The 71,474-nt window shown below is 37.2% G+C and overlaps 4 protein-coding genes, 1 non-coding gene and 2 pseudogenes across 9 annotated transcripts; 5 read left to right on the top strand and 2 right to left on the bottom strand.

Annotated features, from left to right (window-relative positions):
• The window catches only part of LOC137953014 (allene oxide synthase 1, chloroplastic-like), a 1,956-nt pseudogene extending 736 nt beyond the window's left edge, over positions 1 to 1,220 (bottom strand).
• A 19,477-nt stretch (positions 1,221 to 20,697) lies between these two features.
• Positions 20,698 to 30,995, top strand: LOC137953627 (uncharacterized). 5 transcript variants are annotated; one of them, XM_068801074.1, is made up of 7 exons: positions 21,079 to 21,101; positions 22,140 to 22,337; positions 22,440 to 22,503; positions 25,646 to 25,733; positions 26,044 to 26,454; positions 30,258 to 30,598; positions 30,687 to 30,995. In XM_068801074.1, the coding sequence occupies exons 4-7, from the start codon at positions 25,676 to 25,678 to the stop codon at positions 30,903 to 30,905; spliced, it is 1,029 nt and encodes a 342-aa protein (XP_068657175.1). In that variant the 5' UTR covers positions 21,079 to 21,101; positions 22,140 to 22,337; positions 22,440 to 22,503; positions 25,646 to 25,675; the 3' UTR covers positions 30,906 to 30,995. The 5 variants fall into 5 exon arrangements, with proteins under 5 accessions (XP_068657174.1, XP_068657173.1, XP_068657175.1 ...); XM_068801075.1 differs by having other exon boundaries at positions 22,434 to 22,503; XM_068801073.1 differs by lacking the exons at positions 22,140 to 22,337; positions 22,440 to 22,503 and having other exon boundaries at positions 20,698 to 21,101; positions 26,044 to 26,253; positions 26,344 to 26,454.
• Positions 30,996 to 31,423: 428 nt separating this feature from the next.
• LOC137953816 (thioredoxin-like protein HCF164, chloroplastic) lies at positions 31,424 to 36,418 on the bottom strand (annotated as a pseudogene).
• Positions 36,419 to 37,300: 882 nt separating this feature from the next.
• On the top strand, positions 37,301 to 42,326 carry LOC137953935 (uncharacterized). Its single transcript, XM_068801497.1, has 6 exons — positions 37,301 to 37,662; positions 38,278 to 38,597; positions 39,150 to 39,350; positions 39,441 to 39,531; positions 41,420 to 41,693; positions 41,782 to 42,326. Exons 1-6 carry the CDS (start codon positions 37,349 to 37,351, stop codon positions 42,085 to 42,087), a joined length of 1,506 nt encoding a protein of 501 aa, XP_068657598.1. The 5' UTR covers positions 37,301 to 37,348; the 3' UTR covers positions 42,088 to 42,326.
• A 1,152-nt stretch (positions 42,327 to 43,478) lies between these two features.
• LOC137953187 (BTB/POZ domain-containing protein At5g66560-like) lies at positions 43,479 to 46,291 on the top strand. The gene is made up of 4 exons (XM_068800447.1): positions 43,479 to 43,744; positions 43,824 to 43,893; positions 43,987 to 45,279; positions 45,606 to 46,291. Exons 1-4 carry the CDS (start codon positions 43,707 to 43,709, stop codon positions 46,179 to 46,181), a joined length of 1,977 nt encoding a protein of 658 aa, XP_068656548.1. The 5' UTR covers positions 43,479 to 43,706; the 3' UTR covers positions 46,182 to 46,291.
• A 13,141-nt stretch (positions 46,292 to 59,432) lies between these two features.
• Positions 59,433 to 61,969, top strand: LOC137953054 (cold-regulated 413 plasma membrane protein 2-like). Its single transcript, XM_068800243.1, has 4 exons — positions 59,433 to 59,723; positions 60,870 to 60,977; positions 61,055 to 61,125; positions 61,407 to 61,969. Exons 1-4 carry the CDS (start codon positions 59,548 to 59,550, stop codon positions 61,658 to 61,660), a joined length of 609 nt encoding a protein of 202 aa, XP_068656344.1. The 5' UTR covers positions 59,433 to 59,547; the 3' UTR covers positions 61,661 to 61,969.
• Positions 61,970 to 62,926: 957 nt separating this feature from the next.
• LOC137954060 (small nucleolar RNA Z105) lies at positions 62,927 to 62,995 on the top strand. The gene has a single exon (XR_011112492.1). It is a non-coding gene; the product is annotated as a small nucleolar RNA Z105 (small nucleolar RNA).
• The last annotated feature ends 8,479 nt before the right edge of the window (positions 62,996 to 71,474 follow it).

The raw sequence follows: 71,474 nt of genomic DNA, 5'->3' as shown, positions 1-71,474 counted from the left end.
TTCGATGGCGGAGCGGATTTCCTCCGCGAGCTGGAGGTGGAGCTTTGATCCGGCGCGGCCGATGGATTTCATCAGTATGGGGAAGAAGATCTTCATCCCGCCGAAGGAATTGAAGCAAATCGCAAAGATGAGGTTGTGGCAGGCCTCATCTCTGCTGATACCCAGCTTCTCTGCTTCTTCCAGTACTGGAGTAGAGACCTGATAGAAGAAATCGTAGAGCTTCTGGTAGTCGGGCTTGACGAGAAACGGAGGGAGTGGGAAGGTGTGGAGTAGAAGCTCCTCCATCAACATGGGTAACCCCAGAGAGAGGATCGGACCTAACTGGAACAGCACCCATTTTCCGATCAGCCCCGGCGCCTCGGTTCCCAACTTCGTCTTCCCCGGCTCCGCCCCGAAGAACGCTCGCGCCAGGAAATTAAACGATGCCTGCTCGTTGAGCGCCCCAGTCTGCTTTCCCTTTGGCGGCAAGCTCCGTCTCCAGACTGCCAAATAGAGACGAGAAGCAGGACCGGAATTCGGGGATGACATGATCGCGACGGTAAGTAAGCAGGAAGAAGATAACCTTCTTAAGCTTCGCGTGGTTGGGCTCCGAGGGGTCCAAATAAGAAAGAATTCTGTAGCCCCCGGTTAGATCCGTAGAGAGCATGAACGTCCCAACGAAAAGATCGCGCTTCTCGATCTTTGAGACATCGAAGAGCGTCGGGAAGCTCTTCCCATCGAGGAGAGCGACGACTTTGGGATCCGGAGAAATGAACGGTCCCGGCGGGACATTGGTCCGGAAGACGGTGGAGTTGTGTTTCTGGATTCTGGACTTGAAAAACTCTTCCCGGCCTTGCTTGTAAATGAAATCAACACGGTCCTTCACTGGGCCCACGAACGGCAAGCCGAAGTCTCCCGGTATTTCCCTAGTCAGCAGCGCCGTCCTCGAGGAGCACGGTTTCTCGGAAACGGCGGAGATGGGGCGGCGAACAGAGCGGTTGGAGGAGGACTTTCTGTTGAACTGCAAGCTGGGAAAGGTGAGAGGAGTCGAAGAAGCCATTTCTGGAGAGGGTACAGACGATCTTAGCAGGTGAAGGATACAGGCGGCCGCCTCTGATGTTCACCGCCGGGAAACTCGACGATTGCTGGAGGTGGATGAAGCTGGTGGAGGCAAATTTATACTTACGACGCCAAATCATGGATGCGACGCAGTGAGACCATTCACGCATGTGCTCGATGAAGTCGAATGATGTTGTAGAGGCAGGCAGTCGAATACCTTGATACGGCGGTAGATGGCTACAGGTCAGCCGCGGATATTCGATATTTGCAAATTGTCAGTTGCTTTCAGGATCTCCACCAAAGTGGAGTGAGAAGGAACTCATGTTATTTGATGGCTTTGTTCTGACTTACGTTCTTAAGATGAATATGAATTCAAAATTATAAACATTTTGAGATTATAAACAAATCAAATCAAGAAACTGTATTATTTTTATCATAAAATCAAGAAAACATTTTCACTGCCCCACAAGAAACTTATTTTCCTTGTCTGTGCTGCTTCTGTCGGTGGTAAGCTTCCATCGTAAACCCAGGAGAGTGTAAAATGCTGCATTTTCGGTCTGTGGAAATTCCAGTCTTTCTTCGAGAACGATGGCAGAGATGCTCTCTTTTCCACACATAAAACGTGGTCCGGTTCGAGGAAGAGGCGATTCGATTCCTGGTTTCAGGACCACGGTTTTCACGGAAGGAAGATTTTGATCAGATTCTTTGTCAGCGGCCGGAATTTCAACCCTCTTTCACTGCTGGCTGTGGAGACGGAGACAGGCTGAAATGTGTTTGTCACCGCCCAATATGGCCCAGATGTAGGCATAGTAAAAACGTAAAGGCCCGACCGACTTGCATGTCTTTACCGACCCAAAAGAATTTAGGCGTGCCCATCAGCTCAAATATGGTCCAGCTGGATTAAGAGCCGAACCAGTTTTTATGAGCTGGGTCTCAAATGAAAAAGGAGTTGGAGATGAATGAGGGGAGATCAAATCTGACCTGGATGTCAGTTCAATTGGATCCAATGTGAATAGGTCGTATCTTGGGGCTTTTGGAACCTTTTTTTTGTGGTTAATAGAAGTTTTGATTAATTGTTTTCTTTAGGCGTCAAATCAATGAGAAATGCCATCAAAGTAAGAAATATCTAAGTTTGTCTATTTGATCGTAGAAGAGGAATTTGTTGGTCCCTAGACAGAAGAGATTGATGGATGGTTTGTTCGAAATTGTAAGGAATTTGAATTCGATTTCAATTAACTTGATGTTTTATATATTATATATTTAAATAGGTTTATTATTTAATTATTTATTATATTAATGGATTTTATTATTATATTAATTTTACTAATTTAAGAGTGGTAATTAAGATATTTTAAAAGTTATAATTTATTAAGTATCTAAACATTATAAAATTAAACATGTTTCTTTAGGTATATTATTTTTTATATTTAATTAAATTAATATATATTTTTTAATTTTAAATTATTTAACTTATTTTATTAATTAAAAAATTAAATATAAAAGAGTTTTTATTAATAAACTCATTCTCTTGTTTTCACTACATTTTCTATTGTGCACACTAACACACACACAAAAATTATATTATACTTTACATTTAACACACTAACAAAAAAAAAATAATTCACCTTCACTTCAAAGGTGCATTAATCCCCCTGCCGCCGTCAAATCTCCCATGTAGTATCATTTGATTACTAGTATGTAATATCATATTACATTACAACCAAAACATACCTGCAGATTTTCAGCTCCCACTACAAGGTTCTTATAGTGGATAAAGTTATCCTTTTTATATGCTCCAATCTATAGCTCGTGCCCACAACATATAGTTATCATCACTCAATTTTGCAATGGTATTTTTTTCCGAAATGTTCTTCTTTCTCACTTGGAACTTTCCAATCCAGCCATCGGGTTTATGATACCTTCACCTGTATGTATGGGTTTGCTGTCTTTGTAAACTTAGAACTCACAAACTCATATAAAAAACCACGCCTTGCACATCCATACACTACCTGTATATATGGATTTAGATATTATGAAGATATTTTTCTGAATTGTGTCAAAGGATTGCCTTATGTGGTCACACGATAGGAAGATCTTATGACATAATGATTAAATACTTGAGCATGAAGTTGAGGCTAGCCATAGAGACTGTCACCCATTTCCTCAACCCTCCTAAGGGTACATCTTTGAGACTTATGACCGTTGGTGTGTTTTGATTGTGGGCATTAACGGGGAAGTCAAGCTTGATTGCAACTTCTTCATGTTTCATAGGATTGATGTGGCCAACAATGTTCAACCCGTTGGTTTGCCATTCAAGAAAATCATCATGATGATTATGGTACAAAGAAATTGGTCGAGAAGGGAAGGTCTGAAGTTTGGTTTTGAGAAGGTCCATGGGGACTACATCCCCAAGCATAGACAAAGAGCCCCAAGAGATAGAATGTTTGACAGGTGAGCCTAGTCCTGTGTTGAATTTATGACAAAGAGAAATACTTCATTGACTTATTATAATCAGAGTATATGAAGTTCTATTTATAATAGAGGAAAGTAGTAGAGTCCAACTACAATTAAACTATCTTTTAATTACTCCCAAACTCTAACACTTAAAGATAAGTCCTAGTATAATTAAATAACTCAATACAAATAGAAGACTAACATGACTAAAACACTTTTAAACTAAAACTCTTCTATGAAACTTTCTTCCATAATAATTGTGGCTCTGTAAGACTTCTTCTTGTGTAAAACTCATAATGTCACCTCACGTGATCATGGTGGGTCCATATCTTATGGGCTTGGGCCCATCTTCCAACACACTTAGATATGTGGACCTTCATTGGTCGTGTGGGTTTGGACCCATCTTCTAATACTCTACCTCAAACTAGGGGTGAGAGAACATCACAAACTCCCAACTTGCTGCAAATGATGTATAGGATTTCTCGTATAAAATAGCAATCCTCCATATCTTCCAACACTCCCCCTCACACCAGTGCTCTCTTCCATGAGGCACAACTGGCATAAGATAAGTGAGAGTAAAATCACTCCAAGTCGTATGACATCGCTCTATACTTTAGTCATAACTCATGCTAGATGTAGGACACACTCCTATCATTCGTAGGTAGTGGCACTCCTATCTTTTGCAGGTAGTGGGTCTATACGCAGTGCTCAGAAGTGTAGTAAAACTCCTCCATCACTGTGCCCCTCCATAGAACAATGACTCTCAAGTGGTAAGGGTAATAAATGCTAATTAAAGGGGGTAACATATATGTAGTAATAAGCTCCTCCATCACTATGTCCCAACTCGGGCACCGACTCTCACAGGTAGAAATGGGTGATAAATATCTGTCATTCACAAGACGGTGATAAAAAAACTCATGGGTATATATATATATAAGTCTCAATGGACTTAAAACACCCAACCATGATGGACTTAAACTCCCAACCGAAGCAACATGTAAAATGTTGGCCCAAAGATGTATGTGAGAGTCAAATAAAGAATGGTAGGAGTAAGGTTGTCAAATAACCAATAGGTAATGGGTAAATAGGAAGATAGGAGGTTGAGACCACTGTTACCATATTTTGGAATTCATATAAATTAGAAGTTATATTAATGTTAATTGTTTAGATATTTACATGTATATAGGTTAATAAGCATGGATTAATGGGCTGGGTTGGATTGTAATTAAGCCCATGGTTTTTCTTGTACTTAACCTAACCCTATGTTTAAATAGGAGACAAAGGAAGGGAAGAGGGATCCCGATTTTTAAGTTTCTCTTGTGTGTTGGTGTGGTCGTCTGTCTCAAAGCTTGGAGCTCTTGGTTGTGGCTGTTGCAAGAGCCTATTGAGTAGATTTTCTTGGTCATTGCTGCTTCCTCCTGCAATTGGGTTTCTCTCGGTAGATTTAGAGCTTGGAGCTCTTTATTTTGATTGCTCACAGCAGCTCCTCTTGGTGGAAATCTTTGGTCGTGGCTACTCTCTTCAGCAACTCTTGGGCTAGAAAATATTGACATGCTATTATTATTATTATTATTATTATTATTTTCGTGATGCTGCTATTATTCTTCTTGGCATGCTTGAGCTGCTAGAACATCGAATCCGTCTAAATTTCATGTGTTTTTTTGGAAATTGAATTCGTCTCCCGGAGAGGTCTTGGAACATCAAATCCATCTGGATTTCGTGTTTTTTTTTCCAGAAATCGAATCAATCTCTCGGAGAGGTCCTGGAACATCGAATCCGTCTGGATTTCGTGTTTTTTTGAAAATCAGATCAATCACTCGGAGCGGTCCGACATTCCTACCTAAAGGGCGCGCGAATTGGCGAAATCGGTCAAAAAATCAAAATCTTTGGTGTTCAGTTCACCGATCTGTGTCTTCTCCTAGGTGCCTTGTCTATGACGGGTTAGATATCGTCCGTTTTGGAGGAGAGGATTGTTTTGTTGTTTTGTATGTTGTGAATGATTTGCGAATCTTGTGGAATTTGTGCGAGGATCTGCGTCGGCGGTGGGAGATGACGATTGGCGTTCTGAGTTGGAGTTTTGAGTTTGGACTATGATTTGGCGTTTTCAGCGAAGGGGTTTCAACATTTGTTCTTGGAAAACAATTTTCAGCAGAGGTTTCAGTTTCTTTTCTGAAAGTTTGGTGACTCATGAGGATTTAAGCTAATTTCAATAATTTTCAGCAAATTTCAGAAATTGGGTTTCAACATTTTTTGGTGACTCAAGGCTTGCATTTCAGCAAGGTTTGCCCATGGATTGTTGTGTCTCTACATGGCTTGCTGTATTTCATCATATAATCTGACAAGTTAGAGTTTTTAACTATTCGTTTCACAGGTAAGAACTATACTACATGGGCATTTCAATTCCATTTATTTGTTATGGGAAAAGAGCTATGGGGTTATATAGATGGAAGTGATCCGACACCTCGAGAGGTCACAGGTTTGTCAAAGTGGACAACCATGGATGCTAGGGTAATGACTTGGATATTTGGCTCTGTTGATCCACACTTTGTTTTTAATTTGTGGGCCTATAGAAATGCAACTGATATGTAGAATTACCTCCACAAGATTTACAACCAAAACAGCACAACTCGACGGTTTCAATCGGAGTATGAGATGACCAATTTCACACATGGAAGCCTCTCCATTGAAGAATACTATTCTGGGTTTCAAAACCTTTGGGCCGACTATGCCGACATTGCTTGTCAGAATGTTCTAGTTCTTGCTCTCTCTGTTGTTCAAGTCATTCATGAGACAAGAAAGAGAGATCAAATCTTGATGAAGCTCCATTCCGAGTTTGAAATTGCATGTTCTAATCTGATGAATCGTCATCTTGTACCGTCTCTAGATATCTGTTTGAGTAAGCTTCTAAGGGAGGAACAACGTATTGCCACTCAGGCCGGCATGGAGGATCGGGCTAATATTGATGCCCCTGTTATGTGGCCTCAGCACAGGGGAGAAATCAGGGTAGGGACATGAAGTTTGTCCAGTGCTTTAACTGTAAAGAATTTGGTCATTTTACTCGGGATTGCTCTAAGAAGTTCTATAAGTACTGCAAGCAAATGGGTCATCTCCTCGCCGCTTGTCCTATTCGCCCGACAAGGAAGAAGGGTACTGCTTATCATGCCTCCACAGGTGCTTATAGTTCTACTGCAGTGCCTCTTGCCATGCCAATAACTCCAACTACTGTTTCTACAGCCCCATCAAATCCGAGTACACTCACTCCTGAAATGGTACAACAAATGATCATTTATGCCCTTTCTACATTTGGGTTCTCAGGTAAGAATAAAACCTCTACTTGGCCATGGCAAATTGACTCTGAAGCTTCTAACCATATGACCAACACTATTATTTCTCTTTCCAATGTCAGAAAGTATAATGGAAATCTGAAAATGAACACTGCTGATGGTAGTTCTCTGCCTATCAGTATTGTTGGTGATCTTTCTCCTACCTTAGCTGATGTTTTTGTATCCCCTAATCTCTCCACAAATCTTACTTCTGTTGGTTAGTTGGTTGATAATAATTGTAATGTTTTGTTCTCTCGATCTGGTTGTGTCATGCAGGATCAAGCGTCAGGGAAGATGATAGCGAAGGAACCTAAGGTGGGATGACTCTTTCCCCTTCAAGTTTTTCTCTCTACCAATATTCCTCGTGCTCCTTTACTTTCCTTTGTATGTGATGTTGTTAGTTCTAGAACTAAGATGTGGCATAGACGTCTCAGCCACCCAAACTTTGATGTACTTCGTACCATGTTTAATTCTGATTGATTAAAAAGTACAATATGTTATTCTCTTGATCTTTCATTTGATTGTTCATCAGTAAACTTGGCAAAAGTCTACATTTTCCTCATCATGCATCTCATGCATCCCACTATTTTGATATTATTCATAGTGATGTTTGGGAATTTACTCCTGTTGTTTCTCATGTGCATTATAAGTATTTTGTTATGTTTATCGATGACTTCAGTCATTTTACTTGGGTCTACTTCCTATGGGCTAAGTCTGAAGTTTTTGTCGTATTTAAATGCTTTCTTGCGCTTCTTGAGACTCAATTCTCTACCAGTATCAAGGTATTGCACTCTAATTCTGGTGGCTAATACATGTTTAATGAGTTTCAAGATTTTTTTTCAAAGCAAAGGTATCATCTCTTAGCATTCGTGTCCTTCAACACCGCAATAAAATGGTGTTGCTGAGAGGAAAAATCGTCATCTTCTTGATGTGGTATGAACTCTTTTACTTGGTTCATTTGTTCCTCCTCATTTTTTGTGTGAAGCGCTGTCAACTTCGGTTCATTTAATCAACTGCTTACCTTCTCCTACGTTGCATCATGTTTCTCCATTTTTTAAGTTATTTGGTCATTCTCTATCATATGCGGATCTTCAGACATTTGTTTGTGTTTTTTTTGTGCATCTACCTGCTCATGAATGACATAAACTTACAACCCAATCCATTAAGTGTGATTTTCTTGGTTATGTTATGTCTCAAAAAGGATATGTTTGCTATGATCTCCATGCTTGTCGTCTCCGTGTTTCTCAAAATGTGATTTTCTTTGAAAATCAATATTTTTTTCCATCTCATGTTGCACTGCCATATACATCTTTATCTATTCTGCCTAGATTTTATGAGCCCAGTTCCACTTCATTTGTGGCCCCTCATGATCCTGACCTGGCACTTTCTCCTAATCCTCCTCCTGCTCTTGTTTCCACCACTCTTTGTCGGTCTACTCGCCCTTCTCGCGCCCTTGATTGGTATGGTTTCTCCTCCATTGTGTCTCTTGTGGCTACTTTATCATCTATTTCCTTTCCCTCTTGCTGCAAACAGGCAATGGCACATGAGTGTTGGCAAAAGTCAATGCAAACAGAACTTCAAGCTCTTGAGGAGAATCACACTTGGGATGTTGTCACTTGCCCCCCTATTATTAAGCCTCTTGGGAGTAAATGGGTTTTCTCTATAAAGCTTCGATTGGATGGTTCTTTAGATCAGTACAAAGCTCGCCTCGTAGCTTTAGAAAACACGCAAGAATATGGGATTGATTATAATGATATATTTGCTCCAGTTGCCAAGATGACCAAGGTTCGCACTATTTTATCTATTGCTGATTCACAGTCATGGCATCTGCATCAGATGGATGTGAAAAATGCATTTCTGCATGGTGTTCTACAAGAAGATATCTACATGAAGCCTCCCTCTGGTATGACTACTTCTTCTTCTCAGGTTGTCTACAAGCTACACCATCCTCTGTACACTTCTTATCCACAAATTTACACAAAGTCAATATGGTTCTTCTCTCTTCTTTCACACGTCGGTATCGGGCATAGTCCTTTTCTTGGTCTATGTGGATAATATTATCCTTACTGGCACTGACTCTGGCCTGATTACTAAGCTCCAGCAACTGTTGCATGCCACCTTCCATATGAAAGATATGGGCCAGCTCACGTACTTCTTAGGACAGGAAGTACATCATCGGGCCAAATGTATTTTTATATATCAGCACAAGTATACTCAAGATATTATTACCTTAGCTAGTTTGACAGACACTTCTTCTGTTGCTACTCCTATGGAGGTGAATATGAAATACAGGAAAGATGAAGGGGACCTTCTTGATGATCCTACTCTCTATTGGCGTTTGGTTGGGAGTCTCATCTACTTAACCATGACTCACCTGGATATCTTTTATGTCATTCATCAGGTCAATCAATTTATGTCTTCTCCTCGGCATCTTCACCTTGCTGCAGTTTGACGCATCATCCACTATCTTCGAGGTTCTCCTACTCGTGGATTATTCTTTCCTACCAGCTCATCTCTTCAACTTGTTGCATACAGTTAGGGGTGGCATCGAGCTGAGCCGAGCCCGAACCTACCTATGTTCGAGCCGAGCTCGATTTAAATATTTCGAGCCGAGCCTCGTCTTGAGCCTAAAATTATTATCGAGCTCGAGCACAAAATTTTAACCGAGTTCGAGCCGAGCTCGAGCCTCAACATATATTTAAAACTTTTCAAAATATATATATAAAAAATAAATTGTATATAAAATTATGCATATATTTTACATAAAATTGGGCATGACCTCTACATAAAATTGGGCATAACCTATATATAATACATGTATAAGATTGGGTATGACCTCTACTTAAAATTGAGCATAATCTATGTATTTAATAATTATATAAAATTCGGCATGACCTTTACTTAAAATTGGGCATAATCTATATACATAATACCTGCATAAACAATCCATAAACACTCCATAAAATTGTCTATACATTCCATAAACAATCCATAAAAACTCCATACAATAATCAAACACAACAAAATTAAATAAAATATCACTATCAATTTACAATCACCCAATTAAAAACTATAAATCCTTTAAATAAAATCATATTACTATTAGAGACTTACTAGAAAATTACAAGAAATATTTTAATTTTTTCTTAGGAAAGTTAAATGGACCTCTTATTGCCTTTTCTAAGGAAATAAATAAAAATTAATAATTAATCTAATATATTATTATACTTATCGATAAATTTTTAATCAAATAAAATGTCAAACACAAAATTGCTATGAAAATTGCCTCATACTCAAAGTATTATATCATCAACTGTCAAATATTTATTCAAAATTTTTCTATATGGTTTTCTAACCCATCTTGGCAAGAAAATCTTACTTAGAAAATTATATGTTTTTTAAAAAGAATTTATAATTAGAAAAATATTTTCAAAAAACCTGAGGCACTAATGGTCCCTATATTTCTACTAAAAATGTCTTTTCAACATTTATTAAAAAAACAACTAATAGTTTCTAGAAACGTATTTCTACTAAAATATATTTTTAATTTCTTTAAGAGCCATGAGGAAGGGACAAAGAGTTTTTTTTTTCCTTATTTATGATCTCACATGTAGGGGTGGCTTTGAATAAATTATATATAAAATTATGCATACATTTTAAAAAATAATAATGATAGGGGAGGTTTAGGATTGAATTTCAATAATAGATTAAAATGCACCAATATTAATCTTTTTTACTCCAATTGTTGTCTAGCTTGTTTTTTAATTTTTGAATCTGGCCATAAATTTACTATGGCCTCCGTAGTGCCCCTAAATGAAAATTTATATTCTAGGAAAAACTAGAAATATTTTTCCTATGATACATATTCCCAAAAAAACCTTTAAATAAAATCCTATTACTATTAGTGACTTATTAGAAAATTACAAGAAATATTTTAAAATTTTCTTAGGAAAGTTGAATGGACCCTTTATTGCCTCTTCTAGGGAAATAAATAAAAATTAATAATCAATCTAATATATATTATACTTATCGATAAAATTTTAATTAAATAAAATATCAAACACAAAATTGCATTGAAAATTGCTTCATGCTAAAATTATTACAGCATCAACTGTTAAATACTTATTCAAAAAAATTTTGTACAGTTTTCTACCCCATCTCAGTACGAATATCTTACTTAGAAAATTATATAATTTTTAATAAAAAATTCAATTAGAAAAATATTTAAAAAAAATGAGACACTAATAGTTTATAGAAACTTATTTCTATAAAATGTATTTTTAATTTTTTCAAGAGCTATGAGGAAGACATTTTAAGGAAAAAGTTTTTTTTTTCTTTTTTTTACTTTATGATCTCGCACGTGCGAAATCATCTTCGCACAAGGGAGGGGGGAGATTATTTCTCCCCTAATTTCTCCCCTGAACTTAGGTTCTGGTTTTCCGCCGAGACGAAGTGGAGGGAAGGGGCTTACAACGCCGGGGAGGACCTGTCGTCGAGGATGACGGCTGCGACAGAGGCGGCGGTGATGGAAGCGATGGTGACGGAAGCAGCGATAGTGAGGAGAGGAAGAAATCGAACGAACGACCATAGAGGCGACAGCGAGGAGAGGAAGAAATCGAACGGACGACCATAGAGGCAACAACGAGGAGAGGAAGAAATCGAACAGACGAGCACAGAGGCAACCGGTGAGCAGCTGCGACGGCGGTAGAGGCGGCAACAACAGCCGACGGGAGGGGCTCGGTGGTGATGAGGGGAGGAAGATTTTTCCCCCCTCGCTCTCGATCCCGCTCCTGCTCCCAATCCCAATACCGATCCCGACTCACCTTGAGCCGGCTCGTGAGCTGACAAACCGAACCTGGCTTCGATCGAGTTTGGATCATTAAGGTAAACGAGCCTATTACGGCACTTGAGCTCGGCTAGAGCTCGATAGATAATGAATCAAACCAAGCCGGCACCAAGCCTAACTCGAGCCGCTCGCAAGCCGGCTCGGTTTGAAGCCACCCCTACATACAGTGATGCTAATTGGGTTGAATGTCCCGATAGTCGTCACTCTATTACATGCTGGTATGTTTTTAGGGGATGCCTTGATTTCTTAGAAATGTAAGAAACAAGATCGTGGGTCCATGTCATCTACTAAGGTCGAGTATCGTGCCATGTCTACTGCATGTTCCGAAATTATATGGCTACGTGGTCCCTTGAAGAACTTGAGTTTCCTCAGACTACTTCTATACCTCCTTATGCGGATAACACTAGTGCTATTTAGAATGCTACCGATCCTGTTTTCCATGAATGCACCAAGCACATTGAGGTTTATTGTCATTCTATCCGCGATACCTTGGAGTGTCGAGTGATATCTCTTCCTTACATCTCTTCGGATCTCCAAGTGGCTGATGTCTTCACCAAAGCAATGACTCAACACCGCCATAGTTTTCTGGTTGGCATATTGTTGTCGGTTGACTTACCAGCATCAATTTGACGGGGTATGTTACCATATTTTGGAATTCATATAAGTTAGAAGTTATATTAATGTTAGTTGTTTAGATATTTACATGTATATAGGTTAATAAGCAAGAATTAATGGGCTGGGTTGGATTGTAATTAAGCCCGTGGGCTGTCTTGTACTTAACCTAACCCTATGTTTAAATAGGAGAGAAAGGAAGAGAAGATCGATCCCATTTTTTCAGCTTTTCTTGTGTGTTGGTGTCGTCATCTGTCTCAGAGCTTGGAGCTCTCGGTTGTGGCTATTCCAGGAGCCTATTGAGTAGATTTTCTTGGTCGTTGCTGCTTCCTTCAGCAACTGGGTTTCTCTCGGTAGATTCAAAGCTTGGAGCTCTTTATTTTGGCTGCTCGTGGCAGCTCCTCTTGGTGGAAATCCTTGGTCGTTGTTGCTCTCTTCAGCAACTCAGTTTGGTTGTTCTAGTAGGCTCTCTTGGGCTAGAAAATATTGACAACCACCACTTCTTCAATAATAATGTTTCATCCAAAGAGACACAATAGTTGCAGCTAAAATGGGCCTGGGCCCATGTAACACTAACCAAAATAATAAAAATCCTTGTAAAAAGACCCATGAAATAATTCGATGCGAGTATCTACACCAAATAATATGTTGACCAAGGAATATGTTGCAAATACCTCAAAATAATAATCCAGCCTGAGAAATAGAATCGAGTCAAGACGAGTCAGGTATCACCAATAATTACCACAATTATTATTGCGAGTTAGGATTCTTGGTCTTCAATTTTCTTTGCTGCAAAGTTTTATTCTTAGATGCAAAAGCTTCATCTTTTATGCTCCCCCTTTCTTAAGTATTTTGGTCACATAACACTTACCACAACATATGGAATAAAATACATCTTTTTTGTACTTCTTCTACTTCTTCCCCTCAAGCTGGGAGGTAATGGCAATATTTCCAGCTTGAACCAAATAACATAGATGTAGTAACCGAAAAAAGGGTAAGTGAGATATTTTCCTAATATAGTTGATAAAAAATAGCAACTCAAAAAGTGACGCAAAACAATCAGCTTAAATTCGGATTTTTCAATGCAACAGAATACCAGAATGACCTTTTATTCTTCCAATACAAATATATCCTTAAATATAGATCAGATTGACATGAAATTTTCTCCTTCTAAAACTAAACTTATATACCTTTCATCCAAGTATAAAATATTTTCACAAAATATACTTATATTGAGATATATAATCTAATAGATTTTGGTCTATGCTGAACTAAGTACTCTTTCGCCTTTTTCCAACATGACCATTGACTCTTCCAAGATCAATATATCTATAGAAAAAACTCAGATTGAGAATTGGTTGAATAGGTAAGAAAATAGACATACAAATATTTCTTTTGATATATAATTCTCTATATAAAATCTCGTTCTTGAGAGCATAAAAGAGCTCGAAAGTTGAAATTTTTTGCTGTTGTTCAAACCTCTTTTGCATTTTGACCTTTGCTAATTCAAACATCGATTTCTCTTTCTAGATAACTTCGATTTCAAAAAATAATTTTCCTTGGAAATTAGACTTGAATATATTTTCATAAATATCTAATATAAAATATGAAAAGCTTAGTATAGAGGTGAAAATGTAAATCAAATAACGGGTATAGGGACTGAAAAAAAAAAGAGAAATACAAACCTAAATTGCTAGAGATAATAGATCAGAAAAAAGGATCACATTACCTCTGTGGGTTGACCGAGTCAACTCACATAACCTGCTCTAATACCATGTTGAATTTATGGAAAAGAGAAATACTTCATTGACTTATTATAATCAGAGTACATGAACCTCTATTTATAATAGAGGAAAATAATAGAGTCCAAGTACAATTAAACTACCTTTGTCCCAATTACACCCAAACTCTAACACTTAAAGATAAGTCCTAGCACAATTAAATAACCCAATATAAATAGAAGACTAACATGACTAAAACACTTTTAAACTGAAATTCTTCTGTGAGACCTCCTCCATAATAATTGTGGTTTTGTAAGACTACTTGTGTAACACTTATAATGCTACCTCACATGATCATGGTGGGTCCCACCAACTTGTTTGATCATGGTGGGTCCATATCTTATGGGTTTTGGCCCATCTTCCAATACACTTGGATATGTGGACCTTCCTTCATTGTGTGGGCTTGGGCCCATCTTCCAACATCCTGAAATGGACTAGACCAAGCAATTGGCATTTATAAAGAGGAAGAGAAGGTGAGAGTTCTTCTAGCTCGAATCTGCTCACCCAGATAGAAGAAGACGTGGCTTAGCCTAAGGAAGGTAAAAGAAAAGTCAAAGAGCTCATATGGAATTAAAGACATTGCAAGCATGGATGGACTAGCTTCTCTACACCATCCTTGATTGTGTTACTCCTACACCACCACCACCTCCACCTGATGCTTAGAGTTTAGGATCCTTAGTTGTTTTCTCCTAGGTTGACATCTTATATTTTATTTTTAACATTTTGTATTTGATGTCCACATTTTAATCATTTTTCTAATGCAATGAACATCTTTCATATTTTGATCTCTATCTCATTATGATTAATTGACTTCTCTTTTTGAATAGTGACAAAAAAGGGTAGAGAAACAAGCATATTTTAAAGGGGAGAGTAAAATTTGAAAATTTGTATTTAAACTCTTCATTCATGCACAAATTAAAGGGGAGATATTAAAACCCTACAAGTTTCATATTTTGGGGAGAAACTTTTCATTTTCCATGAACCAGGTTTTGGGGACATTGTTGACCTAGATTGACTTATATCAAGGATTTTGGTGATAACAAAACTTATGTTAAGTTAATAATTTGTGAATCATTTCACATGCATTTTTTTCAAATGACTAAATTACAAGGTCAATGAGGAAGAACCTACAAGTCTAACACAAGACCTTGAGCCAAAATGAAGAATAAAGTCACATTTAAGAAGCACCTTGGAAAAGAAAGAATAATTGAAGACCTAGAGTCTAAGTGTTAAATAGAAAATTTCAAGAACTCTAACTTTGTAAAAAGAATAGCCATCAAGATTTCAAATCTTAGGTATGAGTGTGTTTTAGAGCATCAAACGTAGGGGTGTCAATCTTTATCTGATTACCCAATTGTTCATTCATCATTTATTAAACATAACGAAAACGGAATAAAAAATATTGTTCATATATGTGATCAAATAAATTTATCTATTTAACATTTTATGTTTATAAAAACATAATAGAAACAAATACTACCTATTCTATACCCATTGGTCTATTGATTATGTAAGGGTATTATTATTAATTTCCTTATAAACCTATGTAGGGGAGACCTTGTTATCTATGTTGTTGTTTGAATTTTTACTAACTTCAAACATTATATATATGTTGCTATTTTTTTTTAATTTTAAGAAATTTATATTTTTATTAATTTTTACTATTTTCGATTCTGTTTACTCAATTGTTAAGCAGGTAAATAAATGAAATTGAAATGCCTTAAAAAATAGTTACAGAACGAATACGAAATATCATAATGGCAATTGTAATGGTTTACGGAATAGCGTTTTTTATTTCGTATGTATATGGTTTACACCCCTCATTGGACACACAAAATCTTTTTGAAACCATAGTTTCAATTTTGTTCAAATGTTTTAAAACCCTTCATTCATTTAGTTTTGGTCTTAGTGATGCTTAGAACTTATAAAATACATTGAAAAAACAACATGATTGATCATACACTTAGTTGCATGATTGATCATACAGAAAGCAACATACCTTCAACTTAAAACATGATTGATCAACCTTTATAGTCATGATTGATCATAAAGTATATTGACAAGAAGGTTTAGAAAGCATGATAGATCATACAAAATATTTTAGGTAAAAGTTATAAAGCATAACCGATCAACCTATGTGAGCATGATTGAGCAACCAAAATCCTATAAGACAAATGTATAAAGCATGATCAATCAAACCATAACAACATGATCAATCATTTTTCTACAAAAAGTTTAGAGAACACTTTGGTTGATGTTATGATTGATCATAAGGATATACAAACTCTAAAATATAATCGATGGAAGGATATTGATCAATCAATGAAAGGTACGATGGATCAACCCTTCTATGTAGCTTTTTGTACAATAGTCTAGACTAGTTTTACCAAGAAATGTATAAATAAGGACTCAAACTTGTCCCTAAGCATTTATTGGAAAATCTAACCTCCCCCAAAATATTTTCAAGTGCAAATTTTTGCTTCTATCCTTTTGCAAAAGGAAAATCCTAATTTTCGTCAAATCCCTTCAAATTCTCTTACATTCTTATTCGTGTCTAAAGTGTTGGAAGGTTGGAAACACTCTAGGAGTGACTATCTCTTGGGAAAAAAAATTTAATTTTTTCAATTCTCTTTGGTATTTTTCACTTTCTTCAAGAGATTTCCTAGAACCTTTTAAGTCTAGAAGGGAAATTGCCCACTACACCTAGAATCTAATTGTATGAGAACATGTTTAGGAGAGATTGAGTTTGTGTAATTGGTATTACACTTGGTTCAAATAAAGCTGATATCTTGTTTATAATTTTAGCTAATAGAGCATATCAATAATTTTTTTTTCGAATAATGATTTCTAGTAGGTGATTAATAGGGGGACATTAAGAATAGTTTTTTTCAACCAATTTGTGGTGTGTGCATTTTTTGCTTAGTTTCTCAATTATTTTGTACATTAAACACTTAGTTTTTATTGGCATTCTCAATTCATCATCCTCTTGAGATGCCACCTTGGGCAACAAGAGGATAAGGGAAATTTTGGGGAGAAAAATGAATTTCTCCATTTCGGATATGAATATTTGTATTATGATTTTGAATCTGAAACTTTTATTTCATATTCGAATAGGATCTGAAAGATTCAAAATTTTGAATATTATCCGAATCCATTTACAACACTACTACAAGGGCATTTCTCCAAAGGCATACCAAAGAATGCTCTAAATGCAAATATTTGACTATGTGCTTCCATAAAGTCCATATAACCAAATGGCTGCAATTTTATTTTATTTTAAATTTAGGAAAGATTATGAAGAAGATCAAGATAATTTATCTAATCTTAAGACTTTTTTATGAATTACTTATTAAAATATATCACATAATATTTTATTATGTTTAGCTCATTACAAGAAAAAAACTGGTGACATTGAAGTGATAGCTTATAAAAGACGTATCATGTTGGATTTACAATACTCCATTTCGAACAATGAAGTAACCCTCTTTTAAATTTAATATATAAATTAATATTTTAAAAGAACAGGAAGAGAGGAAGCCACATCTTCTTCCTCCCTCCTTCCTTGACATTGGAGGAAAAGAAAACGGAGGCCCATTGTCATTAAAGGGTAGGAGCGAGCACTGAGAGCCATTCTCCCTTCTATTTACTTTTTAAAATATACATGTTAAATCAATTGTATATAAAATTATGCATACATTTTACATAAAATTGGGCATGAACTCTACTTAAAATTGGGCATAAGGGTGGCATCGAATTGAGTTGAGCCCGAACCTTTCTATGTTCCAACTGAGCTTGATTTAAATATTTCAAACTCGAGCTCGAGCGGACCCTAGCCTCGAGCCTAAAATTGTATTCAAGCTCGAACCTAATAATTTTAATCAAGTTCAAGCTTAACCTACATTTAATACTCTATATAAAATATATGTCAAATAAATTATATATAAAATTATGCATACATTTTATAAAAGAATGATAAGGGGGGGGGGGGGGGGGGGTTGGGGATTGAATCTCGATAATGGATTAGAATGCACTAATATTAACCTTTTTTACCCCATATGTTGTCTAGCTTATTTTGTAATTTTTGAATCTGGCCATAAATTTACTATGACCTCCTTAGGGCCCTGGTTGAAAATTTATATTCTAGGAAAAACTAGAAATATTTTTCCTAGGATACATATTTCCAAAAAAAACCTTTAAATAAAATCCTATTACTATTAGGAGGGGCTAGTCCAAAATGAACCAGAATGAATTGCACCTGTATTACTTAGTTCATTAGATTAAGGTGTTAGTGTAGAATGAATTCCACTTATTTTGAATCGCGTCAATTCATTCACTTAGGCAAAAAACGGGGAATCCAGATTCAGACCTTTTTTTGAATCATTCACATGAAGCGCGGGACACGCGTTTCTCCCTCACTCGGCCTCCCTCTCGACCTCCGTCGCAAAGCACGGGAGGCCGAGCCTCTTGGCCTTCTGACCTCTCTTCTCCCTCTCGGTGTATGTCGAAGCGCCGCCTCTGTCGCCGTTGCCCGCTGGCCTGCCGTAGTCTCCCGCCACTAAGGAAGACGATGCTCGCCGTGAGGAAGATGAAGTTTAAATTAAACCAACATCATAAAAAAATAATCTATATTTTTTATTTATAAATAATTATTTTTATTTATTCAATATATTCATTTTATAATTATTTTATTAAATTAGTGATTTAATAGTAATAATTATTTTTTAAATAAATATTTGATAAATTGTTTTGGTTTAATTATCTCATTGATATAATTGATTAAACCAATGGTTTTAAATTTTGTGACAATATATTATTAATTAATAATACATAAAAATATATATTATGTTATTGATAAAATAATATATATATTTATTATATTAAATTTTTAGTATTAAATTAGTGGTTTTTAATGTTAAAATATATCTTATGTTATTAAAAAATAATTTATTGATTTATTATATTCGCTTATGTTATTTTTTACTTTTATTTATTTATTTTTAATAATTTATTCTAGTCACACGTAATTATTGTATTAATTTATAATAAATTATAATCATTAAGTAATATAATATAGGTTTTCATTAATTAGGATATTAATATATTTTAATACTACACGTTAAATCACTTATAAGTGTAGTAACCATGTTTATTTTGCTTAATTATCTGTTTAGGTATATGTTCTATTTAAGTATATTATAAAAGGTTACTCGTTCTCTTGTTTATATCATACTTTTTATTTGGAGGCACTAACACTGGAATTTGTTTTCCAGTGCACTTGAACTCGTCTACCCAAGGATGAGTTGAAGTTGAATTAATTCATTTAAGATGAGAATTCTTCACTTCATTTCAAGTTCATTGTGGACTAACCCCCCTAAAATTTTACTAAGAAAGTTAAATTACAAGATTTATTTTAAAATTTTCTTAGGAAATTTAATTGGACCTCTTATTGCCTCTTCTAGGGATATAAATAAAAATTAATAATTAATCTAATATATTACTATACTTATAGATAAATTTTTAATCAAATAAAATGTCAAACACAAAATTGCTATGAAAATTACCTCATGCTAAAATTATTACGACATCAACTCTCAAATAATTATTCAAAAAAATTTTATATGGTTTTCGCAAGAAAATCTTACTTAAAAAATTAGATGATTTTTTTAATAAGAATTTCCAATTAGAAAAATATTTAAAAAAAACACGAGGCACTAATAGTCCCTTGAAACGTATTTCTACTAAAAATATTTTTTCAACATTTATTAAAAAACACCACTAATAATCCCTAGATTTTTTTATTATTATTTTTCACTTATTTATGATCTCGCATGTGCGGAATCGTCTACTCGAGGGGGGGGGGGGGGGGTTTCTTTCTTGTGTCCTCTGGTTTCCACCAAGGAACGATGCGGAGGGAAAAGCTTCCAACGGTGCTGGCGAGGAACTTTTGTCAGGGATAACGACTATGACGGAGGTGGCGGCGACGGAAACAAAGGCAAAGGCAAACGAGGGGGAAGAAATCGAGCGGCGGCCACAGAATCAACGGTGACAGAAAGGCAAAAGGCGACCGGTGAGGTAGCTATCGACGACGATAGAGGCGGCCACAACAGCGGAAGGGAGGGGCTCGGCGGTGACGAGGGGAGGAAGACTTTTTCCCCCCTCGCTCTCGCTCCTACTTCGCTCGGCGCTCTTGGTCCCAAATCCCCCGATTCCCGTGACGCTCGTTAAATTAACGAGTCGGTTCAGGAGCTTTCGAGCCGAACCTTGATTCGGTCGAACTCAGCTCGTTAATTTAAACGAGTCGATCCTGGATCTCGAACTCGGCTCAAAATCTAGGTATACCAAATCGAACCAAGCCGAATTCGAGCCACTCACGAGCCAGCTCAGTTGGAAGCTACCCCTAGGGGCAAGGAGGGATAACTGAGCAGAGTCATTTCCCGTCATTGAGTTAAATAGAGAAAAGTTGGGCAGTATGATGTGGTTGTTTACAAAATTTCACTCGCAAGTGCCAAATTTATTATATTGGTTAGCTCAAAGAAAGAATATCAAAGGGAAGGCACCTCTTTGGAGATGTTCTAGTCGTCTATGATTTTAACATAAGCGAAACTGTTTCACAAAATTCAGATGCCCACAGTCCACACTGATTCAGAATGACGATTAACTCTTCTGGAAACTGTTCGACCCTTCTCTGATAAAAAAACGGAGAACAATTAGGCTCTCTCATACGAGCGAGTTGTGCCGAGTTGAAGAAAGAATGTGAGTCGGACGAATCAAAGTTCTGCCTGCACCTTTAGCTAGGACTGAGTTTCCAAGAAGATTGTTGTCGGACAAAGGGTTTAGGGTTTTTGGTGGCTATTCAGACTGAAACCTGAGATTCTCCTCCAGTGTCGCCACTAAATTAAAAGAAGTGTAGCAAGAGGTAGAGGTGGGAAAATCTCCTAATTGCAACTTCTTAGCTAGCAATAGCACTCCCGGCGGTGTTGACAGATGGAACTACAGTCATTAGCCTGCTGTATAAGTCTTCAACCAAGTTTCTCTTTGAAGAACAGAGTAAGGGTTTCGGACTTCTCTTCTCCTCTTCACATTGGTACAAACGACAAATCATTCGTTAGTAAAATACTTTGTTTCATCAGTTATTATTATTCACTACAAATCACTAAGTAAGAAGAGGGAAAATAAAGATGTTAAACGAAGAGTAGAAGCTTCTGATTGAGTTTATTTGAAAACATTCTAATTTTCTATTCATTTAGGCAGATGAAGAAGTGGAGAGAATAAAATTGGACGACGGTGTGAAATTTTGCAACCATTGTTCAGTGTATAAACATTTCAGTTAAAGAACTTTTGTTTTCCATTTCGTTTTTTTTTTTTCATAGTATGAATCCTCATTGAATTATGAAATCCTTATTGCATTATGAAATGATAGGTTTGCAGTACCAGCTATTGTTGAGAATAAAATAGGACAAGGATGTGAAATTTTGCATCTTATTGAATTATGAAATCTTTATTGCATTATGAAATGATAGGTTTGCTGTACCAGCTATTTTTGAGAATAAAATAGGACGAGGATGTGAAATTTTGCAACCATTGTTCAGTGTATAAACATTCAAGTGAAAGAACTTTTATTTCCCATTTCGTTTTTTTTTTATCTCATATGAATCCTTATTGAATTATGAAATCCTTATTGCATTATGAGATGATAGGTTTGCAGTACCAGCTATTGTTGAGAATAAAATAGAACGAGGATGTAAACTTTTGCATCTTATTGAATTATGAAATCTTTATTGCATTATGAAATGATAGGTTTGAAGTACCAGCTATTTTTGAGAATAAAATAGAATGTGGACGTGAAATTTTGCAACCATTGAAATGTATAAACATTTCAGTGAAAGAATTTTTGTTTTCCACTTTTTATTTTTTATTTTTTATCACAGTTTGAATCCTTATTGAATTATGAAATCTTTATTACATTATGAAATGATAAGTTTGCAGTACCAGCTATTTTTGAGAATAAAATAGGATGAGGATGTGAAATTTTGCAACCATTGTGTGAAGTTGGGCTGCTGCCTCTGTTATTCTTATCTTTTGAAGTATCTGGCTCTTCGGATTCATATTCCAATCTCTCCGCCATCTTGTGCCATTTCTGGACGTCGTTGCTGTCCCGAGCTCTGTTTGGCGCCGCGGAGAAGAAGATACACTGTTGCAAAATTAATGTTTCCTAAGTTAGGAAACTGGGTTTAATCGAGCGCTGGTTTTGACTGCAACCCAGAACGGGCCGAATTAACTGAGGTGTTGCCTCTCTTGCATGCTGTCTTTCAGTTCTATTTCCAGAAACTTTCTTTAAATTGAATGAGATTTCTTGCAATGATTCTGACATACGCTCAGCTTCAGCGCTTGGTTTCTCAGGTTTCTCTATTCTGAGTATATTTACAGCAGAGGTTATCTTCTCTGCTCGGTAAGTCTTCTCGGTCTGCCTCTCTTTTCCTTCTCTTGTACCAGATTTGCAGGCTAACCATGAAGTAATCGAAAAGAAAGGAGACGAGGGAGATTTGAAACAGATAGATTGTTTGATCACCTGTAATGTTGCAGCAGATTTTTAGGTTCTGGAATCCAGAACTTTACCTGGATGTATGTTGCTGCCTTTTTTATCTTCCATAATTGCAGAGCTTGTTCTCTTCTTTGTTTTCTTTTGAGACATAAGTGCAGCAGTAGAGATCAAGAGAGTATCTTCTTCTTCCTGCAGTAGAAGCTGGTTTCTTCTCGGTTATTTTCCTCTGGTTTGCTGTGGCCGTTAAGCAGCAGAGTAAGAGAGTTTCAATTTAAATTCTCTTAGCTTCAGGAATTCAGAATCTGTCACCTTCTTTGATAAGAGAAGCAGCTGCTGCCTTCTCCTCTCCCTAGAATTCCAGCACGTTGATGGTGACTGTGCACGTTTCTGAAACTCCTCTAACACTTGGTGCTTTCATTGATGACTGTTGTTTTAATTGAAATATACACTTGGTGCTGAGATATATTTGGTGACGTTGTTGCTTTTGATGATTTTATCTAACTGGTGAATTAGCATGATATGAATCCATCTACGTGTCTCTGCTGTTCTGCTGCCTACTATGTGTGTCCATTGGAGACTCCATCATGTTGCTGATTATTCAACAAAGTTCCAACAGTTGGAACTAATTACTTGTGGTTTATTTTATCCAGCTGGTGAATCAGCAGTAGGTCACGTTGCTAATCACGAATTGAATATGTTATGGGCATCCCTTGCTAATACTTCACGTTATCAATATCTTTGGTATCTGTAATCATGAATTGAATACGTTATGGGCCTGTCTTGCTATAGTCCAGTGTATTGCTTTGCAGCAGCAATTTCAAGCAGAAATTTCTTTAAAATCTGGTCTTTGGTTATCTCAAGCAGCTGTTGATTTCTCTTGTGATATCATTGGCTGCTAATCAATTGAATTAATATGGCTAGCTCTCTGGTTCTAGCTCTCAGTATGATGTTTTGGCTCAGTATGTGTTTATGTTCTAGCTCTCTTGAGTTCTCTTTGGATTTAGCTGATGCCATTGGTTAAGTCCTTGCACTGTTGAAGGGAAGATGCAAGCCTTGTAACTCGATTGGAGTTCTTGATTACAGTAGAAGAGTATTATCATTCTGCTAGCAGTTAGACATATTACCTTCTTTTGAGAAGTCCTTTCAGTACCTCTCGAATCCTGCAGCACTCGGTTCAACTTATTATTGGCAGGCTATTACTCGGATCGAGCATATTACTTGGTGCACAACCTATTGTTACTTGTTTGTCAAGGATGGGCTCACTGCAAGTTATCTTATGTGTCCTTATTACTCTTAAGGAATTTCATTATTTATGGGTTATCCGCTGCTATATATCTGCATATTTGGTATATTTTATTTGGGTGTTGGCTCATTTCCACTACTACTATTGTGTATCTTTGATTGAGACATTATTTCTGAAGAAGAACTCCTTGGGTTCATTATTTGCTGACTGTTGTCAGCATTGGTTTGTCTGATGCAAAATTTGAATTTCTTAGAAAAATAATGCACATGGTGGCCTCAACATCTTATCTTCCTCTTTACCCATTACCCTTTGGCAATCTTTCTCCTACCATCCTTTATTTGACTCTCACTTACCCTTATTGGCCGGCTCTTTTAAAGCATTGCTTTGGTTGGTCCCTTTTATTCATATGGGTGTTTAAGTCCATTGAGACTTTTATTGGTACCCGTGGGTCTTTATTGCCATCTTGTGAATGATAGATATTACCCACTTTAGTGATTATTTTCATTATCTTTGTTCGAAATCCTTTGAATTTGGTTTTGACTTATGTTTTATCACCCTTTTCTACCCTGTGAGAGTTTGTACTTAGTGTCGTACTTATCCTTGGGACACCGTGATGGAGGAGTTTATTACTACATCTATGTTATTTGGTTAAAGTGGGATCACTGCCATTACCTCCCAACTTGAGGGGGAGTGTTGGAATATATGATGTAATTAGGATGATACTAATGTAAGTAGTTTAAATTTTTTGTCTCTTCTTCACTCTTATTAGGGTGAAGGGTGTACTTATAATATTGGTAGTTTTGATACCTGTAAATATATCTTATGGGGGAGGGTTTGACTAAGTCCAAAAACCCTAATTTCCTCCTCTCTTGGATGTGTATCATATCCTGTCTTTCTCTTCTCTCTTCTTCCCTTCTTCCTTCTCTCTTTTGCCTAAAGTTATTATCTATGGAATCCTGAAAATTAACACATTGTTCAGTGTATAAACTTTTCAGTGAAAGAACTTTTATTTTCCTTTTCATTTTTTTTATATCTTATATGAATCCTTATTGAAAATTTCCATTTCGTTTTTTTTTTATCTTTTATTAATCATTATTTAATTATGAAATCCTTATTGCATTATGAAATGATAGGTTTGCAGTACCAGCTATTGTTGAGAACAAAATAGGACGAGGATGTGTAAAATTTTGCAACCATTGTTCAGTGTGTAAACATTTCAGTGAAAGAACTTTTGTTTTCCATTTCATTTTTTTTTAATCATAGTATGAATCCTTATTGAATTATGAAATCCTTATTGCATTATGAAATGATACAGTACCAGCTATTGTTTAGAATAAAATATAACGAGGATGTGAAATTTCGCAACCATTGTTCAGTGTATAAACATTTGAGTGAAAGAACTTTTGTTTTCCATTTTTTTTTATCATAGTATGAATCCTTATTGAATCAGGAAATCCTTATTACATTATGAAATGATACAGTACCAGCTATTGTTTAGAATAAAATAGGACGAGGATGTGAAATTTTGCAATCATTGTTCAGTGTATAAACATTTGATTGAAAGAACTTTTGTTTTCCATTTTTTTTATCATAGTATGAATTCTTATTGTATTATGAAATGAAGGTTTGCAATACTAGCTGTGGTTGAGGATAAAATAGGACGGGTGTGTGAAATTTTGCAACCATTTTTCAGTGTACAAAGATTTCAGTGAAAGAACTTTTGTTTTCCATTTGTTTTTTTTTTTTTTTATCGTAGTATGAATCCTTATTGAGTTATGAAATCCTTATTGCATTATGAAATGATAGGTTTGCAGTACCAGCTATTGTTGGAGCAAAATGGGGCAGAGCTTCACAAGAGAACTTCAGAATTCTGGACCTGGTCATTCTGTAAGATGTAAGGATTTTGTCTCTTGTTTATTGTCTGCAACAACGTATGTTTACCTTGAGAAGGTGCTACATGCATATTCTCCTCAAAAGCTTAACCTTCTGTTTGGGAGCTTTACACTAATCTGAAAAGTCAGTTGATTGATAGATTGATATATTATCCCTTCGGAAAGAATTTTTGGAAAGTCTAGTGATGGTGGTATCTTAAATCACTATGTTAGCTTACTCTGTTAAGTTCCCACTTTTCTCACTAATTTCTCAGCCTTGCCACTTCAATATGTCATTGACAAATGACACACTTGTTGTAATTTCTTTTGCAGGGAATCGGCCGATTCTTCAGTTTGTTTGTCCACCCAGGAGAAGGAATGTGGTCTTCTATTTACCCAATTCGAATGTGGAAAGTATCTCTGGTGCAACTGTTTCCAGTGAAGGTGAAATATTAAAAGAGGCATCAGTAGACTCTCCTCACGAGATTAATACTAGTTTAGCTGCTGGTGGCAAGGGTTTATTCAGTAGGGAATCCTTCCGAGGCAAGTCAGGCATTGTTTCTTTTAGTGGATTGACAAATGAGCTTCTAGAAGAAAGGAAATTAGTTTCATCACCTTTCAAGGATGGTACAGGTTCATTATTGTGGATTGTGGGCCCAATTGCTCTGATATCTTCTTTAGTACTTCCACAGTTTATCCTTAACAATGCTGTCGATGCAATTGTAAAGGATACTATCCTCGCAGGTAGCTGTTTGGATACCTTCTTCCCCAAATGTTTTCAAACTCGTGATGATGCTTTAGTAATTTTATTTTTGCTTTAGACTTGAGTTCTGATGCCTGGGGTATACATATTGTAAACTGAGAGAAAAAGAAAGATTAGAGAGAGGGGAAAAGAGAAGAAAGAGAATAAGAGGGGAGAAAGAGACTGCGATAATGTCAGTCTCATTAGGGTGTGTCTGGACAACCCCTAATCTTCTTATTAAACAGCTTGAGTGGATTACAAATGAAAGGACCATATTGCCCTTATGACACACACACCACTTACAGCCATAAAACAGTAATAAAAAATGATAACAATTACAACACTGGACTTCCCAACTTAACATCTTGCTAACTAGAATATTAAGACACAATAATATCCTAGTACAATTACCAGCCCCTGAACTCTTAACACATGATTCAGAATGTTCTCTAGGGCTTGGATATGTCATGACTTTCACTAGTTATGTGTAATAGAATTGCACCTGTCTTGAAGATTCGATAAATGTCTAAATTGGAAATGTTTCTAATTTGGGGTTCAGATTTAACTTTGATTTAACCTTCATTTGGATAGGAATCAGAAATGCTATTTGTATCTCTTGGGGTATTAGCGCTAGAAGCTTAGAGCTAATTGCAACAATTTCATCAAGCACATTCCTTGGCCTCCAAGGGGGAGGGCATAGTTCTGAAAGCCAACTAATGACTATGGAAGAGTCACCTTGTATAATCACCAGGTCTGCATAGTGCTAAAAATACCGATCAACTCCAGTTAATAATTCCATCAGTTCTGCCAGGCCAGTGTTGTCTTGAGAGCTCCTGGCAAAGTTGAGTTTGAGCTATTTTTCTAGAGTGGAGCCTCAGCTACTAGAGTGGTAATTCTCTGATCACAGTAGTGTGCAAATAAACTCCAATTCCTTTGAATTACAGAGCTAGGAAAAGGGGTGAGGATCCCAAGTGCATGTGCACAGGAGAGTATAGAATGAATGATCCTCTCAATGACTACCCTCACTGGCTTTTACAAACCATTGAGGGTCCGAGTGTTGGTTCCTTCCATGCTTCCATGGGACAGCAGTTAAGGCAACCCTCCAAAGATCCTTGGCCAATTTTGAAAATTGAGCCAAGTAGTGCAACTGAACTAGGAAAACTGATGCTGTCTGCAACTAAAAGATAAACTGTTGAGGCCTCTTGCTAGGCCCTTGTAGCCTTTTTGCCCTTTCCAATAAAATTTGGGCTTCAAAAAGAAAAAAAAAATGATTCTTTAGCCAAATTTGCTCAACTGAACTAGGAAGATGCTGTAGCCATTAAGTTGAATTTATCTTTTACATTACTTTCAAATTTATAGGTACTTCTGTTTGAAAAGAGAGAAAATTCTCCTCTGGCTTGGTACTGCTTTGTTTCTTTCACTTAGTTATTAACGATGGGCTCTGGGTACATATATGTTGTGGCTCATTGATGGCCCCATTGGTTGTTATTTCTTCTTCATGGTTCCAATAATAACATCAATGGTCAGACTGCTGGCAGGGGATAAGCCCTTCTCCCTTGCTTTCCCAGGACTCTTTGGCCACTACAGGAACCAGCAGGTTTCAGTATGTAACTCCAAAGTAGTTGAGCCTAATGTGGGCCGGAATCTGAATTTCATGAGAAATCTAATGACCTAGAAGCAGCCGAGTCAGCCAGCCTTCTGAAATTGCAAGACTCCCACTATGTTTCAGACGAGGGACTGGATGAAATAATCTGGACTTCATATGCAACTGGACAGTTTTCAGTAGCCTCATTCTATACATGCTATCAGAGCTCCTCCCCATCTATCAGCCCTTCGGGTGCCAGCCTAGTTTGGAAACTTGTTGCTCCTCAAAGGGTCCTCAAATTCCTATGGACAGCCGCCCATGAGAAGATTCTCACTTGTGATGAGCTGTCTAAAAGAGAGCAGATGATTGTGAACTCTCCATTTGTAAGTTGTGTGGTGATGTTGAAGAGAGCAGCAACCACATCTTGCTTCATTGCAAGTTCAGAAAATCAGTTTGGAACACTATCTTCCTGAAATTTGACATGCCTATATGTATGCGCTAGCACTTTCAACCAACTACCACAGCAATGGCACTCTTGTCCATTACCATACTATAGGAAAGCCTTATGGAAAGCATCTATAGCAGCAATACCCTGGCACATATGGATAGAAAGGAATAGCAGAACTTTCAAAGGCAAGAGGATCTCACTTGGGGTGTTATTGAGAGAGCAATACATAGTATCCTTCTATGGGCAGACAGCTTGCATGGCCTACCCCAATTTCCGTCCTCGGTCGTTAGGAAATTTTGGAGAAAAGTGATGCTTTTCAGCGCTCACAAGCCCCCACCCATCTTGGCTTAAATTAAATATCGGTGGCTCCTCTTTTGGCAACCCAGGCCCTGCTGGGTTGGATGGGGTTTTTGGAGCTCCTTGGTCTAGTTCTTTTAGACTTTTCTGGGCCAGCTTTAAGCCTTCTACTTGGGACTACGATTGTTCAGGCAAAGCTTCGGGGGGTATCTCATGGTGGAAGGTGACTCAGCCTTAGTTATTGGCTGGGCAAGCAAAAAGTCCCTTCTCCATGGAGCCTTAGGCAGTTGTTTGATGAGATCTCTGATCTCACCTCGGGACTGGCATATTGCCTGGAACAAGGAGCCCAGATCAGCAAATTCAGCTGTTGATCTTCTAGCAAAAGCTGGTGTAACCAAAGCCTCCCTGGCCTCTGGGCCTTCTCTTGATCTTTAGATTGGACTTTGGCTGTATTATATTTTATGTTATACTAATATGTACTCTTTTAAGTTTTCACTGCTTTACTAATAAATGCTATTCACCACTTTAAAAAAAAAAAAGAATAAAACTATTTGCTATTCCAATATTTCATTAGCTTTGTGAAGGAAAGCAGATTGAAGACTGTAAAAGCAGACCTAATTTTTTGAGTTGAATCTTACTGGATATGGGAGAATCACAAGGGAAGGGGGATACTTGAGTGAGATTTTCTTACGAAAGAACAGGAGAAGCAAAGAAAAAAAAGATTTTTATGGATGGAAAGATAGTTTAACATAAAAAAGAAGCTTGGATGATAAAATGAGTTGGAACTTTTTCTTCTTGAATTTATGAATTTCATTAACGACTAATGAATGTAAGCATATGAAGCAATGCAGAGGCAAGCCTCAAGCCTGAGAGGGAGGGGAAGAGATTCCCCAAACACTAGAGAGTGAAAGGAAACCCCATCATTTGCAAGCCTACCTGCTACACAATTTGTAGCTTGTGCCATACAATATGTAGAGCTGTACAATGTTGACTAATTTCTTCATATATGTGCTAAAAAGCCTCCAAGGAGGAGGAGCATGCTTTACAAGCCACTTGATTAAAGTGCTGAATCTCCATCTACTATCAGTGGACCGGTGAATTACTGTGAATATAGCTCGACTCCTGTCAGAAATGTCCTCAATTCTGCTGTACCTAATTGCGTAAGCTGTGTTACCTGTTTGAGAGGGTGCACTAGGGTGTTGTAGGACATGTAATTTAATAAGATTGTGATGGGCCTCATGCTGGATGAGATGATGCCTACTCTACGCATGTGCCAACAAGACTTGGTGTAATACACCAAAGTCCTCTTAATATGAACCTTGTATTTGAAGGATATAATTATACTAAAGAACTTTAGTGCTTGGAACTGTATATCTTCCATTTACCTTTTTTTAATTCCATGCAGTTATTAATTATTGTGTAGTTTCTCTTGCTGGTAAGGAACTAATCTGTCTTGACTACGGAAACATTTGCAGAGACCATTACATCGTTGTCTTCGGAGGTGATATTTTATATTGGGCTCGCCACGTTCCTCTTTATCACTGATCATGTGCAAAAGCCATACCTTGAGTTCAGTTCCAAGAGATGGGGCCTCATCACAGGACTTAGAGGGTACTTGTCTTCTGCTTTCCTAACAATGGGGTTAAAAGTAATGGCTCCCCTTTTCGCTGTTTTTGTTGTCTGGCCAGTGATTGGCTTACCAGCCTCAGTCTCGGTAGCACCCTTCCTGTTAGGATGTGGTGCTCAATATGTGATGGAAACAAAGCTGGACAAGCGTAATTCTTCATGCTGGCCCCTAGTTCCAATAATTTTTGAGGTACGTAGTATAGTTTAACATTCAGAACTTGTTCCTTTGAGAGATACTGAGAAACGAATCTAATGGTCTCAATTAATTAATTTGTCAGGTTTACAGACTGTACCAACTGAGCAAAGCTACAAATTTCATTGAGACGTTACTGTTAGAAATGAAGGGGATGCCGAAGACACATGCATTATTTGAAAGAAGTCAAGCTCTGGTTTCCATGGTAGCTGTTTTCCAAGTTCTTGGGCTTGTTTGCTTGTGGTCTTTGGTTACTTTTCTTCTCAGGCTGTTCCCTTCTAGGCCTGTAGCTGAAAGGTACTGATTTTGCCCACCTCTTACTGTGTAGTTACTCTCAGAAACAGAAGAGCAATATAATTGTGATGGAAATTTGGGTTTCAATAGCTATGAACCAGTGAATTCATGGAGATGCAATCACACTAAACCAACTAGATTGGGTTACAGAAAACTAAGAATAAAAGGATACTGTATAGCAGAAGCCGCTGAGCACGGATTATGGATTCAGTTCTGGTTTCCATTTACTAATAGGCCACAAATTAATATAAAAATCGGTAGTAAGGCACTAAAGAGGAATTTGAACAAATCAATTTACGTTGTCCCAGTGGCAGTGAAACGGCAATGAAGAAGCAAAGATTGTTGTTAATCCACACGATTTTTTTCCGTTTCCTTGAAACAATCATCTGTTTTCGAATCAGAATAATATTGGCCACCCGGATTCGAACGTGAGGCAACTATGACATACGAAGTCTCTCGTAAACATAGAAAAGAAGAATAAGACAAATGCATGGAAATCAAGCAATCTGGTCAATCCATCTTGGTTAAATTATTTTTATGTTCCCAACCTTTAATTTGGTTATTCTATTACCGCCGTCAAATGGTCCATCATCCACACTGCTTAACCGAAACTCTGTAACTGAAAATGACCATCACATTCTTCTCTTGCCACAGAACTGTACGAGTAACGTCATATAAAAGAGCTTGAGAGGCTTATATGGTAAGTAATATAAAGAAGCCATCTACCTTGTCATCAAATTTCCCAAGAGGAGAACAACAGTGGCTTCTTCATCCAACACGTACATGGAGAATGATATTAGACTCCCAGATGGAGGCTGCCCAAATGGCGCTGTTCCCTTAAGAAGTGTTCTAATGCAGGATTTGCTGAGAGCTCTTCAATCACTTTAATGACAAAATAGATGTAGTTCAGTGGGAGGTGAGGTTTACAATCCCCAAAGACCCGATGCTTTTAGAAAGAAGAAGGCAATCACCCACAGGAGCCAGTCACCAAAAGTGTATCCCCCAATGGGCAGCCGCATGGATGCCAAAGTATGGATGGCAGGTCTTGTGCTTTATGAAGGCTATAGAAGTCCTGAACAGCAAGAAGGAGCTCGCGAATGCATCCACAGTTAAGAGTATTACTTGGATAAAGGATGCTATAGGGTCTGGGAGCATGGAATGAGTCACAACCCCAACTGGAGCAGAAATTTCTATTTTGGGGGCCTGGTGGGCATTCCGTGGAATGCTAGGAGTTGTTTGTAATACTTGTGTCTGGGAATCTGCAATAACAAGAATTAAATTCCAATAAATGTAAAGAGGAGAATATGCTGAAAAAGCTTCTTTTACAGATGCAATAAGAAACAGCGGAAGACATCACTAACTAATGACTCACCTATATTCTCTAATCCTCAGTAACAAATGGGAGAGTTCCATCACAATTTAGAGACTAAAGGTTAGTTTTTCAATTACATTCCTATGAAATTCAAATACCCAGCTCAACATCCAAGAGATTTGGAGTTATTGACCAACAAGCTACAACAACGATCAATTCCATATGCAATCTGCTTCGGTGTATATATATTCATCCTAAAAATACATAGAACTCAGAGCTGTTACAGAAATTATGAAAGAAGAACCCTCTAGGCCTTAGTAAAAAAGTTAACGTTCACAACCACAATGGTTTCTGACAATCTTGAACCATCTGTACAGTCAAAAGACCTCAACCACTAATTATCTCGAGATCAAACTCTTATGACCTTCATCCGGAATTGCACATTTTCCACCATTAGATCATCTGTTTTGTTGGAATATTTGTTTGTATCGACCGGGCCAGTCCTTGTATAAGATCCGTGGAGAAACTTTCCTAAAAGGTTCGAGCCTTTTAGCGCACTGGTTTCAACATGGTATCAGAGCAGGTTGGTCCCGAGTTCGAGTCCCGCTCCCACCGAATTTTGTCCTGGGTTTTTCCAGGAATTTGTCCCGGGTTTTTCCGGTGAATTTGTCCTCGGGTTTTCCCCGTGCGGGGGAGTGTTGGAATATTTGTTTGTATCGACCGGGCCAGTCCTTGTATAAGATCCGTGGGGATACTTTCCTAAAAGGTTTGAGCCTTTTAGCGCACTGGTTTCAACATGTCTCAAACTCATTGAACTACAGATATGCCAGAACAAGATTTGGCCTTCCCTTATGAACCCACCATCCACAAATAGGTCTGGATTTTAAGTGGTCAATGGGGATTTCAAAACGTGAATCAATATGTCCACTCTTTTAGAAAGAAGACTTAGATGTAAAATCACAGTAGCATAGACTAATGTTTTGCCGTTCTTCAGTGATGACTTAATTTTCCTATTAATGATAAAAGAAGCGCCACCCTCTACCCTTTTTTGCAGTCAATTCATTCTCAAAAAATCTCCCATGTTAATCATCTAGTTTACTATCAATTCTATTGATTAGAGTTCGAGTCCCGCTCCCGCTGAATTTTGTCCTGGTGTTTTCCAGGAATTTGTCCCGGGTTTTTCCGGTGAATTTGTCCTCGGGTTTTCCCCGTGCGGGGGAGTGTTGGAATATTTGTTTGTATCGACCGGGCCAGTCCTTGTATAAGATCCGTGGGGATACTTTCCTAAAAGGTTTGAGCCTTTTAGCGCACTGGTTTCAACATGTCTCAAACTCATTGAACTACAGATATGCCAGAACAAGATTTGGCCTTCCCTTATGAACCCACCATCCACAAATAGGTCTGGATTTTAAGTGGTCAATGGGGATTTCAAAACGTGAATCAATATGTCCACTCTTTTAGAAAGAAGACTTAGATGTAAAATCACAGTAGCATAGACTAATGTTTTGCCGTTCTTCAGTGATGACTTAATTTTCCTATTAATGATAAAAGAAGCGCCACCCTCTACCCTTTTTTGTAGTCGATTCATTCTCAAAAAATCTCCCATGTTAATCATCTAGTTTACTATCAATTCTATTGATTAGAGGGCAGAGTTAGCAAGAAACTGGATAACAGTATAGAAGCAGCATTATTGCCACAGGAATGCTTGAATTTCTTTTAGTCACTAGTCAACTCTTCTGGCCATTCTTGCAATAGTAAGTGATTAAAACAGGAGACAATAATAACACTTGCTTAGGGTGAGCATTATTGCTGTAAGATGCTGGAACAAAAGCTGAGAGCTGGAATTCTTTTGGCTGCAATCATGCTGCTCTCAGGATCTCAGACAAAATCTTTACAGAAACAAGGAAATGTAAGGATGGGAGATATTAGAAAAGCTACTCAAGGGTATTTTGGTCATTTAAGTATGTAGGGGGCATACTTGTAAATTTACCAAATTCACTTATTAAATAGAAGGGGGATCGAGCTCGACCCCCAAAGAGACCTCTCTCAAGAACCTCCTTTTCATCTTTCTTCTTCCTTGTTCTTTCTTCTTCAATTTCTCCCCTTTTCTCTTCTTATTTTACAATTTGACACTATGTTTATGTGTACAACAAAGAACAAAAAAGCTCTATTGCCTCTGAAGGAGTCCAAGTGTAATCCAACAAGGACTTCGTAAGAGAGGTCTATCCAACACAAATAGACTAGTGTGAACTCAGTGTAACAAGCTAGCCATGCTATGTGCTGTAAATGAAATAATTGCAGAAGCCAAAAGAAATCATAAAAGAAATAAATAAATAGCAGAGAGAGAGAGAGAGAGATTCCATCTATGAGTGGATGATATGTTTTGATCATGACTTCTAGGATCAACAACATGGTGCACTTCTCATCCTTCAGCATTGGAAAATTGACCTATAATGCGAGAATGGGAAATTGAAGTTCACCATTTGCAAGGGGAATTGCATTTTCGAGCAGAAACTTCTTAGAAAGCCTGCCCACCACATTGCCTTCTTCATTTCCATCTTTGTCTAGAAAGAAAAATGCGGGATACCCTCCACCCCAAACTCATCCAGTTCTTGTTCCCATTTTGTGTTGTCAACAATCAAGATGACAAAATTTACAGAGTCCCTGAAGACAAAAGGTTCCAAGTTTGAAAAAGATCAAACGATTAACCACCAAACTGGTCCTAACTAGAGTTTCGTCAAACCAATTAACATTAAAATAAGGTAGTCTATCAATTGGATCAATTAACACTAAACATGGCAGTCAATCAACTGCTAAATGTTCATTGACATAGTTGCTTGGACAAAGACGTGATTAGACATTTCATCATCAGAAGCCAGCCCTTATTCAGTGGCCTGTACGAGAAACATACATCTGGTATGTACATATTCTATTTGTACCATTCCAAAATAGGCTCTACTGGATACTACTCAACTAGATGCTTTAAAACTATGGCAAGTGAACATGATTTTGGACTGCAGAGATTAAATCAGTTAATAACTATGCTATCATTTAAAAAAAATAAAAAACTTCCCTACCATTTAAAATCTTTTTCTGTCAGATATGTTTCTCTTATGGGTGACTACTAGAGTTATTTTCTTTTATACAACAATTCTGAGCAGCTATGCAGAACCAGGAAGAATTAATTGAATTGCTTTTCAACTTGATACACGTCTTGAGTTAATTCTTGGCAAACTTCACACCAATCTGTATAAAATACCACAACAGTGGGCAACCCATTTGATAGAGCTTGCAATATGTTCTAAAAAAGGAATAACAATGAAATATCTAAATAGAAAATGTTGCTAAGCTAAACAGTACCGAATTTTCAAGTGCATTAATGTTAAAAATAATTCATTTCAAATTTTTGAACAATAAAGCAATTTAAAAAAAAAAACCAAAACTTCTTACAAATTTCTCCTCTTGGTCCCTTCTGGACACAAATTCCATTACAGTTTCCCAAAATAGTACCAGCTTAAGCTACATTCCAAGACAAAAATTGCACAAGCAGATCAATGATTGAAGCTGGCTTTACTTTAAAGTTAGCCCATCGGCTGAAAAAAGCTTGTAAATTCCCTTAAAACCCTTAAACACTTTAAATTTTTCTTAAATATCACTACAAATTTTCTAATAACCTGTTTCTTCTAATGCGCACAGAAAACCGCATACACCACACCAACACAACTATAATACATAAGAAACACCTATATCACTACATGACAGTGTACAGCAAAACCTACACAAAATACATCAAGGGTGGCCAGAGTAAATATCTAAAGAATTAATACTTTTCAATCCCCTCGCAAAACACCAAGTTTGCAAGTATCCAACTATCCCTCTGTTCCCTGAACATCCCTCTTTTATTGTCTCACCGACAATCAACATGCACGCACTCGAGTCACTGACACCTGTTCATAAGGCACTGCACTAGCAGTCAGGTTCCCCAATGAAACACCAAAATCTAGTATTTGTTGACAAGTAAAGCCAACCGCAGCAGCTGTAGATGTCACTGCAATACGTCTACTGATGTTTTTATTTGGCATTGCAGCAAATTCAACATTTCTGCTGGCAGTTATAACAGGACAGGGATTTTCTACCGATGTACCAGGTTCGGCCTGTAACCCATCCTAATAAAATAAAACCAGAAATTAAGCAAGCCAAGATGAAATAAAAAAATCCCAATAGCATCCATAAAACTTCTCCCAAGCTCGTGAGCTTTACGTTCAAAACCGTTTTAAGGACAGTACGAGTACAAACGAAAACAGACACGTAAGCAGAAAAACAAGCAACAAAAATAACCCCAGAAGAAAGCTCCAGACCATCTCTCTAAAAAGTCCAATCCCAACTTTTCACAAGCCAATATCACCTCCAATAAGGAAGATTAAACCATTGCATAAGAAAATAGAGAAATCAACCTCCGTAGAAGAATCAATTGGACTCGGATTCGTCTGACTGTACAATTTTCGAAAGCCGTCAACTCGCTCCTGAGACGAAAACGAAGCTTTAAAAGAAATTCTCGAACTAGGCTGTTGCACGCAAGGGAAGAAGTTGTGAAGGGCGAACGGGCCGGAAGCCTCACCAGTAGCCATGGCAATTAAGTTATTTTTCCAGCTGAATGCCGCGCCCCGCCAACCAAAACAAAATGCGTGGAAATTATTCTTACTTTGACACAAATAGTATTATCAAAAATCAAAAATTTACCGCTAAATGAGTTGACGATCCATAGAAGTAAATTCGACATGAGCATAATCAATGTTTAACGTATCTAGAAAATGGAAAAAAATTAATAATATTTTTAAAATTTTCTCTCAATTTTTTTTTTTTTAAAGATAAAAAATTTGTTAACTAAGAAATTGATTCTCTGTTTGTTTTTTTCTCGATTCTTTACTAACTAACAATATAAAATAATTTTTTCTTTTTTCTTTTACGTTGGTTCCTAACTGGCCTAAACACTGCCAGTCAAAGATTTAACAAGAGCCGTCCGATGTGCACCATTTCGTCCTTCTATAAATAACATCGAAATGCCATCATTGACGGACGCGAATTTCATTTCAAAGCATTTTTTCCGGCCAAGAAGCCGAGCGCCAGCACGCGTTGCCGCCATGGCTTCTTCTTCCGAAAATGCATCCAATGCGATGTCCTCGGCTTTGGAGCCCCAGGATCTCCAGCCCAAGGAAGTAAATTCAGGCGGGAAGGACGAAATCTCAGCTCCGGAAACGGAGAAAGAGGTCAGAGCTGTTGAAGAAGATGGCGTGGGGTCCGGTGAGAGTGGGGATGAGGGTTCTCTTCCCGGGGAAGACGATCAGCAAAAGACGCTGCATTATGCTGGGGAGCTGGTTGACAAAGGAATAGGGCTTCGAAAGGCGGGTGATTATGCCTCTGCGGTGGATTGCCTAAGTCGTGCGGTTGAAATACAGTTAGGGTTTAGTCTTTTTGGTAGTGTCTTTCTTTTTTTATTTTTTCGTTTTTACTGCAGTTCTTTTTAGGTTTCTTTATTGCTTTTGATTCTGTTTTATTATCGTTGGTTTGATTGTTACCTCGAGATAGAGATTCATGGACTGTGGTTAAAGGTTAGGCGAGTATCGGGTAACCTTTTTTCTGAACGGAGTACCTGAAATGAATAAGGATCGCATGCGGAAGATTGCTGGTGGAGCTTGTAGGATTGCATGGGGGAGCAAAGTAGCGACTCGTTGCCATTTTCGTTGTTTCTTTTCTTTAAAGAAAAAAAACAAACAAACAAACAAATGATACCTTTCACATTACCATGCATTCTTCAGGATTAGTTTTATTCGCGTTTCTAAAGTTGGCTTCAGGAATATACTAAACGTACGTAATTTCTGTACCTGTTGTACTCTCCACATGCTATTCGTTTTTTGTGCCCACCCCTGTCAACCAAATAAAAAAGGAGAACACGATTTTGTGTGTTCTGAACTTTCTTCTCATGGTTTTTCTCTTTTCTTCTTCCCGGCTGTTTGTGGTTATCATCAGTAAGATAACTATATGTCTTCTCAATATTATTCTTTTTGGCTAGTGTTGCACATTATGGTGAGCTTGCTCCAGAGTGTGTCAAAGTTTATTATGAATATGGGCGTACACTCCTTTACAAGGCTCAGGAAGAAGCTGACCCGCTGGGACATGTACCCAAGAAAGAGTCTGAAAACGGTAACGTTGAGGCAGATAGAACTTCAAATGGGGAAACAAGTGAATGTTCTGCTGCTCCTATTGCCACTGATGGTAAAGAAGACAGTACTTCTCTGAAGAGTGGGGAAAATGGTGAGGGTTCTTCAACTCCAGCCACTGATGACAAACAAGAGTGCATTTCCAGTCACGGTGTGGCAGCACCAGAAGAAGGTTTGCAACTATTTATTTTTGTGCTAAAAAAAATTATTGCTCGTTAAACCTGTGATTAGTTATGCTCTACAAATCAAAGTCGATCATTACCTTGATAGCCAACAGTTCATCTTCCCCATGAATCATCTTTGCACTGTGGCCCTTGAACAAATAAAGGAATTCTTTCAGGTGAACCGTGCTTTTAATTTGAATGCTTGAACATGCAAAATATGTGATTATTAATTTATATGAGGCGATCTAATGTTAGGTGCAGTTAAAATAGGGTTTAGCTATCGAATCACTGGTTAGATAAGATGCAACGTCATGTATTAATATATGAATATTTGTGAGGCTGTTATGTGGCTAATGATGCATAAAATCAATGAAATTTGGATTTAACTACAAAATAGTTTTTCAAATGTGAGAAGTGTCGAGTGTTACAGTTGTCAGCCGCCAGAGGTTGTTGCTGACTTGTGTATGTATAACTAATTACACGCAGTTGTTATTGCACTTCAAAGATAAATCTTTCCAAGGCCTTCTTGTGATTGCTCTTTTCTTGTGCGTGAGCAACAGGTGGTAGCAGCAAGGATGAGGGAGAAGATGAAGAGGCCACTGGAGATGAAGACTTGGAAGAAGATGATGAAGATGAATCTGATTTGGACCTTGCATGGAAATTATTGGATGTAGCTAGGGCAGTTTCTGAGAAGGCGCCAAATGATTCAATAATGAAAGTGGAGATCTTGTCAGCACTGGGGGAGGTTGCTCTGGAACGAGGTTTGTTTACTCTTGGTGTGATTCACTTTTCATTGTATAGTTATGGATGGGTATGATCATTTGATGCTGGTGCACCTATTAATTTTGCAGAGGATATTGAGACTTCTTTTAGTGATTATCAAAAAGCTCTATCTATGCTGCAACGACTGGTTGAATCTGATGATCGACACTTAGCTGAATTGTATCCCTTCACATGCATCTGGACTATACAGTTCATAGTACATGAAACTCTTTGATGAACTTTTTGTTTTCATTGTTTGTGATGGCATGAGCCTTGAAAGTGTGCTATTTGATACAAAATGATCCTTAAGCCTAGAAGACTTTTAAATCATAATCTTAAGACTGAAGACTTATTAAAAAACAGGTTTAAATTTTCTTTAATTTTATTTATCTTGCATTAAAGCTGTAGAAAGTTTAACATTGCCTATGATGGCATGAGCCTTTGGAACTGTGATATTGATACAAAATGATCCTTAAACCTAGCAAATTTAAATCATAACTTTAAGATTGAAAACTTGTTGAAAAGTAGGCTTAGATTTTCTGTAGTTTTATTTATCAAAACTGGAGAAAGTTTAACATTGCAAAACTAAAAAAGAGGAAACAAACATGTTGAAGAACAAATATGGAAGAGTCTTACATAACTCTCATAACAAGAAGTATCACAGAGTTAGAATTAATATGGTGGAGTCTAAAATGAGTCTCATGGAAGGAGGTCTCACATAATAGTTTCAGTGAAAAAGTGTTTTAGTTATGTTAATCTTCTATTTATGTTCAGTTATTTAATTATTCTAGGATTTATCTTTTAGTGTTTAACTTAGGGTGTAACTAGGACAAGGGTAGTTTAATTGTAATTGGATTATACTATTTTCTTTTTGTTATAAATAGAGGTTCATTGTATTTAAATTACAAAAAGTCAGTGAAATATTTCTTTTTTCTAAAAATTCAACAAAACAAATTATGAGGGGGAACAAAATGAATGATAGAGAGGCATTGGCTTCGTAGATGTGTCGATGCACTTCTAAGTGAGGATATGGTGTTCCATATCTTCTTCTGCTACTGAATATTTCCGTGGAACAAAATGAATCTTTCGGTGATGCTAATTGTTGCTTATTGAACTTTTGGCTCTGCATATATTCAACATTTGTCTGTTTTCCTGCGTCAGAATTAAGCTTCTAGGAATATTCTACGATTAATCTATTCATGGTTATTATGCTATGCCTTGAATTCAACTTCACTAATCTAGACGTCAACTGTTTTGCTGATGCTAAAAGTTCCTATATTTTCTCAAAATTAGTTTGCTTCTCTTCTGTGGGACTATGCCTTCAAATAATTTATAGAAATGTTAATATCTCCAGTTCAATTTCTTTTTAAATGTAAAAGGCTTCTAGAACCAAAGGGGAGGTTGTACAGTTGATGGAAATCATTTAAGTGGGAAAGTCCTAGATCAAGAGTTTCTGGTGGCTGTGTAGTTTGAATATCTTCAAGTGTTCCAAAATGGAAGCGTTACTCTAATGTTTAGGGTTTTTCTCCCTAATAGTTTTAAGAGAATGATTCTTACGTCAAGAGTTTGGACTCATACACAATGCTCCTCTGTAAGAAAATCGTTCAGCCAATCCCCTTAATCATCAATTTATAAGCCTAGAGAGCAATTGTTTTTTACTTTTTATTGCCAAGAGAGCAGTCTCTGGTTTCTTTTTTCATGTATTTATGTTGTGAATTGACTGATTAAACTGAAAAGCAGTTAGCTGAGTGGCTTTAATGGTTTTTCTTTGGAGAAAATATTTTTTGGATTCAATATGGCCGGTCGGTTTCCAACTAGGGGTTTCAGGGAGGTTTTCCTCCTTGGCCTGTTGTAGTTTTCCTTGTTTGGTGGCCCCCTTGCGCACCATCTTTGGTGTTGCCTTATATCCTTTATTTTTGTGCTCCAACAGAACCTCTGTAACTAAGAGGATTTCTGTCAATAGATTTGACATGCATTTTTGTTCTCTTGCTATGTTCATTTAAGAATTGAATTGTTATTAGAATTTCTGTTTGTTAGTTTGAAAGCTTCCTTAGACTCCAACTTTCAGAAATTTTAGAATCTGCTTGGTGCTTGAGGTGGCCTCCAGGACTGACGAAGCTCTACCATACTGTGAGAAGGCAATTTCTATATGCAGAGCCCGAGTGGAACGTCTGAAAAATGAAACAATTGACCAGTCTGGTTCCACTACAAATGCAGCTGTAAATAGTGGAGCTGCTGAGATTAATCTGGGAAATGATCAAGGTGTGGATGGATCTCCTTGGGCTTCAAAATTGAAAGAAATAGAGACACTCGCAGAACTCTTAAATGACCTGGAAAAGAAGGTGATTCATGTCCTAGATGTGTGGGTGATTACTATGCTGTTGCCTTAATGCTTGTTTGTTTATATCAATGTGTGTTTTGCAAATGCAGCATGAGGACCTGCAGCAGGCTATACAGAACCCAAAGTCGATACTATCAGAAATCATGCAAATTGTTGGTTCTAAGTCTAATAGCAACAGTGAACCTAAAGGTCCTGCGGGTGCACAAACTTCGTCAGAGGTTGGGCGTGTTCAAAGTGGTGCAGGAGTTGACTCTCCAACAGTTTCTACCGGCGCTACGAGTAGTGCTGGCGGTAGCACTGTCACTGATCTTGGTGTGGTCGGGAGAGGTATTAAGCGTGCAAATGTGAAGCCAATAAATGCGGAACCACCTCCTAAAAAGCCTCCATTGGAGTGAATCGACAGAGCGAAAGTACTTTTGCCGTGTTTCTGTAGATTTTTCTTCATCCTGCAGAGAATTTACTGTGAACAAGATGACGCCGCGATTGGATTGCCACGCAGCGTATACAGTGTCATTACTAACGAAAGATTTTTACTTGTAATTCTGTCTTATTGTGCGAGCTGTATTGTTAGGCTGTTCTCGTACTACACATTACCTTTGTTAGTGTTCATAATTGATCTAACACATCTAGTACTAATGAGATATGTGCCGGTGCAACTACGTTCACTAGATCTGCTTGACATCTGGTTAAGGTTAAAGAACAATATGCGTGGTTAATAAACAATTCGTGAAGTAATGATGACAACCAAACTCCAAAGTACAAACTGGTACATGATTTCATATCATGCCAGGGTAAGAGACGAGAGTATGATTTGTAAGCAAAAACGAAAAGCATAATGATGACAATCTGTCCTTCCCGTTAACAAACGGTCATAAACACGTTGTTGCATCACGGTGTTATCATAAGTGACTTTACCCAATAAGGCCTTCACTGTACGGTGACTTTGCAAACATCCTGATATGACCTCTCACAAACATTTTATTCCGTTTCGATAATGGAGATCATTGCGCTTCTTATGACAGGAGTCGGTCACGGTACTCATCCTCTTTTAGTTAGAAGATAATGATTAGACCCACAGCTTTATTTACAGAGTCAAAAGGTATGGATTACCTTGGGAACCAAATCTCCATTAGAATACAAAGGGAGTGGTTCAGTTGCCTTCGTAAAAATCAATTCGTCTTTTCTCCCTTTCCTTTTTCCCTCCTCCAGATTTCCGACATTCTCACCAACTCCCTTTTCGTGTTTATCCTGACGAGAGAAGTTACAGACCTGCCACATCCACTTATCACACTGTTCACTGCTCTGCCCCCTCCCCTCTCCCCTCTCGCACACCTTAAATGCGTTGCGTGGAAGCAGATAAGAAATTGATAAGGAGGGCCCGAAGCCTGTGAAAACCGAATTACAATAAAATAAACAAAAACCTCAAATTTAGATCTACAATTAAGTAATTGGAGAGAAAGAACCAGTTGGCAAGCATAGCGAAGCGTACTGTGGAGCAGAATTTTAAAAATGGGTTTCGTACTGAGCTCGCATTGACTGGGAATCACTGAGAGAGTGAGATTCTCAGGTAATGGTAATATGAGCTGCTTCATTACTCAAATTCAAGATAATTTAGGGAAATCATAAATACCTGCCTTTCATATTTTGTTTTGTTCAAACGCTGTTTGTCTGATCTGGAGGTGGGAATCGCTCGCGCGGGCTCTGCCTTTTAAGGATATTTCTTCTCTGGAGGGCACTATCTTGCCAGAAAGCGACCAAAGATTTCTATTAATCGTTTTTTGTCGAGCCACCGCTTTCTCTTTTTTGTCTGTTACAGTCTTTCAGATCTGTAGAGGGAAAGAGGGGAGGGAAAGAAAAAGTTTTTTAGCGGGAGTTTACCGACGGGCGTTGTTCGGACTCTGATGAAGAACGAATACGTCCGAACTCGGATGAGTTTGTCTTCGTTCGACTTCCATTTCTGATTCTGAATACCAGTAGCTTTCCCAGATAAGAGTAAGGATTTGTTTTTCGGAAAATGTCAACGGAGAAGCTAAGCTCTAAAGGTCAAGCATGGTAAGTATCTATCTCGAATCATGGGCTCTGGTGATTATTGGGAGCTCTACTTGTTCATGTTTTGTTGGGCATTTTGCAGGTTTTGTACGACCGGATTACCCAGCGACATTGTTATAGAGGTTGACGATATGTCTTTCCATCTGCATAAGGTAAGATGAAATTTCAGAGTACGCTTTCCTGTAACACCCTTGCAGATTTTAAGACTCGGTGTTTTTTTTTTTTTTTTTTTATCCTTTTTTCAGTTTCCTTTAATGTTCAAAAGTAGGAAGCTTCACCAGATAATCACAGAGGAAGAAGGAAGCCCTAGGAAACGAAAAGGAACTAGCACGGACGCAAAGCCCGTGCAAGAAGAAGTGGAAGAAGATGAAGAAATCGTCGAAGAACCCTGCCACATTTCGCTTCCGGAATTCCCAGGCGGCTCCGAGACCTTCGAGACAGCCGCAAAATTCTGTTATGGCGTGAAGATCGATCTCACGGCAACAAATGTTGCTCCGCTGCGCTGCGCCGGCGAGTACCTTGAAATGACGGAGGAATTCTCAGAAGACAATCTCATCTCCAAAACCGAGAGGTTCCTGTCCCAGTCCGTTCTCCGAAGCCTCAGGGACTCGATAAGAACCCTAAAATCCTGCGAAGCACTGATGCCGATGGCAGAAACCCTAGGCATTGCACACCGATGCATCGACTCGGTCGCGGCAAGGGCTTCCTCGTCCGATCCTTCGCTTTTCGGCTGGCCAGTGAGCGACAAGTTGTCCGATCCGCTGGTACGCAATCCGGTTTTACAGAACGGAATTGACACGGGCGCACGTTGCAAGAATCCAGCCGGGTCTGCCACCGACTTCTGGCTCGAAGACATGAGCCTCCTGAATCTACCACTCTACAAACGCCTCATTTCCGCCATGAAAGATCGAGATCTTAGCTCAGAAATCATCGAAGGATTTTTAATCTCATACGCCAAAAGGTCTATCCCTGGCCTCTCTTCCCGATCCAGTCGCAAACACTCCTCAAGCTCCCTCGCTTCCGAAGCCGAGCAGCGAGAGCTTCTAGAAACAGTAGTTTCCAATCTACAATTGAACAAAACTTCAGGCTCGACCTCCTCAACCAGATTTCTCTTCGGAATGCTCAAAACAGCCAACGTACTGAACGCTTCAGCGAGCTGTAAAACCGTGCTGGAGAAGAAAATCGCGTCGCAGCTGGAGCTCGCGACCTTGGACGACCTCCTGCTGCCAAGTTACTCTTACTTGATCGAGACGCTCTATAACGTGGACTGCGTGGAGAGAATTTTGGCGTATTTCTTGGAAGGATCGGATGAAAGATCGATGGCGCCAGAGACGGACCAAGCGGAAGGCGAGTCACCAGGTTTGCCGTCGGTGAATCCGGTCATCCTCGTCGGAAAACTGATTGACGGATACCTGTCGGAGATTGCGTCCGACGCGAATCTAAAGCCGGAGAAATTTTACAATCTCGCCGTCGCGCTTCCGTATCACGCCAGGCTCTTCGACGATGGACTCTACCGGGCGACCGACGTTTACCTCAAGGTTAGTATTATTAATTAGTAAAGTCTTAGCTATCTTAATTAATATTAAAATGACCAAATATGCCTTGTGTCGTCTGTCCTTTTTTTTTTTTTTTTTTACTGTAATGCCCTCATAAATGTTCTCAATGTTCAGTTTTTATTTTAAAAAATAAAATTAGGGCGTCAATTTTACTGAAAACCTTTTTATTTTAATTGGATAAAATAAAAATATTTTTTTACTCAGTTAAGCTAAGATATTATATGATTATATGATTTTATACCATTTGAAATTATTTTAAATACTAAATTTCGTGAAAGAGAGTAAAATAGTAATTTGGTTGCCTACAGGCGCATCCGTGGATTTCGGAGGAAGAACGGGAGAAGCTGTGCGGGGCAATGGACTGCCAGAAGCTGACGCTGGAAGCGTGCACTCATGCCGCGCAGAACGAGCGATTACCCTTGCGAGCGGTGGTGCAGGTGTTGTTCTTCGAGCAACTGCAGCTCCGGCACGCCATCGCCGGCTCCCTCCTCTCGGCGGATTTCGCACCCATGCCCGACTCGGTTCGGTCCTCTCGCATGGAAGGGGACATCACCCCAGCGGCAGTGGGGGTGGTGGAGGGGGACGCTTGGCGGTCGGCGATACGGGAGAACCAGGTGCTGCGGCTGGACATGGACGGCATGAGGTCGCGCGTGAACGAGCTAGAACGGGAGTGCTCAACCATGAGGAAGGCGATAGAGAAGATTGATAAGTCGTCAATGGCCGTGGCGGCCGGAGGAGGAGGATGGAGCTCGTTCACCAGAAACTTCGGGTGTAAGTTCAGGACCCAAGTCTGCGATTCGCACGATCGAACGGTGGTGGAAACTAGGAGAGCAGGAAAGCAAGGGCAACAGCAGACGCGGCTGCAAGAGGAGGAGAGCTTGTAGACTCTTCCTTTCTTTCTCTGTTATTTCTGTTGTACTATATCTTCTTTGCATTATTCATTGTTTCCTATAATTCCATGATTTCCTCCTCAGAAATATTCGGGTGTTGAATTTGATTAGTCTATTATCCAGTTTTACATACAAAAACACGACCATTGGTAAGCAAAATTGCAGAAAATGACAACCCACAAAGAATAGCAGACAAAAGCACGACCTTTTGTAAGGGAAAACTCAGAACGAATGGTTTTGATGAAAAAGAAACGTAATCTTTTTCCATTTATTTGAAATTCTGAACTGCCAGATTGCTTCAGCCTTAGTTGTTTGATGTCAGCACTGTACATTCCCGTAGGCCGCACGTTCACCACTTTAACAATATAACGGCCTAGCAATGCGTCCCCCTGAAGTTAAGAGCAACGGAATGGCGAGGGTTACGGAAATTGAAAAAATCGAGGAACCATTTTTAAGTTCTAAAAGGGGACAAAGTCATGACAGAGAAAATGTAAGGAAAGTGTACACCATTATCATTGAGAAATACGAAGGGCAATCAACCAATAGTATAACGTAAGAAATGTTTGCCGTTACAGAAACGCCATTAAGACCAATGGCCTGTGATCTAATCTTAAATGGAAATGAGTAAATGAAAGCACATGAATAACTCGGCAGAGAAGAAGACAACCATTAATGGATTACCTTGTGTAGACGCTACTCTTCTCTCTCTCTCCAGCGGTCTGTGCTATTTCAGAATCGAGGTTAAATGCTTGCTTGTTAGAAAAAATCTTAATCTTCAATCATAATCTAAGATTTTTATCAAGCTAAAATATTAGGATTCCGGATACATACTTGGATCTATTCCGAAATTTCCTCTTTCTGTTGCGGAATTACTATGACGAATAGATGAATGAATTTATGATATTCCTCAACTAAATCACCTTTATTCCTCTATGGGACCATCGTCTCTCTTCTGGATGGGGAGAAGAGAAACTATATTTGATTTAGTCTATGGGACCATAACCCCGATGTTCTATTTATATTGTTTAATTAGGATTCTTATAATTTCTTAATTAAGACAATATGGGTATCTACTTAATTGGCCCATATTCCTTCAATATATAGGCTTACCAAAATTAGACTACTTAATTTTAGCTCATATTAAATATATTTTAATAAAATATGTTGCCCAACTTAGGAAACGTGAGTTTCCTAACAATCTCCCACTTGGGTTACATATCATTCCTAAAACAATTATATCACAAATTATTTAGGCGCACGTCTGTATACTATAGAACCATCTTATATATTAATAATGGAATCACCGCGACTATCATTACAATACAGTCTTGACTAAACCATGATGATCACCATACTAATACACTCAATGACATATCTCAAATATGGATGAGTAGCATGGAAATTACATGCAATGTGATCTCGGACATGCCTATTTACAACTTGTCATTCTTTAGTCTTTAATGAGATATTTCTAAAGTCCTTAATGCAATGCGAACATTGCTCATAAAAAGAAACACAAGCAAGTTTAGAAATAAACTAATAAATAATCAATTTTATTACATAAAAAATCAAATAACTCAATGTCTAAAGCAAACATAGTACAAAAATGACTCTCACTAAACCAAGGTATCCTCATAAATAACGCCCATATGAGCAGTGTGCTCATGAAAGACTCTAGGCATTAAGCCCTTGGTTAATGGGTCTGCTAGCATAGAGTGTCCTTATATGTTCTATAGAAATCTGCTTATCCTAAACTCTTTCCTTAACAACTAGAAACTTGATGTCGATAAACTTCGACTTCATCGAGCTCCTGTTGTTGTTGGAATAAAGTACCGTCGAATTATTGTCACAATAAATCTTTAATGGCCTGTTAATGCCATCTACCACTTGCAACCCAGTGACAAAGTTTCACAACCATATTCCGTGGTTGGACGCCTCAAAACAAGCAATTAACTCCGCAACCATAGTTGAAGAAGCAATGAGAGTCTGCTTAGTAGACTTCCATGAGATAGCTCCCTCACCCAACATAAAGAAGTAGCCTGATGTGGAGCGTCTACTGTCTTGGCATCCAGCAAAGTCGGAGTCAGAGAAGCCAATGATCTCTAAATTTTCTGATCTACGATAAGTGAACATGTAGTCTTTTGTTCTCCTCAAATAACACATCACGTGTTTGCATGCCTTCCAATGTTGCATACCCAGATTGCTCAAATATCTGCCCAGAACTCCTACTATAAATGCTATGTCGGGACGAGTACAAACTTGAGTGTACATTAGACTCCCTACTACTAATGCATAGGGAATTTTCTGCATCTCTTTTCTTTCAAGATCATTATTAGGGCACTGTTTGAGACTAAACTTGTCTCCTGGTTTACTATCTTTCATGCTAAATCTGCTCAAAACCTTATCAATATAGCTCTTTTGTAATAACCTAAGGATACCTTGAGAATGATCTCTAAGTATTTGAATACCTAATACAAAAGAGGCATCACCAAGATCTTTCATTTCGAAATTTCTTTGTCAGAAATTTCTTGGTTTCGTGCAGTTAGCCTATATGGTTACTAGCGTACAGAATATCATCGACATATAATATTAGGAAGATGTATTTACTCCCACTCAACTTATGATATACACAGTCATCAATAACATTTGCCTCAAAACTGTACCAGGTTATAACTTGATGGAACTTGTGATACCATTGACAGGAAGCTTATTTGAGACCATAGATGAATTTCTTCAATTTACAGACCATGGACTTTGGATCACCATATACAAAGTTTTCTAATTGTACCATATAAATATTCTCGTCAATGTCTCCATTGAGAAACGCAGTTTTGGCATCCATTTGATGTAGCTCTAGATCTAAATGAGCCACTAGTACCATTATTGTTCTAAAAGAGTATTTCGAAGATACCAGAGAGAAATTCTCTTTATAGTCTATGTTTTCCTTTTGAGTAAAACCTTAGTGACTAGACAAACCTTATATCTCTCGACATTGCCCTTTGAATCCCTCTTGGTTTTAAATATCCATTTACAACCAATGGGCTTTGCACCTTTAAGCAACTCGATGAGATCCCAAACTTCATTGTCTTTCATAGACTTCATCTCATCCTTCATGGCATCAATCCACTGTTGAGAGTTAGAACTACGCAAGGCTTGACAGAAGTTGATCAGGTCATCTTCTGTCAATTCGACGCCATCCTCATGTTCTTGGATCTCCTTAATGACACTTCTTGAGGTTATTGAGTTTGTTCTAAAGGCAGTGTTTGAGGAAGAATCTCATTGTTGTCTTGATCTTGAACAATGTCAAGAATATGAGCTTGAACATTGTCCTCTAGTGCCTGAACTGTGTCTTGAACAACAATAGGTATAGAGACCTGATCTCTATCAATAACAAATTCTTCTTTAAAGACAACATTCTTTATGTTTTCTTCCCCTCCAAACTCAATGTCTTTAAGGAATCTCGCATTTCCCTTTTCAAAAAAGGATCTTGATGTGGGATTGTAAAACTTATAGCCCCGAGAGCGTTCAGCATAACCAATGAAATAAAAACTAACCATCCTTGAGTCCAGTTTTCTTTCATGTGGCTTATAAGGCCGCGCCTCAGCTGGACAACCCCAAATGTGCAAGTGCCTAATGCTAGGCTTCTTGCCTGTCCAAAGCTCATAGGGGTTTTTGGAAACTACTTTGCTTGGTACCCTGTTAAGGATGTACACTGCGGTCTTTAAAGCTTCTCCCCAAAGTGACTCTGGCAAGGAGGAATGACTGATTATACTCCTTACCATATCCATAAGAGCTCGGTTTTGTCACTCTGTAACACCGTTCATGTTGGGTTTGCCCGGCATAGTGTATTGAGGAACAATTCCACACTCTTTGAGGAAAATTACGAAGGGTCCTGGAAGTTATTCTCCTGATCCATCATACCTTCCATAGTATTCACCACCATAATCGGATTGACAACCTTTATTTTCTTTCCAAGTTGAAGTTCAACTTCAGCTTTGAAAGAATTGAAGACGTCCAGGGATTGTGACTTTTCATGTATTAAATATAGTTAACCGAATTTAGAGTAATCGTCTATGAATGTAATGAAGTACTGTTGTCCATTCCATGAAGTTGTAGGGAATGGACCACATATATCTGTATGTATAAGTTCTGAAACGTTTGTAGCTCTTTCAACACCTAATTTTCTAACGTTTGTTTGTTTCCCCTTGATGCATTCAACACAAACTTGGAAGTTTGTTGTATCTAGGGGTTCAAGAATTCCATCTGACACAAGCCTTTGAATTCATTGTATAGAGATATGTCCTAAACGTTTGTGCCATAATGTGGTGGAATTCTCACTTAATTTTTGAGCATATACAAATTATCAATTAAGGGACCGAAACAAACAAAATTTGAATTTTAGTAGGGACTAACTTTATTATTTCCAAAAGAACAAGAAAAGCCTGATTCGTCTAAAGTGAAAATTGAAATTAAATTCCGCCTAAAAGCGGTGCAACAAATGTCTCAAATAAATCCAAATAAAATCTAGTGTTTAATTGTAATCTGAAAGCTCCTATAGCCTCTACTGCAACTTTATTGTCATTGCCCACAAAGGTGATTTTTTCAGCATCACTTGGCTCGACTCCACAGGAAACCTTGCAAAAATATACTTATGTGAGTGGTAGCATCAGAATCCACCCACCAAGTATCTTTAGGTACATAAGCTAAATTAACTTCAGAACAAACTAGAGTTAGAGGCATACCCTTCTTTACACGCTAGGCGACGTACTTGGGACACTCCTTCATGTGTCCCGACTTCTTGCAGAAGTAGCAGGTAAACTCCTCATCCCGCTTCTTTTGTTTCTTAATATGAAAAGATCCTTCCGCAACATCCTTACCTCTCTTCTTCTTCTTGTTCTAAGAGGTTGAGGCTAAGTGAGCACTTTCAATCTTATCCTGCTCTTGCCTCTCTTCCTCTTGCACATAGTGAGACATAAGCTCATTTAGGGACAATTTTTCCTTTTGAGTGTTGTAACTCACTTTGAACTGCCCAAAGTGTGTAGGAAGAGATATAAAAACCAAGTGCTTAAGTAAGTCCTCAGACAACTCCTTCTTAAATGACTTGAGTTTTTATGCGAGATGAGACATCTCCATGATGTACTCTCTTATGTTCCCTTCGCCCTTATACTTCATCGAAACGAGTTTAGTTAAAAGGCTACTCACCTCCGAATTTTCGTTCTTGGAAAAATATTGCTCAATTTCCTCAAGGAACTTCTTGACGCTCTTGCTCTCAGTAATAAAGCTCTGAAACACCTCTGGAATGGATCGTTTTATGATCATCCTGCACATTCGGTTAGAATGCTCCCACTTCTCAATTTTAACCTCATTGAGGTTTTTCGGAGTAGAAGTGGATTGCTCAGCTTGAAGTGCAAGATCCAAATCCATACAACTGAGGACAATTTCCATGGTATGTTTCCATGCCTTAAACTTCGTCCTGCTCAGCATTGGAATGTTGCTTATTTGAGCAGTAACATTCGTAGCAGTAGCAACATAAACTATATATAGAACAAAATAAAGAAGCATACTCACATTAACTAGCATGTCATATAAAGAAAAAATAAGACATGTACAAACAATCCAATTTGGTGACCCATCTCAAGATACCTAGTACAACATTAATTCCTAGTCTTTGGACAGAGAAATTAACTGTAAGTCGTACTCTCAGTGCAATGATCAAATACTGACAATCAGTTCTGTCAAACAATAGCTTTTCTTTGGACCGACTATTATTCACATAAATGTTTTTATAATTGTCACACATTTATCATCACAGGCACGCTATTGATTTGGCCAAATTATGTCTTCCTTTGGCCTGAGCACAGTTTGCATAAATAACTCTGCACAAACATCTATGTATTTTTAGTCAAATTAATCTATACTACAGAGGTTACTTTGACTACATGTAGCTTCAATCAATTTGATTAAAATACTAGACCAATTGCATAAAAACAGTAGAAATTTTCACAATTGAAAAATCAACTTAAATATGCACATTAAACAACTATGTGTGCATGCATAAATATTCACATGAATAGAAATTGCATAAAAAAATAAATTCTGTAATTTAATATATATCATATTTTGTATCCAAAGATAATACACGTATGCAAGTTGGCCTACGGGAACTTCCCAGGAGACCCACCCATCCTAGAATTACTCTCGCCCAGGCTCGTTTAACTTTGGAGTTTTGAGTCAATCTCGCCCAGGCTCGCTTAACTTTGGAGTTCTAAGTCAAGCACCTAGCCAATACTATCTAAAAGAGCGGCCTGTTAGGAGTAGAAGACATATGTACTTAACTTAGACCCATAACCAGGATGTCCCATAACACCCCCCCCCCCCCCCCCCCCCCCCCCTTCTCTAGCCGACGACCACAGCGGTGCAACGACACATGCCCAACCCGAGTTTTTATCCTACGACCTACCTGTATTTTAATCCAACCTTTGCGCGTGACACAACGACACTGGCCCGACCCAGGTTTTTATCCTACTGCCAACTAGTATTTAAATCCAGCCTCTGCACCGTTGCCGGGAATCGAATTCGCAATCGAGGGTCGGCTCTAATACCAACCAAATGATAAGTACCTAGGCAAGAGTACTTCCCAAGAGGTCACCCATCCTAGAATTACTCTCGCCCAGACTCGCTTAACTTCGGAGTTCTGAGTCAAGCACCTAGCCAATACTACCCAAAAAACCGACCTGTTAGGAGCGGAAGACATAGGTACTTAACCCAGGCCCATAACCAATAACAAAAATCGGCTCAATCCTCTCTCGGGCGAGCCAGCTCAGCCTGTCTGAGTTGACCCAGCTCAACCCGTCTGAGTCGACCCTTAACGTCCAAGTTGCGCCAACTTGACCGACTCGTCTCAACTAGCCCGATCCTCAACAACCGGTTCGAGTCGACTGGTAATTTAAATGAAATGTAACCTAAGTTTCAATTTTTTTTTTCTTTCCTGCACGCTGGAGGTCATTGTCAACCTCCAGCCACGCACAGAGGGAAGGCTTCAGTTTCCACCAATGGCTCTCTATTGGATGTCAGACTCCCATCTGACGTGGGTCAACAGCATCTGATGGGGACACCAACCGACATAGTGCATAGGCGAGTTCCATCGAGAGAGACGCAAAGAGCGTCAGGGCTGTACAAAACCATCATTTTTCTCCACGAAACTCCATTCCAATTCCAATTATCTAACAATAATGCTGCTCTAATACAACTTGTTAGAAAAAACCTTAATCTTAAATCATAATCCAAGATTTTCATCACGTTAAAATATTAGGATTCGGGATACATACTGGATCCATTCCAAAATTTCTTCTTTCTGTTGCGGAATTACTATGACGAACAGATGAATGGTTTTATGATCTTCCTCAACTAAATCACCTTCATTCCTCTACGGGACCGTCCTCTCTCTTCCGGATGGGGAGAAGAGAAATCGTGTTTGATTTAGTCTATGGGGACCGCAACCATGATGTTTTATTTATATTGTTTAATTAGGGTTCCCATAATTCCCTAATTAAGACAATATGGGTATCTACTCAATTGGCCCATATTCCTTTTTTAGAAGTCTATGGGCTTACCAAAATTAGATCACTTAATTTTAGCCCATCTTAAATATAATTGAATAAAATATGTTGCCCAACTTAGGAAACGTGAGTTTCCTAACAGTGTTGTCTTGCCTTCTAAGCCAATACACACTAGACCTAGGAAAATTTGCAAGTTTACACAAACTGCGACCACATATGCTGTTGAAGAAGACGACTGATAATGAGGGAGAGAGAGTGAACACGTTGAGGAGAGAAAGAACCAATACCTACAACAATTAGCAAGTAATTAACCCAAGGCAAGAAACCAAGGAGATCATCTTTAATAATAATGTCTCAATCAAAGAGACACAATAGTAGTAGCGGTAATGAGCCAATGCCCCAATAACACGTACCGAATATGTAGTTGTACAACAGCGGATAACAGGTAAATAATGAAAGTGATATGGCACATGAAATAATTTGTAGTGACTCCTTCCTTGAAGTAGTGCACCAAGTAAGAAGTTGACGGTAATCCAAGATAATAATCAAGCCAAAGTCAAGGATTTGAGTCAAGAATAAGTGAGCTCGAGTTAAAAAATCGAGTAATGTCGAGTCGATGTCAGACCAATATAGCTGAGTCATGGGAGAAATTGGTAGATTACTTGGGACCCGGACCAGTATAACAGAGGTAGAGAGCAAGTCGGCTGAGTGAGGCTGACTCGAATTTGAGTTGACCCGGTCAGGCACCAAGTTAGCCAAATCAATACTCGCTAGATAATGAGTCAATCCGAATTAGGCTGAGCAGAGTCAACGACACAATACCATTACTAAACCAGTATGTGTGGCTCAGGATCCAGTAATAAATTATGGGTCAAGACCAAGTTGACTCAAGTTAACCCGAGCGGAACCAAAACAATAAGGTCACTCGTCTCTACCCTGTAACCAAACTCTTGATTCTCTCTCTCCACCCATCGAATGAGAGTATCACACACCAATTAAAGTTGTAAGTAGATAACTCGGTGATGTCCGAAAAGCAATCTTCGTTGTTATTAATAGACTCAAAAATATAACTCAAAAAGACTTGTCTTCCTTTTTTTGCTATTGTTAGTTGTTTCGCCAACAAAGGAGATGGCTACCCACGTATTACTTACAAAGATAGATCACTATCAAGCAAAGATCAATACCGGATTTGTAGCAGCATATTGTAATGAGATAACAGGGATAGCAATTGTCGAGTCGAGACTTTATCTTCAAGAAATAAATCAATAACTATGAAATGAACTAGATTGCCAAATTAAGCTTGATGAGATCAATCCCGAGCCCAATTTTGCTACCAAATTAGTGACAAATCAATTAGTAAGTGGCGATTAAACCAGTTGGGTACTCGTTGGAAGGAAGATAGAGACAACAACAATGAAGGAGATAGCTACAAAGATAAACTTCCGAAGATAAAACTTCAAACCAGCTTTGCACTTCCTAAGATACATGGATTGACGGGCATGATGGATGACCAATAATAACAGTATGTTACCAACTGGTAGTGAAATACAATCTGGCAGAGAATGTCAAAACATCAAAGTTGTCATTGTTCTTGTATCTTCATCAACGACAACTTTGGAGAACCACAACAAAAAATAATCAAAACTTCTGCTATTGCAAAACTTCTGCCAACTGGTTTTGGTATGCTGGAAGTGATTTCATTGTGCTGGTGTGGTTGTTATCGAAGTGTCGTCCAAAAATGGCAATGTAGGGGAAGACTCTTCTATGCTACAACTCTTCTTTGTTCTATAGTAGAACAATGGCCACCGGCATCCTTCAACAGCGTGGCAAAATAGGACAAGATGCCAACCTTTGTTTCCTATCCGACAGTGCAAGGTGATGTAGGAAGAAGACATTGTAATGAAATGAGATAATCTGATGATAATTGTAATCTGATGTTGTTGATCATCTTTCCATGTGATTGTTGCTCTTGGCACTGGGCAACGAAGGTTATGATGCCGAATGATACGAAGACGGGAAAGATTACCAGAAGTTGATCAACTTAGCAACAGAGAAAAAATGACCCTCTTGCACAGAAGCATTGGCAATGTTAATTTGCACAGGCAATGGCAACTACCAGAGTAAAGAAGATAGCCTTAAGGATTTCAATAGGGAAGGTTGCAAGCAGATACCATCGTATCTTATTTTATCAATCACAACAGAAAAAACCAACACAGTAGAAGGTTTAACCATGCAACATAAACACACAACAACCTTCTTGAGTGTTTGTTGCTACTCATTGGTGGCTGCAAATAGTTTTCAAAGTTGAGAACGAATTTTGAAGAATATCATCATACAACCTTTTCCGAATCAGAAGCCCTTGTAATCTCCAAAACTGAACATCAAGCTTTATGACTCCTATTCCGACCAAAAAATAATAATTGGAATCTTAAGCTATCTGCTTTGATCATTCACTAAGCAATAACAAGTTTGAAATTCTAAAAAACCATAGCTATTAGTCCTGAAAATCAAAGCTATGATACCATGTTGATTTTCAAGACTCCGCGGATCACATCTTCGGTGAAGAAGAGAAAGAAAAAAAGGGGATAAGAATAGGATTATGGACTCAGTCCAAACCCTCCCCCTTAAGCTATATTTATAGATAATAAAAGTTCAATAATAAAATTATATCCTTCACCCTAGTAACAGTGAAGAAGAGACAAAAAACATAAATTAATTACATTAATGACATCCCAATTACATCATATCTTCCAACAAGAGTACTCTTTCTTCTTTGGCCAACATGACCATTGACTCTTCCGATATTGATATGTCCCTCTAGGAAGCTCATATTGAGAATTTATTTAATAGGTAAGAAAATAAACTTAAAAATCTATCTTTTGACATATAATTCTCCATGTTGTTCCATCTCCTCTGCCTGAGTGCTAAGCATAGACGACCTGACTAGCCTTGGATGACCTGAGTTGACTTTTTGTATTTATTATCCGTATATTATATGCTTAACTTGATTTTGTATTCCAATTGTCATTCATTAAATGAAAGGTCTTCTAGCCACTTTTGATCACAACCTTGCATTCTTTTTTCTTATGACAAAAAAGGGGGAGAAAGAACACAATAAGCAAAAAACTACAATTTGGAATCCAAACATGCAAATATTTAGGGGGAACTTATTCCCAAATATGAATTCATTCAGTTTTTCAATCTTTTATGACATGGTTATGTTATTTTTTAGTTTTTTTTTATTTTAGGTTTTGTCATCATAAAAAAGGATAAATTGTTGATTTAGTGTTGACTCCCATTTATATTTTGATGATAACAAAACTTAATCCAACTAACAATTAAAAATTTAACATTTCATGGGTTCCTTCAAGAGACACAAAATCAAGGTCTATGCAAAAGAATTGATATATGCATCTCAAGATCTCAAACTCCATTAGTGTGTCAAGTTATCTTAAAGAAGCACCTACAAGTGAAGAAACGAAGAATGGCAAGTTGTCTAGAAAATCTGAAGAACTCTATCCATGTGAAAGACCAGTCCCAAGTCTTCAAAATTGAGGTACAAATGAAATTTTTGGAGCTATAAGACATTTTACACTCATAGCATGTTTTACTGATGCATACCCAACTTCTAAACATGTTAGAATAATGCAGAACAATTCTCATCATACTTTTAAGTTTAAATTAATTACATGGCTTTGGCATGATTGATCATTATTTGCCAATGATTGATCATTCAAAAAGTAATATAAAACATGATTGGTCAATCAGGGTGATAGATTGATTAAACATAACTTGGCCAAAATTTGCTATAAAGCAAGATTGATTAGTTTTTGTGGATTAAATGATTAATCTTATCCAGGCATTGAGCAATTATAAAACATGATCGATCATACCAACAATATTAATAAATCATACAAAATATCCCAGTGAGGGACACAATGAATGATTGTTTAGACACATGTCATTGATCGATCATACATGATTTTGCACACCTAGTAGGATCAATGCATGATCGATCAGTCTAGGTAGACTAATCAATCAACTTAGACAAACATCGATCGAATCAATTAATTAGCCTAAAGTCTAACAAAAGTATAGCTGTTACACATGATTGATTGATCATACATTTACATTGATTGATTATTGAATTGTTAGCTTTTTGCAATCGACCAAATAATGACTAGTTTGGTTTGGGGAAGCAATAAATACCCACCAAACGTGTCTTTGAGAGATTACTAAGTATTTATTAGTAAACCTACATTGATCAAAGCATTCATTACATAAATTTCTTTTCAAAACACTTTTTGAAAGAAAAAGAGTCATTCATCTGGCAAAATCTTCATTCTTTTTAAATTTTTCCTTGAATTTCATTCAATCAAGCTCCAAATACATTTCTATTCGTGCTTCAAAGTTGGAGACTTGGAAATTCCAAAGGAAAATATTGTCTCTCCTCCAAATACAAAGGGTGTAAGTTTTTCTTCTTTTATAATTTTATAATTCTATTGATAGGTTCATCTTGGACTTTAATTCTAGATAGAAGAGCTTGCTAGAGCTAAAATCTAGCCAAATCTCAGGAAAGGTTATTGTAAATTATACGTGGCGTAAAAGAGATATGAAATATCTTTTATACAAATTTCAGCCAATAGAGCTAATTAGTGGAATTTTTCAAACAAATATTTTTGGGCCGTGAATACCACTAGGAGAAAATCGATTAAAATAGTGACTACAAACCGTTTGGAATATCATCAAAATATACTAATTAAATTTATATTGTCAGTTAACTTTAACTTTAACATTTAAAAGAAAATTAATACCTCTATGCTAATGACATTATTTCTCAACTTTCTGCTATGCTTATAAATTGATAAGTAGTGAAGTTAATCAAGTGTGAGTGACTTAATACAGGTTAAAAAAATTATATAAGCTCTATTTATGTGAGCACATTGACAAATCACATAAAATATTCATATATAAAAGATACTTTGTTTTTTGTAAATATTTACGTGCTATAGTGACAAGTGCGTTGATCACAAAATAGCAAACTTATCTAGAGAATTATGCAATGTTTTAGGGGTATGTATATCCCTATTAATGGTAACTTAAAAGAATATTTCAGTGGATGTTGAAATACTTATTGAACCACGAGTGCCCATATTAGTATTGGATACTTAAAATTCGGTTCAATACTCCGCACCGATTAAGGAAAATGTGGAAAAAAAAAGATTAAAACTCTATACTTAATTGTTTCAATATCATGTTGCTACCTTAAAATTCGATATATATGATATTGAGTATTATGCCTCACTTGTATTTATGTTCTATAATCACTGGGAGACACCACCATCAACCGTTACAAGAGATCCCATTCGGACGTGTTTGAGAGAAGAATACTGCAGGATGGTGTTTCCAAAGGCTGGGAGCTCATACCCTCTTCCAAGGATCATTTCTGGAGAAATGCAGGGTAACCAACAATCTTGTTGCCGAGTTGCTTCTTTGGAGACATATGGCACTGAATGTAATGTGTAAGCAGAGAACCAGTAAACCCTGGTAAAAAACGAAAACCAGGTGAGACGCGAAACTTCGTCGTCCCTTCTCCACGTTGCTTACACGTGTCTCCCTTTTCTTATCACTCGCCACTGTATATCCCTCTTGTTCGCTTCTCTCTCTGCGTCATTATTAGAGTCAAGACAAGCGTGTAAAATACCGGATACCCAATTCGAAGTAGACCCGACTCCCGATTCTTTTTCTCTCTTGCTTGATCTGTTTGTTTCTCGATCCTGGTAGAAGGTGCACCAGTACGGATGGGGAAGCTCGGGTATCTGGCGATGAAAACGGAACAGAGCAACGGTGAGCTCATCCAGTCGGATCTTAGGGAGCTCAAGGTAGCGGCGACTAAGCTTGCGAACCATGCCATGTTGCTTGGGGGTCTAGGATTTGGTACTACTTTTCTCAAATGGGTCGCTTCCTTTGCAGCAATGTGAGTGTTGATTTCCCCCCTTTGGGTTGCTTTTTCTTATTGTTACTTGCTCTTGAGATCCTCAGCTTCGGTGTAGTTAAAGAGTTCCGACAGGTAGAATTTGGCCCGCTTCTATTCTACTTGTGTTGTTTTGGGCTTTTGTTTTTTAGGATTATGCCCATTTTTCTGCTGTTATTGTTGAATGAATATTACTTTGTGGTGATTTATAATCTAATCTTGTTGTTAATGGCGAATTTTCGGTTCTGATTTCGTGAACTTGAAAGCTTTTTCTTAGCTTGTCCTTTTTGTCTCCCGTCGATTTACAATTATATGGAATTTTGGACTGGGATTCTAAAAATGATGTTCCTTTTGATTCCATGTGTTACTCTTTGTTTGTTCAGTTTTATCTTATGAAAGTTTTATTTTCATTTCGACGTTCATTTCATGGAACATAGGATAGCTCATATGCTGCAGTTTTAATTTTCTGTAGATTTACTTTTCATTCCAACTGTTGAACTGCTAACAATTAGAGCTTGGCTAACGTTGAGATTTATGGGCTGGTTCATCTTTGATTCTTTGTGAAGATCTGGTTCATATCTCTGTTTCATCACTTCTTCCTGATATCTCTGTCCTTTGGGATTTGGGTCCTGGCTTAGATCTGTCGGGTAAGTGTGTGTGAAATTGCAAAAACTTCTTTTATCATCAAAATATGTAATCCTGCTGATGGTGTATGATTTCTTTCTGTTTTTCAAAAAGCTGATTTAAGTGGGGATATGTCCCTCTCTATGAGTTCATATTTATGCTTGTAACAAACCATGGAAACTGATGTTATCCTGTTGTGAAAATTGGAGTTCACTTTGCATTCATCATCTCAATTTTGTTCGCTGAATATGTAAAAGAGTTCATTGGCATGTTTGCAATACTTGATTGATCTTGTCTTTTTGAACCATTTACCTCCCTTCTTTCTGAAGAAAATTTTAGCAATTCAATCAAGAACAGCAACGAGAAATGGCCATATCTTATTTTTACTTAAAAAAGTCTGTTTACATTGTCGGGTTTCGTTTCACTCCTTTGTAATTTTATTTGGGTTTAAAGAATCTAAGTTTTTTCTGCTTGATAACATTATAAAAGCTGTTAATCATTTTATTTTGTTCTATGTGACTGCAGATATTTGTTGATCTTGGACCGCACAAACTGGAGAACAAAGATGCTGACTGCCCTCTTGATCCCTTACATTTTCTTAAGTCTTCCTTCTATGATTTTCAATTTGTTGAGGTGATTACAGACCCTGCATCGAGTGTCTTCTGTAAACTCTACTAATGTCAACTAAGCAACCATGGCTTCTCTTGCAGGGGAGAGGTTGGGAAATGGGTTTCCTTCATCGGTGTTGTGCTAAGGCTTTTCTTTCCTCGACATTACCCAGGTACTGCTACTATATTTCCTTTCAAACTTTGCTCCCATCAATGCATTTTGTGAAACTATCAATGAAACTATTAATCCCATTAGAGTCATCTGTCTTGTTACCTGAAGACTCAACCCACCTGCGTTTGGGCTTAATTGGGGAACCGGGTTTCTCTATTTTGTGACCATACTTAAACCTTGTTGTGGAATTTGTGGGTCCTCTGATCCTCTGTTGTCTTAATATTTACTGAACAAGGTCTTCTATTGTTATCTCCTGATCTCAGTTTTGGTGTTTGCATGCAGACTGGCTGGAGATGCCAGGATCATTGATCCTTTTACTGGTGGTTGCTCCAAACTTATTTGCCCACAGTGTGAGGGACAGTTGGGTAGGGGTGTTGATCTGTCTGATCATCGGCTGTTACTTACTTCAAGAACATATCAGGGCATCTGGTGGGTTCAGAAACTCGTTTGCTCAGAGTAATGGTTTCTCCAACACCGTGGGTATCATCCTTCTGCTGGTCTACCCCGTCTGGCGCTTGGTACTTCAGTTCCTGTAGACTCTAATTCCTGCAAGATCTATGTTACTTGGTTCTTCTACCCAGTTGTTTCAGCAAGACTGCAGAAGTGCTACTGCCTTTTAATAATTCATCAGTTATATTGCTTTAGGGCTGGCTTTAGTAATATAAGTAGCCTGGGAATGGGCGGAGTGAAGGTAGTCTGTGGGAGATGGGAGTAGTGTTGGATTTGTACTATACTTATTAAGTAGCCTAGCTCTTTGTATCCGTGAGTATATGTTATTTGTACTTGTTGTTTGTTAAGGAATAGTCTCACATGGATTAGTGAGTATAAATATTTTGAGTTTATTAGTTGATTTTTTTTTTGAAGTGGTTAATCATTTTGGGATGGGCTTGAGACCTAATTTAATATTGTATCATAGTAAATATTTATATATGGGTTTTTACCTAAATTATCCAAATATAGAGTAATAAAAAAATACCTAAATATGAGGGAGAGGGGGAGGGTAAGTGTTAAAAATAGTTTCACATGATTAGTGAGTACAAAGATTTTGAATTTATTAGTTGGAAAGATGGGTTTTGGACCAAATTTCACATTGTTTTCACATTATTCACAGGAGGATGAAATGATGAAAACAACAAACAACAAACTCACTTGTTCGTTTCAAACTTTTAATTGAATTAGCATAATGGTAGAAAAATAAAATAACAAAAAAGTCATTTCCTTAAAGATATAATCAGATATGATGGATCAAGGTCGATAATGAGTTGTATTATTCACTAGTATATTATTAACACCCCTAAATTCTTTTCTTTATGTTAATTAAATAAATAATATAGAGATTAGATAGTTAAGGCGCGAGGCCTACGCATAAGCAACAATAAAGGGGTATTTTCGTGATTTCATAAAACAAAAAAAATGTATTTGTGGCCCTAGCCCTAACCCTAACCCTACCCTAACCCTCCTTGACAAAGGAGGATGTCGCCGTCTAAAATGCAGCTGTTCCGCACTCGTCCAACTGCATAAAATTCAGCCCCTCGTCTCTCATCGGTCCCAAACCCAAATTTTTTTCTACGCAATCATCAAACGTTTTATTTTATTTCCTCTATTTTGAGGATCGATCAAATCCCAGAGGAGACGGAAGGTTTCTCAATGAAGACGCAAATGATGACGAGTCCGACGGTTTAAATCCATTCCTCATGACGACGAATTCGGGCATTTGTCTGAGGAAAGCATTTCCTTTTCTCTTATTTTTATTATTTTTTTCTATTGGAGTTTGTTCGTCGTTTGCTCGTTCTGTTTATGGCGCGGCATGATGATGAAAGATTAATTTTTCTGAGTTTTCATGATTGAATGAATCCTCCTACTCATTCTGAATGGTCGCCGCTTTTGAGTCACTTGTTTTGTTATTCCTTCGCTCGTTCGTTTGAAGCTTCTGCTGTTTTCTCGATTATACGAAGTTTCAGTCAGTTTAATCTTTTTTTTTTCTCCTCGTGCGAATGCGATCTTTGTTCTTCGTTTTTTTCGGACTTACATCTGGAATGAAATGCAGCGATGATGAGAAAGCAAAATTTCTCTCTCATGCAATGAGGAAATTCTCCTATGAATTATTTTCAAGCACTTTTGAGCCGCATTTCTGGTTTTTCATTCTTTTTGAACTTTCTTGAATTGTAATAGTCAGTATCTTCCAAGCTGCGCTTCACAGGGCATTCGATCAATTCGCTGCGACAGCGGGGAAACTCTTAACTGTTTATGCGTCTTTATTTATTCATGATGGTCCGATTTCAGAAAAAAATATTTCCACCTATCTTTGACTGAGGCTTTTAAGCCTCTGTTCAGAATTTTTAGATTTGCAAAGGATCACCCTAGATTTAGAAACGAGCACCCAACAAATGGGTTCATTGTCCAATTCTTGTCAGTTTTAAATTAAAATATTTTAAAATTATTTTTCTTAAAATAATTTCAAATCGTTATTTATAGATTAGAAGTAAGAATTACTGTTTATAAAAATTAAAGTATAATCAATAATTTTCTAGTTTTTCATAAAGTTACGTACTTCAACATAATATAATCCCAAATATGACTCCAAAAAGAGTTGGTAGAGGTGGCGAATGAGAGAAGATAGGGAGAAGAAGTGTGAGAAGAAGATAAGAGAGGTAGAGTTAGGGTTTGAGTATTTGCACCCTCTCTTAGGTTTATTTATAATAAGAAAAATAATTACAAAGGGTTTAAAAAGCCCTTACACATGTATATCATGTTTAAGTAAGATTTTCCTGCCAAGATGAGCTAGAAAATTGTATAGAAATTTTTTGAGAATAAGTATTTGACAGTTGATGTTATAATATTTTTAGAATATGGCAGTTTTCATAGCAATTTTGTGTTTGATAATTTATTTGATTAAAAATTTATTAATAAGTATAATAATATATTAGATTAATTATTAATTTTTATTTATTTTCCTAGAAGAGGCAATAAGAGGTCCATTTAACTTTCCTAAGAAAATTTTAAAATATTTCTTGTAATTTTCTAGTAAGTCACTAGTAGTAATAGGATTTTATTTAAAGGACTTTTTGGAAATATGTAACATAGGAAAACATTTTTAGTTTTTCCTAGAATATAAATTTTCAACTAGGGGCACTAAGGAGGTCATAGTAAATTTATGGCCAAATTCAAAAATAACAAAATAAGCTAAACAACATTTGGGGTAAAAAAGATTAATATTGGTGCGTTCTAATCCATTATCGAGATTCAATCCTGAACCTCCCTATCATTCTTTTTTTAAAATGCATGCATAATTTTATATATTATTTATTTGACATATATTTTATCTAGAGTATTAAATGTAGGTTAAGCTCGAACTCGGTTAAAATTATTAGGCTCGAGCTCGATTACAATTTTAGGTTTGAGGTTAGGGTTGGTTCTAACTTGAGTTTGAAATATTTAAATTAAGCTCGGCTCGAACATAGGAAGGTTCAGACTCGACTGAATTTGATGCCACCCTTATGCCCAATTTTAAGTAAAGGTCATGCCCAATTTTATGTAGAGGTCATGCCTAATTTTATGTAAAATGTATGCCCAATTTTATGTAAAATATAGGCATAATTTTATATATAATTTATTTGACATGTATTTTTTGAAAAGTTTTAAATGTATGTTGGAGCTTGAACTCAAGACATGTATTTTTTGAAAAGTTTAAAATGAATGTTGAAGCTCGAGCTTGGCTCGAACTCGGTTAAAATTATTGGGCTCGAGCTTGAAAACAATTTTAGGCTCGAGCCTAGGCTCGGCTCGAGCTCGAGTTCGAAATATTTAAATCAAGCTCGGCTTGAACGTAAGCAGGTTCGAGTTCGACTCGGCTCGATGCCACCCCTAGATACATGATTGGTTAATAACATTAACAACGAACGAGATATCATGTCTTGTGATAATAAAGATAAGTTTGCTGTCAAATTATTGATATATGCTAATGTACCGTTTCTAAATACAATTTAGTATTTGGATCCATAAGGGTGTTAGCTACCCTACACCTAAACATATTAGTTTCTTTCAAAAGATTTAATACATATGTCCTTCGAAATAGAATTTTGCCATGTTTGGGTTATAACACTTTTATTTCAAGGAAATACTCAAGCAATCCAAAGTCTTTGGTTTGGAATGCCTTGCTTATGTCTTCTTTTACTTGTTGTATGGCACTAATGTCATTGTTTGTGATAATCATCTACATAAATATCCATATTAATTATGCTTCAATTAGATTTTAATAAACACAAAATGAACAACCTCACACCATTTAAACCTGACATTGAGGACCATTTTATTGATTTTTTGAAACTAGAACATGGTGACTGTTTGAACCTACAAATAGATTTTTTTAAGTTTACACACCTTCTCCCTCTTGACCATTGTTGAAGAGAAGATATAGAAGCCTCTTACATGACTCTCACAGTAAGAAATCTTACAAAGCCAAAATTATTATGGAATGAGGTCTCATAGAAGAGTTTCAGTTTAAAGGTGTTTTAGTTATGTTAGTCTTCTATTTATATTGAGTTATTTAATTATTCTAGGATCTATCTTTAAGTGTTAAAGTTTGGGTGTAATTGGGACAAAAGTAGTTTAATTGTAATTGGACTCCACTACTTTCCTCTATTATAAAAATTCATGTACTCTGATTACATCAAGTCAATGAAGTATCTCTTTTCTACAAATTCAACATCGTATTAAAGCAACTACTCATATGTGGGCCTACACCTAAACTATCTACTTGTAGAACCACAAAAGAGGGTCTACACATAAACTATCCACTTGTAGAGCCACAAAAGAGGGACTACACCTAAAATTATCTACTTGTAGAGCCACAAAAGAGAGTCTACACCTAAATTATCCACTTGTAGAGTCACAAAAGAGCGCCTACACGTGAGAGGGAGTATTAAGGAATAGTTCCACATGGATTAGTGAGTACAAAAATCTTGAGTTTATTAGTTGGGAAAGAGGTTTCCTAAGTAGGCTAGTCATTTTGGGATGGACCTTGGACCCAAATTTACATGGTAAAAGAAGAAGTATAAGAAAAAATGTATTTTATTCCATATGTTGTGGTAAGTTTTATGTGACCAAAATATTCAAGAAAGGGGGAGTGTTGGAGTATATGATGTAATTAGGGTGGCACTGATATAATTAGTTTACAATACCTGTCTCTTATTCACTCTTATTAGGGTGAAGGGTATACATATAATATTGATACTTTAGATACCTAAAAATATGACTTATGGAGGAGGGTTTGGCCTAAGTCTATAACCTCTTCTTCCTCATATTTTCTCCCAATGAGTCCCTCTTTTTTTTTCTCCATGACCTAAATCCATGGAGTCTTGAAAATCAGCATGGTATCAGAGCAGGTTCTATGAGTTGACTCGGTCAACCCACAGAGATAATGTGATCCTTTTCTGATCTATTATCTCTAGTAGTTTAGGTTCGTATTTATTTATTTTTCTCTTTTGAGTCTTTATACCCGTTGTTTGATTTGTGGTTTCACCTCTATACTTAGCTTTTCATATTGCATATTATATATTGAGGAAAATATATTCGAGTCTACTTTCCAACAAAAAATGAATTTGGCAATCAAAGTTTTCTACAAAGAGAAATTAATATTTGATGTAGAAAATGTCAGATTGCAAAAGAGGTTCGAGTAGTAGTAGAAAACTTCAACTTTCGAGCCATCTTATGCTATCAAGAACGAGACTCTATATGGATAATTATATATCAAAAGAAAGACTTGTAAGTCTATTTTCTTAGTTATTCAACTAATTATTGATGTAAGTCTTTAATATGGAGATATTGATTTTGGAAGAGTCAATGGTCATGTTGGCAAAAGGAGAAAGAGTACTTAGTTCGGCAAGATTACAGAGACCGGAATCTATCAGTTTATTTATCTCAAATGAAGTATATTTAATGAAGATAAGTTATACTTGTATGAAAGGTATTTAAGTTTAGTTTCATAAGGAGAAAATTTCTTGTCAATCTGATCTATATTTATGGATATGTTCGCATTGGAAGAATCAAAGGTCATAATGATATCCTATTGCATTGAAAAATCTGAATTTAAGCCGAATTTTTTGCATCACTTTTTGAGTTACTGTTATTGACCAACTATATTAGGAAAATATCTGACTTACCCCTTTTCAGCTACCTTTCTCCTACAATTCTTTTTTGACTCTCACATACCCCCTTGGGCCAACCTCACATACTCCCCTTTGACAGCAAATCTTCATTGGCAACAGCTTCATTGCTGGTGATAGCACTTTGCAGCATATCTTGGAAAATTGCCTTCGATTGTTGAGGATTTTCTGAGCCATCTCTACTCTCGCTGTTGTTCTGCTTAGAAGAGGAGAGAACAACTTGCCGATTTAAAATTTTGCAACCCTGTAAGTGCACTCCGTAAGTGAAATGTACACTAGGTAAAGTGCACAAAATTTCGTTAGTGCTCTATGTAAATTCGGAGTGAAAGTGAATTCACTAGGGTATTTACTTTCACTCCATTTACTCATAAAACGAGTGAAAATGAATTCACACCGTTCGACGTGTGATATTATTTTGATATTACTAATAGATATTAAGTTAATAAATATTTTATAATATCCTTTTTATATAACTATTTCATATTTAGATGTTATAAAATTACAATTTTAATAGTATAAAAGAAAGCATTTGTTTAATTATTATATTTAATATATTTTATTTATTAAATAATATTAATTTAATTTTCTAAAAGTCAGATATATCAAAATATTTTATTATTAAATAATTTCTCTGCACTTTACCCCACACTTTCCATTTTGCACACTAACACAAACAAGTACTTTATACTGCATTTTTATTGCATACACTAACACGAACAAGTACTTTACATTGCATTTTCCGTTGTACACACTAACATAAATAAGTGATTCACTTTCACTTTCCTCGGCACTTACAAAGTGCACTAACCCCCCCGCCAAAGTTAGGAAACCTTGTTTTAATCGAGCATTGATTCACCCCAACCAAGTTGATCCATCTCACTACTGTCAAGCCGCACCGAGTCAACTCAGACCAACTCGGACCTAGTCAGTTCGGTTTGGGTCAACTCGGTTTGTTCTGACTCGCCCCACTTGCTTATTGTCTCTCTTATACGGGTTTGGGTGTCGAGTTTTATACCTATTTCTTCCGTAACTCGGCTATATTGGTCTGATACCTGAATCAGCTCGACTTAGTCTTTTTCTCCAGTTGAAGTATTATCTTGGATTACCTCGCAGGCGTTCGCCCTAGCTTGTTGGGTGACAGATCAGCCATTGGAGTACTCTGAGATACACAACATGGCAAGAAATGTCGAACATACGACAATGCCACCCATTTTCATTCCGTGGAAGTCCTTGGGCTCGATAACTAGTACACTTGAGGTGCATCCTTCCCGGTCCTCTTGTTCTAGGAAAAGGTCCTCTCAATGCTCTAACGCCCACACCGGATATGGACCGAACTGTCTCACAACATTTTGAACCCAGCTCACGTACTGCTTACAACATATTATTTGGTGCAACTTCCTTATTTAGTGATGGACTATCTGCGGATTATTTTATGGGTGGTTTTTAAGGATTTTCATTATTTGGTACGTGTTCATTTGGCCCATGCCCATTTAAGCTTTGAGACATTATTATTGAAGGACTTCTCAGTTGTTGTGAGCATCGGTTATTCTAATGAAGAGGAATACATATGGTGACCCTAGAATATTATCTTTTGGTGATTATCCTTTACCCCTCTTATTTGGCATCTTTAGTCCTACCATTTGAGAGTCTATGGAGGGACACCGTGATTGAGGAATTTATTATTATATTTATGAGCAATGCCTATAGACCCACTAAAATATTAGTTTGACTTACGCGAGCTTACCTTCAACTTTATCCTTTAGATATATTGGGAATTCTTATTACTGTTTTACACTTCAACTAGAGGACCATTCGACAAAATAAAGGAAGATTAACTTTTCCTTTGACCACTTTTCTTTATTATAAAAAAATTCTATTGGAAACATATTTCTTTTGCCTTAGCCCTATAAAGAATTTCTTAATTACTTTATTTCTTGGACAAAATTTTGGACCAAAGATAATTAAGGTTAAATAACCCAAATTGGTTTATCCAAACCAAGACGTAAATTATTGATGTACAAAATATTTTGGCCACTAAATTAGCCTATCCATTCTTTGAGTTGTTCAAAGCCCAAATGATTGGGCCACTTTCTATGATCTTTTTCATTTGTTGTGAATTAATGTGAATAATTATGTTATATAATTATGGGGCATATAACATTAACTGGATGTTAAATCAATTTTTTATTTCACCAAATAATTTAACATCATTAGTTTGGTAAGTTATGGTTCAAACATAAATTGTATAGTCAACCTTATGTAATATTGACATTCTTATTTTTCCCAAATCTAAACCAAATTAATTTCATAAGAATAAAATTTTTATTTGATTATTTGACCCCAAAACAAATAAACTAGAATATAGGTCAAAGTTAGCATATACACATATTTTGGCTACAATAACATTAGCTTAATATTTTAACATATGCTCAATGTAGTATGTCAAAATTGGACCTTAAGTTGAACCAATCAAGTGACAATTGTTCTCGTCATTAGTCAAACTATTTTCATATTCATGATGCCCAAAACCAAGTTTAGTTCTTCAACTAAAGCAACATATTTATGAATATTCAATTCATGAGCCAACTTAATTAGTTTATGCTGAATAAACTTAACTATGGTTGTTTCCTATTCAACCATAACTATCCATATGTAAAGCTAGTCATTCATGTCATAGTCACCAATATAAATGTAATAAAATAATTTCACCCAATTTTAGGCTCAATTAAAATAATTATTTTAATAAAGAGATCAAATAAAGATTGTATCATTCAAGCATATCCACAAACCATAAATAAGGTCAATTAATTGGTTCAAAATAAATATTTAATCAAATAGGGTTTTCCAAATAATTTATGAGGCCCATATTAACCAAATTTATTTGGATCAATTTACTCTAATTAAGTAACTCAAAATATTGTTATTAGAATCTGGTTTCTTTCCTTGAACCAAAACCCAAGAGATTTGGATCATACACAACTCTATGAGTGGTTGGATTGCTTTATTTGAGCCAAATACTGAAACATTTGGGTCAAAACCAACCCCATTAAGGGTTGAACCACTTTATCTGGTAGTCACCCGCAACCATTAACAAAAAAAAAAAGAATTAAAAATCTGATTTATGACTTTAAGCAAAAAAATTAATTCAAACTTAGGTTTTTAATCAATATTGATCACAAGTAATTTTTCTTTGCTCCCACTAAACTTTAAAAAACTAGAAGTTTGCATTATCTTATTTTGAAGCCAATTATTGTCCTAGAAATAATTCCAAATTTTTAAAAACTAATAAGAATTTCTAGATTAAAAAATAAAGCAACTAAAGTACTTATCACTTTGCTGAAATTCAAGAATACTTGAAGTTCACCAATCTTCAAGTTTCCTTCTCTCAAGAGACGGGGTAGAATCTAATTAAATATTTGTGTGGCTTCCTTAATATGTACTTATATAGAGTCTAATGGCCCATCAACCTAACTGATTCTAAAGAGAATTCCTCTTTTATTTTTAAAAATAATTTACATAATTTGTTTTAAGAAAGTTATTTATAAAACCATTTATGAGATAAAAATATACATAATTTGAATTTAATCAATAATTTTTTGAGTTTATTATTTTTTTCTCAAAATTATGATTTTACTGTTGTGTGGGTTCCCTCCTATATGGAGGATGACCCATGTGGGTCCATTAAACCCACTTGGAGAGAGGGTTTGGGCCCAACTTATTTTAGGTTTACCAAAAACCTAAGTGTTGTTGTCATTATAAAAAGAAGAGAATGTGTGAGAGAAGTATAAGAAGAAGAAAAAAAATGAGGCTATCGAAACAGAGCAGGTTGTACAGTTTTCGTCAAACGTTCTAATTGGCCGCGTCTGTGGTTCGATCGAGCTAAAATTTTGTAGACACGTTCATGACTGAGGGCTCAACAATCTGAACAATGGAGATCGGATTTAGAGTAGTATTTATAGTGTTTATAGCCGTCAATAGTACCACGTCTTCTTAGGTGAAATCTCTTTTATCACATTGTTTGGTTGCCAAGAAAGTGTTTTTTCTTGAGATTATTGTTGATTGTATGCCTCTAGTGTTATCTAGAGAGAACATTTGTGTACACGTCATTGTTGATAGTGGAAGTTTTAAATGGACTAGGTCCCGTGGTTTTTTCCCTTTGCTTCGAAGGGATTTCCACGTAAAAATT

Source organism: Aristolochia californica, unplaced genomic scaffold (assembly GCF_029961685.1).
Source record: "Aristolochia californica isolate CCGP_79_NKW_82.1479 unplaced genomic scaffold, dmAriCali1.0.hap1 SCAF_16, whole genome shotgun sequence".
Classification (NCBI taxonomy): domain Eukaryota; kingdom Viridiplantae; phylum Streptophyta; class Magnoliopsida; order Piperales; family Aristolochiaceae; genus Aristolochia; species Aristolochia californica.
The sequence above is the reverse complement of the archived record's forward strand: the minus strand, read 5'-3'. Positions and strand labels throughout refer to the sequence as shown.

Bases quoted from the DNA above. Each gene is read 5' to 3' on its own strand.
- LOC137953627 (XM_068801072.1), top strand. From the start codon at position 21,039: ATGGAACTACAGTCATTAGCCTGCTGTATAAGTCTTCAACCAAGTTTC. The intron at 21,102-25,645 runs GTAAGGGTTTCG...ATGAAATGATAG, and splicing joins GTTTCTCTTTGAAGAACAGA to GTTTGCAGTACCAGCTATTG. The intron at 26,455-30,257 runs GTAGCTGTTTGG...AAACATTTGCAG, and splicing joins AAAGGATACTATCCTCGCAG to AGACCATTACATCGTTGTCT.
- LOC137953935 (XM_068801497.1), top strand. From the start codon at position 37,349: ATGGCTTCTTCTTCCGAAAATGCATCCAATGCGATGTCCTCGGCTTTG. The intron at 37,663-38,277 runs GTTAGGGTTTAG...CTTTTTGGCTAG, and splicing joins AGTCGTGCGGTTGAAATACA to TGTTGCACATTATGGTGAGC. The intron at 41,694-41,781 runs GTGATTCATGTC...TTGCAAATGCAG, and splicing joins TAAATGACCTGGAAAAGAAG to CATGAGGACCTGCAGCAGGC.
- LOC137953187 (XM_068800447.1), top strand. From the start codon at position 43,707: ATGTCAACGGAGAAGCTAAGCTCTAAAGGTCAAGCATG. The intron at 43,745-43,823 runs GTAAGTATCTAT...GGCATTTTGCAG, and splicing joins AGCTCTAAAGGTCAAGCATG to GTTTTGTACGACCGGATTAC. The intron at 45,280-45,605 runs GTTAGTATTATT...GGTTGCCTACAG, and splicing joins CGACCGACGTTTACCTCAAG to GCGCATCCGTGGATTTCGGA.
- LOC137953054 (XM_068800243.1), top strand. From the start codon at position 59,548: ATGGGGAAGCTCGGGTATCTGGCGATGAAAACGGAACAGAGCAACGGT. The intron at 59,724-60,869 runs GTGAGTGTTGAT...ATGTGACTGCAG, and splicing joins GTCGCTTCCTTTGCAGCAAT to ATATTTGTTGATCTTGGACC. The intron at 61,126-61,406 runs GTACTGCTACTA...GTTTGCATGCAG, and splicing joins CTTTCCTCGACATTACCCAG to ACTGGCTGGAGATGCCAGGA.